Source organism: Clinocottus analis, unplaced genomic scaffold (genome assembly GCF_023055335.1).
Source record: "Clinocottus analis isolate CAN_PGR_092001 unplaced genomic scaffold, fCliAna1.0.p SCAF_12, whole genome shotgun sequence".
NCBI classification, from domain to species: Eukaryota; Metazoa; Chordata; class Actinopteri; order Perciformes; family Cottidae; genus Clinocottus; species Clinocottus analis.
The window spans coordinates 20,483,283-20,555,371 of record NW_027175843.1 but is presented as its reverse complement, the minus strand read 5'-3'; the positions used below and the strand labels follow the sequence as shown (position 1 = coordinate 20,555,371).

The following is a 72,089-nucleotide window of genomic DNA, read 5'->3' as shown; positions in this document are numbered from 1 at the left end:
ATATATATATATATATATATATATATATATATATATATATATATATATATATATGTATATTTACATATTAATATGTTCACGTGAATTTTATTCTTGTTATGTGCAACTTTTAAACATTTTTTCATAAATGTCCCATTATTATTATAGTGTCTATTTTTATTATTACGGGACATGTTGTGTTGAATGAATTATTTATTTTAATTGTTTTTGTTCGGCCAGAATAAAACATTTATATTTGAGCTATAATCTAGATATTTGATTTTTACATATTTATAAATGGAATTTATTCAACAGATATAATGAAAATAAATGAAAATAAAAGTATTTATATAAAGTATTTTACATATTTCTTTATTTTAATGTATTAAATAAACAATTATTATTTAAATTAGTACCATATTACCCAACAACAAAAAAAAAGGTTAAGTAACTTTAATTTATTAAAAGCTTATGTGAACATATTGTCAGATTTAAAAAATAAAACACACATCATCTGCTTTTTGTCAATTTTACCAAACCAAATAAAATACACTTAAAGTGTCATATTTGTATTAATGTATTTTTGTTCAAATTGAAGAAGGAAAAAATATATATATGCATATAAATATAATAGGAATGCACCTCTGTAAATATATTAGGGAAGGTTGCAATAATTCCCATTTCATATAATCAGTTAAAAAAGAGTCTTCTGGAGTTAATTCCCATTACAGTTAATAAACAGGTCATTTGTCAGGCGGACAGACGGACAGACGGCCAGCGCGCGACATTTCCAGTAATCCCCGGTCGTGTTTACAGATGTCTCTCTCTCTGCGCTCTAAGTCCTGATGTTTAAAAGTGTCCGGACGCCTTTCCAGAGCTTTCAACTGCCGCGGAGGCTTCAGCTGGTCGCACATGTCTGTCAGCACCGCTATTACCATCCCCTCCCTGTGCGTGTGTGTGTGTGTGTGTGTGTGTGTGTGTGTGTGTGTGTGTGTGTGTGTGTGTGTGTGTGTGTGTGTGTGTGTGTGTCGGCGGGTGGGGGGCCTGTGACCTTGAAACTAACGCTGAACATTATACTCAACACCTTCCCACATGCACATACACACATGCACAAAAGTTAGCTAACTCGTATTCTCAGCCGGAGGCTGTTGACCCTTTTCCTCTGCTTTACATTGCCAACACATGTTCCAATCCCTGCATTCGCCGCGTGTGTGTGTGTGTGTGTGCGTGTGTGTGTGTGTGTGTGTGTGTGTGTGTGTGTGTGTGTGTGTGTGTGCGTGTGTGTGCAGTTTTTGCTCTGATTGGTCTGAACTCTCAGGAGTTTAGCAGTTCAGAGTTCACTGAAGTAAAGTTCAACCTGTTATTGAAAGGTTTATGCATAAAGTTATTAACTTTACATATCGGTCAAGAAGAAAAGAGTGTCTTCATACCGATGGACTGCTCGTCTGAACCCATCGCTCTCTTAGGGTTTTGTCTGTCGCCATCTTTGTTTTTGTCTGTCGCCATCTTGTTTTTCTCTGTCACCATCTTTGTTTTTGTCTGTCGCCATCTTGTTTTTCTCTGTCGCCATCTTGTTTTTGTCTGTCGCCATCTTTGTTTTTGTCTGTCGCCATCTTGGTTTTTGTCTGTCGCCATCTTGGTTTTTGTCCGTCGCCATCTTGGTTTTTGTCTGTTGCCATCTTGGTTTTTGTCTGTCGCCATCTTGGTTTTTGTCTGTCGCCATCTTGGTTTTTGTCCGTCGCCATCTTTGTTTTTGCAGCTATAAGTACAACAGAACACAATAAAACATCTTCCAAACATGTTACCATTAACTTTCATGAAGTGAAAGAACATCTTGCAGACCAGACATTATTTCATTATTTCTACATCATTTCCGTTGACGGCAGCGAGCAGAAGGTGACTCCCCCCCCCCCCCCCACCTCCTCCTCCAGTCCTCCTTCACACACATTCACACAGGCCTGGTGTTTTGGAGACGTTTCCTCTCCCGGCGTGTTTCCCCTCGAGGGAAAAGTGCTTGAGCTGAAGTGGCGCGGTGCTAAAGTGCAGCGGCTCAGCGGCCATGACAATGTGCTAATGCTACAATGGCTCTCTAACGAGCGGGAGCCAGCGCTAATTTATCTGTTTGACAAAAGGACTCTGTGATCCTTGGCTGCGAGGGGTTTTTCGCTTCTCTAGCAGGTGTGAGTGTGTGTGTGTGTGTGTGTGTGTGTGAGTCTGTGTGTGTGTGAGAGTGTGTGTGTGAGAGAGAGAGGGACGAAACCCTCTTCCTGCAACATGTGCGTCCAGCCTCCGTGCATCTGTCGGCGTGTGTGAATGAACTCGTATGGAAGCGTGTTAGTTCACCTGCGCCGGCGATAGCGGGGGTCGCGGGGTCGACGCCGGCGGCGGCGGCGGCCCGCTGGGGGTCGCCGGCCGCGGGGTCACAGAGCAGACAGGTTGAGCGACAGATCGCTCACATCTCCCAGCATGCTCGGTGTGTTTTCGGCACAGGAAGCGCTCGCACGTCGCCGACCGCTCGCGGCGAGAAAGACAACGCCCCGATGAAGACGAGCTGTCAGTCGACCGCCACGCCGCTGCAGCTCAGAGACGGGAAGACGCGTTAAAAACACTTTGACTCTGATAACAATGAAGATTAATAAAAGTCAGGCGCTGAAATATAACCACACTTTCATTTTATAGTAAAAGTCTTGCATTAAAAAAAATGTCAGCATCTGAATACACTTTAAGTAAATTCATTACACACATTAAATACATTTAAAAGTTGTTGTTAAACAAAAAAGACCATTTTTTATTCAAATAAAATATGTAAATATGATAAATTACATATATGTATGTGTAAAGGTGAAGCTCAATAAAATAAATGAAAATATTGCTGCTGCATTTCTCCCAAAAATCAATAAAGTTGTGTCTTGATCTATATTAATATATCATTATTTGTTTGTTTATTACATTTTGTTTGAACCAAGGTTTAATTTTGTTTACACATAATGTATTTGTTTATTATATTTTGTATTAATAATCTGAATCTGTAAACAGTTACAAAAAAATTATACAATAAATACAATGAAGTCGAAGTATAAAGATGCATATAATGGAAATACTTTGTATTGTATTTAAGTACGGTACGTGTACACTAGTAAATGTACACTGTGTACTGTTTAAAAAAAATAATCCTTGTGTTTGTGGCTTAATATTATTTTTGTATTTTTTTTAAAAAAGTGCTGCAGTCAATAATACAAATATATATATATATATATATATATATATATATATATATATATATATATATATATATATATATACATATATATATATGTATATATATATATATATATATATATATTATACATTTTTAAAAATGTTTAAGTGCTGCAGTCAATAATACAAATGCATCTTGGATTATTATTATTTCTTTTTAAGCTTTTTACTGGAGCAGCGCTTGCAGCACAGCAGGAGGACATAACGCGCCTCCTGCTGTGAAGTCATATAAATCTCCGTGGGGGTGAAGTAGCCTCGGCCTCAGAGGTCGTTTTGGGGATTAGGAAGACGCTCATTTCCTGTCCAAGGAAACGGCGCTAAAAATGTCCGCGGCCTCGACGCTGCAGAAAAGGACCCGGGGATGAAAGCATCCACCGAATGCCACGAGAGAGACGAGGAGAGACGAGGAGCCGGACGAGGCACTCGGGTGGCGATGAAGGATCGGAGGAGTGGAAGAAGTGACGGGTCGAGAGGAAGAAGAAGAAGGAGAGGCGGGGAGAAGGGCAGGAGGTCGCCGACACCGCTGACAGCTTCAGGTCCACGGCTGCGGCCTCGGGGGGTTAAATTTAAATCTGCGTGGTGGTGGGTGTGCTGTGCCCTGCGCTGCTGCCTGCAGGCCACGTCTATAACCATCCCGCTCCCCGTCGGAGCTTTTGAAGGCCGCGCAGACCTGCGTGCGTTCACCGGGTGCGTAAGTGGGTCAAGGTTGGCGCTCCAACGAGTCTTCAGGCGGCGCTCATCGTCCTCCATCTTGAATCTCAATACTTTGCTGCAGTTGCAGAGCCACATTCTGGTGGATCTGTTTATAAACTCCTGAAGCACACGGACAGAGGAAACCTTCACATGCGTCACATGATCACCTCCTCTGTAGTCTCAGTGTAGTCCTGGTCCTCTGTAGTCTCAGTGTAGTCCTGGTCCCCTATAGTCTCAGTGTAGTCCTGGTCCTCATCACATCACACATCACATGATCAGCCCTTTTAGCCCTCTTTGGCCCTTTTTGGCCCTCTTTGTCTCTCTTTGTCTCTCTATGGCCCTATCTGTCTCTTTTTGTCCCCCTTTGTCCCTCTTTGGCCTTCTTTGGCCTTATTTGACCCTCTTTGGCCCTCTTTGGCTCTATTTGTCTCTTTTTGGCCCTCTTCGGCCCTCTTTGGCCCCCTCTACCGTCCACATTTCCCTCGGCGACACACCGGCATCAGTTTCCGTGCTCTCGACCCTGCGTCCCGTTGGCGTTGCCGCCCTCTCCTCCTCCTCCTCCTCCTCCTCTTCCTCCTCCTCCTCTTCCTCCTCCTCCTCCTCCTCCTCCTCCTCTTCCTCCTCCTCCTCCTCCTCCTCCTCCTCCTCCTCCCTCCGTCCCCGTCCCGCGGACACAGAGTGACCACTAAGTGGGTGTTTGAGTGTCTCGAGGACTCGTGAGACTGATGGCCGAGTCGTGCACACACCTGCCCGCCGCGTCCATTCACCATGACAAAAAAACACCGGGAGAGATTTCACCATTTGCTCAGTTGGCTCTCCACCATTTGCTCCGCGGCTCTGAGCATGTGTTCCGGCGCTCACGCCATCTGTTGCTCGCACGTTATTTCCATCGCGGCCACTTCGTAAGCCTCGAGCGTGCTGAGACGGTGAAGATTTGACTCGGAGGACGGGACAAGCTGACGAAGTGGGACACTTTGTACCTCCGGGGGGGGGAAGGGGATCGCGGGCTCGTCTTCGTCGGGTTCATCTTCCTCCTGTTGCTTCAGTTAGTGCCTTTAAATATCCCATACGCCTACATGTGAATCTAAATACTGTTGCAATGCAGCTTACACTTGCTGGTTGGTAATGCGCCAATAATTATGAATATAGATCACTGGACGGGATTAGATTTGACGACCGTAGTTGCATTTTCGCAGTTTGACAGATGGATCTGGATTTTTCCATTCCTCATGGTCTTCATCAGCGGCTAGAATCGTCCTAAACTCCAACCACCAATACTGGACAAGGAATAATAAACTTCAAATAGAACAAGAGTGTATTTTGTCGACCGTACTTACATTGAAGTACTTGTTGGGAGCCATCTGTTCAGGACGAGTGTGAACAATTTCAGCAGGAAATTAACCTTTTTTCTCACAGCAGACGTCTTGGCTTGTAGGAAACTCAATGAATGACATGAAAGGTGGCTCACGTCCATGCAGAGTCCCATTAAACCAACACCAGAAGCTCCCCAAAGTGGAATACAGACATCGTTAATGTGATTAAAAACACAGGTGACACGTCGAAATGTCTTGAAAAAAGGTCCATAACTCTCTTAAATGCGTATGAGTATTGTTTCAAAGACGCAGCGTGAATCTGTTGGCAGGAAGTGAACATAATATGTTGTGTTTCGCTCACTTTAGTCGTTTATATCTACATGCTGAAGGGCCACCATGTTTCTACGGTGGCCCAGTAGGACCAAACCAAACACGATCTCTGGAGAGGGCCTTTCATTGGTTTTTGCGTCGGCCATCTTGGTTCGCGGGGGAAGTTTCAGTTAGTTGCAATCTTCAAGCTCGTCCCTAGATGGCGCAAGATCCAACGCACTGGCCCTTTAAGACAAACACAGGCCAGGAAAAGGAAGTAAAGAGGGTTTCATTTGTTTAAAACCCCAGAGTTGTAGACCTTTCTAGCTTTTTCTCGTCTTCAAAAGGAGCCGTGTTCGTGTGAAGAGGGTTTTATCTGCATTTCTTCACCCCGCAGTGAACAGAAGTGCAACATTAAAGGATGTATTGGGTCACAAAAGTTCCCACCGTGATGATGAAACATATCTTTTTCTGCTGCTCGTTGGTTCGTAGCTCTCGTGTCTCATTCTGCAGCTGGTTGTCTGTTTGATATGAAAAGCCCGACGGACGAAATCCGACAACGCAAATCGATTTCTACGTATCTTAAAACGAATTGTCTCATTTTCACGCTGCTATCGGATGGCCGATGGCTGTGATCTGCCAGCGCCGCGTAACGGCTGGTGCGGATTTGAAATTAGGCCACAGCTGTCCCGGGGAGAACCTTATCGCGCCTCCATATTCCTGTTTCTGGCAGAACGGGGATAACCTTTCCGTCCCTGGAGGGGTCCAGGACAGAGAGGCTGGGTCCATCCGACACCACATCACCCGGGTGGAATTCTGGGAATGGCGCTGGCCCTCCGGCGTGACCCCCCCGCTCCCGGCCCCCCCACCGCGGAGGTGTCATCTCCAAATTGTGTTTATTTGTTGGCACCCTGTCGTGAAAACCTTCCCATCAACTGCATGTTAATCTTGACAGTAAATTATCTCGTGTCGTAATCATCGTCGTCTTCGAGGGATCCTTCCCTTCTGGCATTTTCCCTCCTCGGATGTTTGCTCCTGTCGTCTTTTCCGACGCACTCGGACCTCCCGAGTCACAAACACACACAGGCCAAACAGGGCAGTGGTTGGGTGACATGCGGCCGGGAGGAAGCCATCTTCTGTTTCACGCCGAGGGAGAAATTTATGAGCTCAGCGCTCTCGCTGCTCTCCTGCTGAGATGAGGAGAGTTTTAGAGACAGAGGAGGAGGAGATAGAGACGTGGAGGACAGGAATCTGTCAAAAGAGGAGCCGAGGAAGCTGGAAAACTTAACAGCTCGGTCGGCCAAGTTAATAAAAACATCCCAGCGGTGATATATACTTCCTGGTTTCCCAGCTGATTGACGTTTGTCTGTGGATTAATGAGTCACTGTACAGGCTTATGTTTATTTATACTTCATATACACAACACTTCATATACACTACACTTCACATACACTATACTTCATATACTCTACACACACCATATACACTACACATACACACTTTTTGCACTTCTCTATTGTTTAAATTTCATTTCCTAAATGAATACACGCTGCCATCCTAGTTATTTGTATTTTTTTGTGTGTCTGTAAGGTGTTAGCTGCTACTCCGACAACACATTTCCCCTTGAGGATGAATGAAGTATATTTATCTATGTGTAGCTGCTCGCTCAGCTCCTTTAATTCAGTTGCTCTGATCAGAAAGCGTCAATCATCTGTGGAAATATGTTCATCTAGTGAGATTAACATATCCACACTCAGTTTTTTTTTAAAGAAAATGATGTCATTTTCTTATTCGAACACTACGTTTTTAAACAAAGCCACATGAAGGACTTACTTCTGGTATTGCGCAACAGGAAAGAGTTAGAAACTTATCATTAAAAGAGACACAAATATAAATAAAAACACTTCTGTATTCAACTCGTATTTTCATTTTCCACTCATGTGAAAAGACTTTATGTCTTTTATTGCATTCATGACTCAGTTATTGTACGATTCTGTAAATTCGGCATCGTTACATTGTTACGTTTCGTTGTTACTTTGATTTTGTGGTTACATTGTTACATTTTGTTACGTTACATTATCACATTACATTGTTACATTTAGTTTGTTTCGTTCATTGTTAACTTTTTTCACGTTACGTTGCCAAAAGTTGCGAACGTTGTGAAATCGCTGGTTTATTTTCTAACCTTAACGAAGCAGTTTTGTCACCTGAAGCCATCGAGTCGTTTCCCAACGTTAATCTCCTCTCTTATCTGATGTGAAATGTATTTATCATTTGATTCAGAAACGTTGTCCTTCAAGGTTCAACCCTGAAGACCGGCGTTGCGTTACCGCTCACACACCAGCTGACACAAACACTGATGCCGCATTAACGGAAATAATCCGAGCTTTGTGTTTTTATTTCAACATTTGTGAGTCTTGAAGCGGCAGGACGCCTTCAGGGGACGACGGACTCACCGCCATCCATCACCCAGTTTGTTTACTTGGTGATGAGATCAATATTTGGTCGGCGAGCCGGTGGAAAGTTGGACGTCCCGGCCGAGCGTCGCGCCACATCGACAGCTCATGGAAACAGAGTCGCTGGAGCGAACGGCTGAAGCTCAGTCAGCGACGGATGGATGAAGGTAGAAGAAGAAAAAAGAGCTTCGCAAGCAACACATGAGCACGTTAACAACCCGCGGCTCGAAACCCACTCCCGCCAATTAAAATCCCAAATGTCAGCCAAGAGGGAGGAGGAGGGGGGGGGTCACTCCGGTCTCTTCTTCTACATAACAGAAGAAGAGAAAACCCAAAAGGCTATCAAGCTGCCGGAAACGCAACACTTTGGAGACGAGGCGGGCGGCGGTTCAGAGGGCGGGAAATAACAAAGGCGACGACGGCGGGCCGTAAATTGCGGCGCAGACGCATCAAGCTGTCCGCACACTCCTCAGGTCGAGTGTCAGCTGGTTCGGGAATGAAAACACTTAACCCCACCGAGGCTCAAAAGGTCATAACTCATAACTCTGCTCGGCGACACGAGTTACTGCCTCTCGTTAGGGGCTGGACATCCCCGTCTCCCTCGTCTCCCATGTGGGTATCGCCGGCAGATGCATCCGCTGCCCCGCGTCCCCGAACAGGACACCCTGACCCAACCCACCAAAAATGTGCCACGAGTGTGCGCCGAGAGGAAGTGAAAGCAGTCACACGCGCTTTATTTTTACAAACCCGGACACACGACGCTCTCAGGCCATGCGGGTGGTTAATCTCGCCCCGGGGCCTACGTTTTATATTCCGTTCAAGAAGCGGAATAAGGCGAGCTCTTCCCCTCCTCCTCCTCCTCCTCTTCTTCCTCGTCCTCCTCCTCCCGCCGGTCGATGGCAGCGTGCCCGGCGGATAGCGGTCCTTAACCCTCTCAACGCGGCCACGCTGCCAGCATCCAGCACGCAGCCTCATCTCCCGTCTCGCTGTGATTTATCTGAGGGCTAAACATAACCCTCGCCGTGGCCCCGCTGCTTCTGCAGCACAGAGGGCCTGAATCAACACGGCCGTGTGGACCAGTGCAGCGTTCATTCAGCCATTGTTATTCAGGGGGGGATAAATGAGCGGTGCAATCGAACCGTGGGAGTCGAAGGAGCGGAGAGGTTTATCGCGCGTTAGCCGGATAAAAATGCTACTTGAGAGAAGTTGAAGCCTCCTGCTGGACGGGGACAGGAAGTGGGACGAGACGTGGACCCTGAGAGATGGAGGACGTGGAAGCAGAAGAAGTCCCAAAGCCTCCCTTAATGATCATCTTGTCCCCGCAGCAGCCGAACAGCCTTCTGCTCTCGGCGGATAAGACAAGCGAGGAAGAGGAGGAGAGGGCTTCTCAAAGAGATATCATCTGTTTTTCTATCCCTCCCCCGACATCCGATCGGAACCGCGGCGGGGCGGCCTCCAGAGACGAGGCCTGGACCCGCCGGAGAGGAAGAAGAAGAAGAAGAAGAGGAAGAAGAAGAAGAATAAGAAGAAGAAGAAGAAGAAGAAGAAGAAGAAGAAGAAGAAGAAGAAGAAGAAGAAGAAGAAGAAGAAGGAGGAGAAGAAGAAGAAGAAGGAATTCATGAAGGCGCTAAGCAGAGATCTGTCATTGTGGAGGAGGAAGAGGAGGAGGAGGAGGAGGAGGAAGAGGGAGGTAGTTAAGGTGAAGAGAGGCGGTGAATAAGACAGGACACATCAGAGGAAGAGGAGGTGGGGAGACATGGGAGGGAAAATGATGGAGGTTTACCAAACACACACACACACACACACACACACATATATATATATATATATATATATATATATATATATATATATATATATATATATATATATATATAATTATTATTATGTCAGGATTATGTATAGATTATTATGTATATCTTGAAATAAATGTTCCTTCTGTCAGAATATGCTCCATTCTTTGTTATTGTCAGAAGACGTTGTATAAAATAACTGCCAAGTCTTCACTGGATATTGTTTTGTTCATAAAGATTTGAACCGTCAGCTTTAAAAGATCAGATTTGAACAAATGAAATCAATAAACTCCGTCAGCTCGGACGAGAGAGGCCGACCTGCTGGTTTTGGCAGCAAAGTGAAGCTGAACTTTTGGCCGGAGGCTGAAAAACCTGAAGCTCAGAAAGGAGAGAGAGAGAGAGAGAGAGAGAGAGAGAGAGAGAGAGAGAGCGAGAGAGAGAGAGAGAGAGAGAGAGAGAGAGAGCGAGAGAGCGAGAGAGCGAGAGAGAGAGAGAGAGAGAGAGAGAGAGAGAGAGAGAGAGAGAGAGAGAGAGAGCGAGGGAGCAGGTAGCGTGGAAAGGAAAACAGAGAGACAAGGTTGCGGCGCAGAGGGAGGTCTGCCTCTGTGATACTTTCATTGAGTTAATCACATGAGTGAGACGTCAGCGGCGGCCCGAGGCGTCTGTCAGGGCTGATCACTGATCAGCTTCTTCTCCTCTCTTTCTTTTTCTGTCGTTTACGGCCCGAGAAACGAGTGAGAGCCGTGAAAGAATAGACAACTTCAATTGAGTTATTGGGCCGAGCAGCCAGAGAGAGGTGGAGAGAGGAGAGAGGCCTTTAACCTAATTAACCACTAATATGAAGCAGTCACTTTTCCTGTGAGGGAGGGGGGCTTTCATGTGTGTGTGTGTGTGTGTGTGTGTGTGTGTGTGTGTGTGTGTGTGTGTGTGTGTGTGTGTGTGTGTGTGTGTGTGTTTGGCTGGAGGGGAAGTCTTTGACAGAGAAGTGTGTGAGCTTGGACCCCACCTGGAGTCTCCAATACCGGCCAAGTCAGAGGTGTTATTAGATGAGGATGGAAAGATTAGTGTGTGTGTGTGTGTGTGTGTGTGTGTGTGCGTAAGCGTGTGTGTGTAGATGTGCGTGTGTGTATTTGGGGGACAGTGTGTTTTGATAGCATTAGTCTGATAGGATTAGTCAGAGGCCACAGGGTTGTCTGTGTGAGTGTGTGTGTGTGTGTGTGTGTGTGTGTGTGTGTGTGTGTGTGTGTGTGTGTGTGTGTGTGTGTGTGGTTGGCCCTCAAGTCAGGAAAATGTTGTTTTAGGAGGAACATATTTTTCATATTTGAGGTTTGTTGTAAACACCTTCGCTCTCGTAAACAAAGACAAACTCCACTTCGTGTCTTTATTGAAGTGGTGGTGTGTTTGAAGCGTCGCTGTTGCGCTGCGTGAAGAGAGACGACCTGAAAGAGATGCTGGGGGTGAACTACATCTCCGTCAGCGTTGGAGCTTTGTTCCAAACCCTTTTCAGAGACGCCTGAAAGCAGACGAGTGGAGAATGAAAGCCACCGGCGGCCATTTTGTTTTTTCACAAACAGTTGTTTTGTCACAAAGTAGATTAATATCGCGCTGCAAAAGTAACAAGATAATATTTTTTGGGGAGCGAGGTGAATCTTCTGAGGCGTCAACCAATCACGTTGTTACCTTTCACAATAAAAGCCCGAGCCATGTAAACTGCTGATTCACAAATTTCACATAAATAAACCACTTTAGTGTAACTCAGACTACACAACAGTTTATCTCCAGATTATCTATAAACTGGTAGTTGATCCTCCGTCTGCAATAATCTGCTCAAACCTTTTTAATGAAAAAGTTCTGCAACTGTCGCAAAATGTTAAATAATTCTGTAGCAGCGAAAAAGCTTTATTGTATTTTTTTTGTGTAACAAGATTGCGATTAAAGACTTCAAATCAAAGCAAACTTTATTCAACCTTGACGAAGGCAGCGCCGTCCAGACACAATCTATCCATTTTTCGTCTTTTCAAAATAAAAGCACCAGGCAAGTTTTTTGTAATTTCCGGGGTCGTTTATTCTTCTCGCGCTCGGTTTAATGTTTTCGCCCATTAGCTGCAAAACCGTGAAGACTCTCTGTCTGAAGATGCTCTTCCTTCACTGGTTCAAGGTGTTTTCATCAACGGGATTATTCAGATTATCTGTGGTTCTCCGTCGTTGACGCAGACCGATACAGGAAGTGGACTTTGTCTCTTTGTCACTCATTGGTTTGTGGACGGATGCTTGGAAGCCTTAACTATCAACCGACTCTGGACTTCTCCGTCCAACCTTTCCAATAGGACACGCCCACTGATGACATCACAGCTCAGGGACAACCTGCTGGTTTTCTGAGCTTTTGAACCAATTTCAGCTCACTGAACACAACCTGTTTGGGTTTTGTCTTCTTGTGCGCAGACAGAGGACGATGGCCGCCGTCTCTCCTCCAACTTGTAATCTAGATCTTCTCGTCGTCCTGACATGAAAGGAGCCGCGTTTCTCTCAAAGCTCTCCAGATTAGCCAGATGCCAGAAGGCTGTTGGGACTGATGTTGGTCCGGCTGATTGGTGGCTGTGCTTGTGTGTGTGTGTGTACATATGTGTGTGTGTGTGTGTGTGTTACTGGCAGGAGGGCCAGTTATTGACAGAGGGATTACAACGAGCTCGGGGGTTCAAGCCCCTGCGCTGACAGACAACTCGCCCCAGAGAGTCAACACACACACACTCTGGAGACACACACTCCGCCCGCGCCCTCACCTGACCTTGTGTGTGTTTGTGTGTTGCTTGGTGGAAGATTTCTTGAAATAAAAGGTATTTTTTAGGCCTTTTATGATCAAAATAAATAAAATATGTGATTATATATTTTTGAGTCCCTCTATAGTCGCTTTATATCTCACTGAAATGTTACCTGTTTGGTGTTTGTGTCTTCTATTAAGTGTCATGAGTTATTTTGATGAGTCATTAGACAAATACACTGGGTCATATGAACAGTTTTTGCAGTTTTAACATGCACAAAAGTTTGTTTTCAGGCTTTCAAGGCAGATTTCTGCAGGAAATAGTCGCTTCAAATGTTAACTTTACCCAAGAGGAGGTTAAATGCATTACTGTCACTATAATATATTCTTTTAGAAAAACCACAGAAAGTGAACTTCTGCACTCAAAGACATATACAAAATAATCTGTTCACCACAGCGATATATCCCTTATAGCAGTTAAGGAGAAATATGGAGCAATACTTCACGAAGAAACAAAATACTGCAATGTTTATCCGTGAAATGGAATGATTGACAGCTCACTATTCTTTCTGGGTGGTCTGGTGTGTGTGTGTGTGTGTGTGTGTGTGTGTGTGTGTGTGGGTTGACAGGCTCTATGTTATCCTCTCAGCTATTTTTCATCCCTCGTTTTTCCCCCAGAAACTCTTTTAAAGGGAACGGCCGCAATACGGCGATCATGTGTCGTTCCTCCACCCCGACACGTTACACACTCCGTTTGAGAGACACGTCTCTCTCTCTCTCTCTCTCTCTCTCTCTCTCTCTCTCTCTCTCTCTCTCCTTCTCTCTCTCTTTCTCTCTCGCCATCTTTAAAACAAGGCCGTCCTCTCCTCTGGATGTCGCTTCAATCGTTTAGTCGCTTCAAATCACTGAAATGCGACGTGATGATTCTTCGTCTTTTGGTGGAATTAAATCTGAAAATACTACTGTATTGGGGTCCCCGTAGCGTTGGCTCTCCTGTAGGACCAGGTCCCCGTAGCGTTGAATGTCATCTAGGACCGGGTCCCCGTAGCGTTGGTTCTCCTGTAGGACCGGGTCCCCGTAGCGTTGGTTCTCCTGTAGGACCGGGTCTCCGTAGCGTTGGCTCTCCTGTAGGACCAGGTCCCCGTAGCGTTGAATGTCATCTAGGACCGGGTCCCCGTAGCGTTGGTTCTCCTGTAGGACCAGGTCCCCGTAGCGTTGAATGTCATCTAGGACCGGGTCCCCGTAGCGTTGGTTCTCCTGTAGGACCGGGTCCCCGTAGCGTTGGTTCTCCTGTAGGACCAGGTCCCCGTAGCGTTGAATGTCATCTAGGACCGGGGCCCCGTAGCGTTGGTTCTCCTGTAGGACCAGGTCCCCGTAGCGTTGAATGTCATCTAGGACCGGGGCCCCGTAGCGTTGGTTCACCTGTAGGACCAGGTCCCCGTAGCGTTGGTTCACCTGTAGGACCAGGTCCCCGTAGCGTTGAATGTCATCTAGGACCGGGTCCCCGTAGCGTTGGTTCTCCTGTAGGACCGGGTCCCCGTGGCGTTGGTTCTCCTGTAGGACCAGGTCCCCATAGCGTTGAATGTCATCTAGGACCGGGTCCCCGTAGCGTTGGTTCTCCTGTAGGACCGGGTCCCCGTGGCGTTGGTTCTCCTGTAGGACCAGGTCCCCATAGCGTTGAATGTCATCCAGGACCGGGTCCCCGTAGCGTTGGATGTCATCTAGGACCGGGTCCCCATAGCGTTGAATGTCATCTAGGACCGGGTCCCCGTAGCGTTGGTTCTCCTGTAGGACCGGGTCCCCGTAGCGTTGGGTGTACTCTAGGACCGGGTCCCCATAGCGTTGGCTCTCCTCTAGGACCGGGTCCCCGTAGCGTTGGCTCTCCTCTAGGACCGGGTCCCCGTAGCGTTGGATGTCATCTAGGACCGGGTCCCCGTAGCGTTGGCTCTCCTTTAGGACCGGGTCCCCATAGCGTTGGGTGTACTCTAGGACCGGGTCCCCGTAGCGTTGGCTCTCCTCTAGGACCGGGTCCCCGTAGCGTTGGCTCTCCTCTAGGACCGGGTCCCCTTAGTGTTGCATCTCTTTTAGGAGGACCAGGTCCCTGTAGTGTTGGGTCTCCTTTAGGAGGACCGGGTCCAGGGTTAGGGACCGGGTCTCGTCCCTAATAAGCGAGTCCCCGCCAGAGGCCCGAGGCCTCGTTGACCCCGTGACCTCTGGGTGTGGGACCTCCTCCAGACTTCACAGACATTCCTCACGTTGCTTCTCATTTGGTCTGATTATTGCTGGCTTCCTCTCTGACACCTTGATCCAGCGCTAGACCAAACAGGTCTACGCGGGGATGGACCCTGATCCTGTCTGTGTGGAGGCCCTGGAGGATGTCGGGGGTCCACACAGTGGATGCCCCCCACCCCCCCCCCCCCCCCCCCCCCCCCCCCCCCTGAAAGCAGTAATTGGCTGTGTGTTTGGGTTTCTGTTGAACTTCCAACAACACTTCCGTCTGCAGAGACACAAACATCGGGCTTGGTGGACAGGTGGGTTTGGGTCTGTTTCTACGTTTGAAGGCAACAAAACGAGGCGATCATTTATTTTATCCCACATGAATTGTCCTTAAATGTTCTCTTTTTATAACCTACTCACATATACATACATACACAACTTTAAATGTTTTTTTTGTTCCACAAAACCTTTTAAAACCACGTTAAATGTAAAAAAAATGTGTTCACTTTGAGGCAAACAGTGATGTTTTTTTTTTTACCTAAACCTAACAAACTTGTTGCGTTTTGGGGTCAGTTTTGTTTCAATTTATAGTCACTTTGAGCCAAACTGTGACATTTTGTTACTAAAACAAACAAAGTAGCTTTGTAGCGATTTTTGTTTTTGTTTTATTTTATTACAATTTGACAACTTTCAACAGAAACTGTAACTTTAAACTCTGAATGAAATACACAAGAAAACATTATTCCTTGTAGACGTAATGAAGAATAAAGTTTAGTCGTATGGGAACAGAACTTTGTAGGTTGGTTAACTTTTAACTATTTGTAATTACGAACTTTCTTTTTACCCAATGAAACATTATGAAAACCACGATGAATAAAAAAAGAGCCTCACAGTGGCAAAAAGTACTTTAAAGTACTACTTCAATCTAATCCGCTGTATTTATTTGATAACTTGAGTTACTTTGCAGAATTAGATACAAAACAAATGAATAAATTAGAATATAATATTATAGATGTATAAACAAGCCATCATAAATATTCATTTTGCGTTTATTGCTCAAACATCACACATAAACCAGCTGTGAGCTGAACTCAAATGTGTTCTTATTAACACACAAATGTAAAAATTTAAGTAACGAAGATTTCCATCAGTTTGTCTTCATGAAGACGACGCCGTCGGCCATCTTGGTTTTCAGGTTTATTCTCAAATAGAGAAATTCACAAACAACTGATCCTCATATATGATTGATTTGTTGATTAAATGGACACATCTGTAAAACTGAGATTTTCCACAAAGAATCACAAATAAAATATATATTTTTGGGCAGAAGTGATCGACCGGCGGACTAATAACTGAGAGGAAGAAGCCGTGAGCCAGACGAGCTTCCATCTTGCCTCAAACATTGAAAACCACGCCGCTAAAAAAAACTTTGCATATGTCTTTAAATAAAAAAAAGATTTATGGAGGATTGACCGCAATTTATCTTGGATGAAACCTCTGGCTCTTATTTACGACGTGTGCCTCCAGATTTGTGGGATTACGTAGAAAGCGAGTAAGCGTCGTGCTGTTAGCGTTTATGTTTTCTCGTTTTTTTTGTTTTTTTTTGTGGGAAAATATGAGTTTGAATGAGAGGCGGTGACGGTCTGCGCCGTTCCCTCTGCAGAGGCCCGACTGTTCCACCGCGAACAGACCCGGCTCTCTGTGCCGCTCGGGGTTTCTCACACAGGAAATTGCGCGTCCGTCAGGAGGTTGTGGGTCGCCGTCCTGCTCGTAAATCTGGGCGAACGCGCCGCAGCGTCGTGCTCCAGAAAAGAAAAAAAAGGATTAATGTGTTGTTACGCAAAGAAGGGATTTGTGCCACATCGGATTTTTTTTCTCCATAAATAAATCCTGAACAAATTTCCAGCAACTTCTGCATTTTCTTTTTTTAATGAGCTTCTAATTAGACTCATTGGATTTCGGTCCTAGCGTTTACCGGCCTTAACGTGCCATTGTTCCCCCAAAAAACACCCAGAACAATAATAACGCATTAATTAAGCCGTCAGCTAACATCCAGTTGGCTTTATCGCCGGGGGCCACGCCACCCTGTAAAACAGCACAGGGCCGTTAAATTGTGTTTTTGGAGCAGAAATCATGGGGGCCGGAAAAAAAAAGAAGTAAAAAAAAAAAAAGCCGGCTCCATTTTTTTTTTTTTGTATTTATTTTTCTGTGTTTAATTGGACAAATGAATAGCATTCCAGCCAGGGAGCGTATACTGGCATTATTGTTCCCGGAGAATAAACACAGAAGGGTCCTGCGTGGACGATAAAACTCCAGAATAAACATCGCTCTCAAAGCCCGGTATTGAATGTCTGTTTATGACTTGTAATATGAAGTGCAGAGCTCTAAAATCACTAATTACATCAGCTGTGTGGATTTCTGGGGAGAGCTCTTAAAAGCAGGTATTGGTGTGTGTGTGTGTGTGTGTGTGTGTGTGTGTGTGTGTGTGTGTGTGTGTGTGTGTGTGTGTGTGTGTGTGTGTGTGTGTGCAGGGTTAATTATGTCTAATGTGTTTGTGTCGTTTTTGGCTCTTGGCGAATATATTTAGGTCCATTTTACGCTTTTCTAAAAATTGTAACTCCATTTGCTCGGTCTTAACTTCATTCCTGTGTGTGCTGCAGTATTACGAGCCTGTGTGTGTGTGTGTGTGTGTGTGTGTGTGTGTGTGTGTGTGTGTGTGTGTGTAGCAGCCCTCAGAGAGCTGACCTCGGAGCAGCGCGGGAGGAAAAAAATAGTTTCCTCTCCCCTGATCTCTGCAGACTCTGGTTATTAAAACATGTTTCTCTCTTCCTGAGATGAGAGGAGCTGACGACTCGTTCAGCCATTAAGGAACCGACACTGAGGAACCGACACTGAGGAACCGACACTGAGGAACCGACACTGAGGAACAGACACTGAGGAACCGGTTTAATTAATGGAAGAGTTTGTTTTCTTATTGATTAACTTAATAGACGCTGCACTTCTGGGATTTAATTGGATTTTTCACTAAAAGTTACTAAAAACAACTTTTTACTGGTCCTGGTCCTCTGTAGTCTCAGTGTAGTCCTGGTCCTCTGTAGTCTCAGTGTAGTCCTGGTCCTCTGTAGTCTCAGTGTAGTCCTGGTCCTCTGTAGTCTCAGTGTAGTCCTGGTCCTCTGTAGTCTCAGTGTAGTCCTGGTCCTCTGTAGTCTCAGTGTAGTCCTGGTCCTCTGTAGTCTCAGTGTAGTCCTGGTCCTCTATAGTCTCAGTGTAGTCCTGGTCCTCTGTAGTCTCAGTGTAGTCCTGGTCCTCTGTAGTCTCAGTGTAGTCCTGGTCCTCTGTAGTCTCAGTGTAGTCCTGGTCCTCTGTAGTCTCAGTGTAGTCCTGGTCCTCTGTAGTCTCAGTGTAGTCCTGGTCCTCTGTAGTCTCAGTGTAGTGCTGGTCCTCTATAGTCTCAGTGTAGTCCTGGTCCTCTGTAGTCTCAGTGTAGTCCTGGTCCTCTGTAGTCTCAGTGTAGTCCTGGTCCTCTGTAGTCTCAGTGTAGTCCTGGTCTTCTGTAGTCTCAGTGTAGTCCTGGTCCTGTGTAGTCTCAGTGTCGTGTGTCAGTGAGACACTACCACTTCGGTCCACAGGGGGCGTTACAATCAACTCAACTTGAGAGCTCCTTGTAGTAACTTTAAGAAGACTTTGTGAAATCTAAGATTTTACTTTATCACCAAAATAAAAATAAACAGAATAATAAAAATACAACTTGTGTTTGTTTCTCTGGAAGTTGGGACGTCTGCCTTTTATCTTTATAAAAAAATGTTAAAAAGCCAAAAAGCTAATTAGCTGCAAAAGAAGTTTTGTTTTGAACGCAAACAAACATCAAGGCCTGAAGTGTGAAATGAGGACAGCTGACAGTTGAAGGGGAAAGAAGAAAACCCAGAGAAAGGAAACATTCATGGCCGTGTGTGTGCAGCTCTGCTCTTGGCCGGCTCGTGTTGGCGGCCGTCACCTCATCACTCAGCGGCCTGCCGGGCCTCCCAGTGGCCGCCGCCCTGCACGCCGCCGCCGCCGCCGCCGCTAGCGGCCACATCACTGCCGGCGTCTCGTCAGAGCAAAACCCGCCACCTCGTATCTCAGCGCGGGTTCGAGGCTCGTTCATGAGCGCTGGACGCAGATTTACCACCGAGGACCAGCGGCGGCCGAAGCCGTCTGACCGCTGACGTCATCGTGCTGCCGGGGAAGCTGTTGGTGAAGGCTAGCTTTAAGGGTTGGAGCTGCTGGTGAATGCTAGCTTTAAAGCTGTTGGTGAATGCTAGCTTTAAGGGTTGGAGCTGTTGGTGAATGCTAGCTTTAAAGCTGTTGGTGAATGCTAGCTTTAAGGGTTGGAGCTGTTGGTGAATGCTAGCTTTAAAGCTGTTGGTGAATGCTAGCTTTAAGGGTTGGAGCTGTTGGTGAATGCTAACTTTAAGGGTTTGAAGCGTGTTAGTGAAAGTTAGCTTCAAGGGTCGGAAGCCGCCACTTGAGAAGATGAAACATTAAAATTACAGCGAGCTGGAGGCCTCGTTCACATAAAGTACCAGGAATTATTTAAAAGTAGTATAAATAACTGTTATTGGAGCTTTCAGTTCAAATTTCCATCTGGGACTATTGCGGATTAACACACATTATCACACATCCTCTTCCTCCTCTTAAACATATTAATATTCCTAACTCTTATGATCTAACAGTAAACTAACATACCACCATGTTGTGCTGCAGCATGGTGAGTTTTTACTACAATATGATTTATTCTTTCAGTAAATTCACTGTTTTCTTGGACGTGTTTTGGTAAAAAACAAAGACACCGTTTATTTCTCCAGGCTGGAGTATCCCTCCACTCGACCGAGAGGAAGTAGTGCCGCTGGAACAGGACGCCTGCCACCGCCGCCGGCTACCTGCACTCATTTATAGCTCGTATATCACGCAGTGTAGTGTCACTTGTTTGGTATTTATCACACACATGAAGGAGAGAGCACGACAGACACACACACACACACAAAATGAAGAACAAAGTATTTGTTAATTTAGGTAAAAATCAACCAAACAGGTTGCTATTTGTGGATATTGTTGCAGAGGTCATGACCTTTGACCCCCAGCAGCTCTAAACTCTGCAGCAGGTGGCAGGACGTCCCATCATGGAGCAGGACGTGAAGCACTGGGACCAGTTAAAGAAACCAGTGAAAGAAAAGGCAAGACTGCCATCTAGTGGCTGAGAGGCCGGACCTCGTTGTTTTATACTCAGAACTCTTTAAAGACAAATCACGTTTATAAAAATACATTTATGACCTCAACCCCCTTTAAAGAAGAGTTTAAACTAATTTTAATGTGAATTTAAGTCTCATACATTTTAACAAATAGGAAATTAATGTCAAAAACTAAACTAAACTTGAGTTATTCTGTCACCTACATTATTTGTTTATTTTTGATGATTTAATAATTTTTTGATATTATTATTTTATGATTTTGTATAATTTATTTAGGATTTTGTATTATAATTTATATTATAGGACTGCACTCTTAGTCCAATAACTAAATTATGTTTAATTATTTTTGGTAATTTCATTATTTTTTTATATTATTGTTTTATTTGTATCAGTACCTTATATATGATTTATTTAATATTGTTTATACTAAAGGACTCTCACTGCACTCTCTTAGTCCAACGGCCAAATTATTGAATAATGTTAAGGCTAAGATTATTTGAAATTTCAAAGAAAAAAAAGACAAAGGAAATTAAAATTACCCTTTTTTTCCAGACAATTCTTTTTTTTTCTACGGACTTTAAAAATACACCTCTTTACTTTTGTGTGATTCTTTGTGGAGAAACTTTTACAGAACTACAAGATACTTGTAAATGATGCAGAACATGTTGCAGTTATATATATATATATATATATATATATATATATATATATATATATATATATATATATATATATATATATATATATTTATTAATCTTGACTTTCAAGGTCAGGAAGCAGAAAGCTACACAACCAACCGGACCAGATCCCTCCGCCTCCTGATCCCAGCTTCTCCCAGCATGCACTGGGCCTCGTTTACCTGCTAAAAGACGTCCGATGACACAACAACCACCCCGAACAAACAGTAGAGTCAGGACAGAAGAGCGAAGCGAGAACACAGCCGGACAGAAATGTCATATTTCATATTAAATCCGAGGAGAAAGCGCAGACTTTGTCTCCTCTGAGTTCAGTGAAAAGTCAAAGTGGTTTTAAAGGTTTGTGTTGGAAGCTTCGTCCCGTTGGAGGAATCCTGAGCTGCTGTCGGGCGCTAACACACTGCGGTCTGGGACTTTTCCTGAAGAATTTTTAATTTAGGTAGGTGTGACATTTACGGCCCAGAGACCCCTGAAAAAAGAGGGAAAAGGCCCCATAAAGATCCGCTGGCCTCTCTCCTTTAACGGGCCCGTAAATACAGAGTTAATTTGTTTTCTGAGATTAAAACGTGAACAGTGAGCGAGAGGTGTTTCTGCAGTTTTTTTTTTTTTCTTTCATTATTCCACAGCGCCCCACGGTCAGGAAATAAACACACCCGTGTGTGATGTGGGTGTGAGCGCTTTCCAGAGTAGAAGAAGAAAGGGGGCGGGGCTTCTCGCGCTCCATCATCCCGCCTCCGCCGTGAAAATAAGTCGACCGCGTCTGCCGGCCGCGAGGCCGTAAATCCAGCCGGAGTCACGAGGCCAGTAAAGCCAGAGGGGAGGGGGGAAGGGGGCGGGGCTCCGGCCAGGTGGTCTGGGCCTCAGGTAGCCCACCAGGTCCCTGAAGGCCTCAATCCCGTCATGTGTGTGTGTGTGTGTGTGTGTGTGTGTGTGTGTGTGTGTGTGTGTGTGTGTGTGTGTGTGTGTGTGTGTGTGTGTGTGTGGTGCTCGCTGAGACCTACGCCGCAGTTTAAAGGCTGTTAAACGCGTATAGATATATAAATATATATATTTTATAGAAGCCCCGAAGACGCCGCCTAGACGCTTATACAGACTTTATGTTTTATTCTTTTCTCTCTGCAGCCGACGAGTTATTTGTTTTAAAAGCTGGAGCCGCTGTCAGGAGAAGTCAGGCGCTTTATTTGGGAAACGAAGCGAGACCCCGGATGACAAAGTGTTGCATCCGATCGGATTTAATAACGTTGGAAAAACAGCCATAAACCCTGAAACACAGCTGCAGCGCAACGCACAGACACACACACACACACACACACACACACACACAGACAGACGCACACACACACACACACACACACACAGACACACACAGACACACACAGATATGTGCTTTATGAATGAAGTCTCCTCTTCCTCTCTGTTGGTCCGTGGCGTCGTCACCTTTGTGTTAATTCCCCTTTTTATTTACTTTTCTATTTATTTTATTATATTTAATTAAAAATAAACGAAATGCGAAGACAAAAAACATTTTAATTAATTAAAAAGGGAAAAGTTTAATTAAATTACCACAAAGTTAAATGAGGAAATATCTTTTAATTGGTGACATTATTTCTTTAAATATTATTTGTGGTTCATTTTATGGCAAATAAATGAATTTATGAGTATTTATTGTTTATTTGGGAAATAAAAGTGTTTCTAAATAATGCGTTGCATCTGATTAGGATTTTATAAACATACAAAAATAAACTTTAATACCATTTGGTTTTGCCTTTTTATTTATTTAAAAATGAAATGAATGCAAAAATAATAAATGCAAAAATAAATACATTTAAAAAAAATTAATATGAATAATCACAAAGTTAAATAAAGAGAAATCAGTTATTTTCCTGCATTTATTTATTTTTATGGCATAATCATTTATTTATTGAGTCATTTATTTATTTTGGATTTCATCCTCCATATAAACAAACATGTTTATCTGTTGTTGTTTTTTGTCAACAAAAAGTCAAAATAAAGTTTAAACTTTCTTTCGGGACCATTTTTTATTCGGTGGAAGAAAAAAAAAAAAAAGACTGAAAAATAAAAAGAGAAAACATAAAAACCCGGAGGCGCTGCGTCCTGACAGCTCAAGCGACGGTCAGCACGGCGCGCTCCCTCTTCCTCCTCCTCCTCTTCCTCGCCGCCAGCTGGCCCGTGGCGTCGGCGAAGAACATCACGTCCTCTTTGCTCTCGATCTCCCGCTGAAGGAACTGCAGCGCGGCGGCGTTGAAGCCCATCACGTGCTGCAGGAGGAGAGGACCAGGGATTATACTAAAAAAATATATATATATATATATATATATATATATATATATATATATATATATATATATATATATATACACACACACACACACATTCTAACCAATGGATTTCCATGACTTTAAACAAATTTTGTCACTTCAAACTAATTTTTTAGGACTTTAAAACAAATTTATATCACTTTAAACTATTTTTTTATGACTTTAAACCAATTTTCTACGACTTTAAACTATATTTTCATGACTTCAAACAACATTCCTTTCACCTTAAATCAGATTTTCAAGGCTTTAAATCTCATTTCTATCACTTTTCACCAAATTTTCACGACTTTAAACTAAATTTCCATGACTTTCAACCATATTTTAATGACTTTAAACCAATTTTTAATGACTTTAAACAATATTTTCATCACTTTTAACCAATTTTCAATGACTTTTAACCACATTTCAATTATTTTTAACCTAATTTTCATGACTTTTGACCATATTTTCATGACTTTAAACCAAATGTCCATGATCAAACATTGTGTGAAATGTGTGTGTGAACAGTAAAAAGTGATAAAATGTAGTATTTAAACTAACAATGAGGATTCAAAGCATACAGTAAACCTTAAATGACTCAAATGAATGAGAGACAATAGTTTGATTAAAAGAATAAACATTCATATAGATGCCTGTATGGATGCTGCTGATATTTTAAACCTCTTTCTTTTAAAAGCAGATTCATTGTTTCAGACTCAGCGTAAATGAACGTCATGAACACATGAAGGTGAACACATGAAGGTGAACACATGAAGGTGAACACATGAAGGTGAACACATGACCGTAACTCGTCCATCACTCACTCTGATCTCCTGCACTCGGGTCACCGTGTTGCTCCGCAGCTCGTCTACGACCGGCAGCAGCGTCTGGTGACCGCAGATCTGCCCGAAGTGAATCCTGGAGGAACGAGACGTTACCGGGAGGTCACGAGGTCGAGACTCGATTAATTATCACAACGTGTTGAAACCAACACCTGATATCAATATTCACAAGGTTGTCTGGGACACTAATAAGATTTCCTTGAATAAATAAATCAGGAATGTTGATAAAGTAAAGTGGATAAATTTAATTTAATTCCGTAAATGACATCACTTCCTGTAAAACCAGGAAACTCACAACATTCATGCCACATGACAATAACACAATATTACACTGATCAATATACTACAACTAATTATTAACCCCAAACTACCTTTCGGTCTAAATATATTAAATTTAAGGTCATTTTGTTTTTATTGTTAAAGAAAAAAAGAGTTTTTTCATTTTTACACCTTCAAATTTATAAAATAAATATATTTTTTCAAGAATGTATTTTGAAAGATTTGTTTTATTTAATGTAGTTTAAATTTACTAAAACTAGGTTTTAGTTATTGAACAATAATAAATTGTCATAAAATGTAATTTACATGTTTTTATTTTATTGAAATGAGACCACACACACACACACACACACACACACACACACACACACACACACACACTCCAAGGCAGCAATTTGTGTCAAATACTTTTGAACTTTAATTTAGTCATTTCTTTTTTTTTAATTTTCCAATTTAGAGTTTTTCTCAGCTTGTCTTGTTTCTCTCTCACACACACACACACACACACACACACACACACACACACACACACACACACACACACACACACACACACACACTCTCTCTCTCTCTCTCTCTCTCTCTCACTTGAGGAGGAACAGCAGGCAGCGGCAGACCAGCTCCACCTCCAGGCCGAGCTGCATGAAGCCGTTGAACAGCGTCAGCAGCTGCGGGACGTACGGGAACGGCAGCACCAGCAGGGAAACCTCCAGCTCGCTGCGGGACGGAACCAACAACCCGCCGTGAGGACGCAGCGAGCAGCGAGCTAAGCTCCATGTGTGAAGTCAGAGGGAAACGACTCACCTGGACCGGACCTTCTTTATGACGTCGAGGACGTAGCGCGCCGGCTGCAGAGAGAGAGAGAGAGAGAGAGAGAGAGAGAGAGAGAGAGAGAGAGAGAGAGAGAGAGAGAGAGAGAGAGAGAGAGAGGGGATGAGAACCTACGGCAACACACAACGTCTGTGTTTCACTGTTCACGGCCGTGTTCGCCTGCTTGGTTCTACTTACGGAAATGTTGCCAAACGCCACGAGGATGGGGTTCGGTTTGGGAAGAGGAAGCTGCAAAAACACCACAAAGAATTTCAAAACCCGGAATAAATATGAACCAAGTGGTTCATGCACACTGTGAACAATGGATCCCATGACTTTAAACCAAACTTCAGAGACTTTGAACCACATTTCCATGAGCGTTAATGTAGTGAAATCTGGGTGTGAACATGAAAAAGTGATAAAATGTCAGAATTCCATGACTCCCAGGTTTCCCATGCCCGTATGAACCCTGCTAACGAGCAACAACATGGAGAACAACACAATAATAACACAATAAGTGGCGGTAACCTTGTTCACCGCCGTCATGGAGGCGTATTTGTGCTCCTCCATCTTCCGCTCCTCCTCCTTGTGAAGCTCCAGAGCCTCCATGATGCGCTCCGCCTGCAGAACAACACACCACAACACGCAGATCAACAAACAAACACACAAAGTGCGTTAACGTCAATAAGAGCGCCGTCGTGCTCGCACTCACAGCTTTCACCGTCTCCACGGTCTTCTTGGCGGCCGGCGCCGCTTCTCCTTGAGTCTCTCCGGGAACCTGAGGAGGAGAACCAGCCGCTGAGTCTCAGACGGGGAACCAACGTTCTCTCATGTTGAAAACGGGCAGAACATTTGTTTTTTTTAACATTTTAAATTCCCTTCAATTCAGCTGGTTAACCATCTGGATTCATTCCATGTTGTTTAAGTGGTTCTAAAAAACTAATGTCTGAAAAGTGATGAGTTTCTTTAGGGCTGAGAATCCACTAGTTAAATGTATGGAGGACGAACACTGACGAAGAGAAGAGCCATTAAATGTACAAAATAAATACAAATACATGAATTAATTTGTTGAAATGGGACAAATGTGCTTCATTTATTTATTAACCTTTGTATTTATTTTATTTTCTATTGTCCCTTTTATTATTATTTTTTAAATTATGTAAAAATAAAATAAATTATTTACACATCTGAAAGAATAAATGGGACAAAAATAAATGGGAAACATAAATAAGGGAATTGCTACAAAGATTAAAAATCATCATCATTTAATATAAATTAATTGCCTGTATTAATTTTAAATATGATTTTTGGTACATTTTATGGCAAATTAACTCATTATTTATCGAATCCTTTATTTTATTTTTTAATCAGCTTCTATCCTCCATAAAAATGTAATTAAAAGTATTTTTATAACTCCATATGCATGGAAATCTAAACAAACAACAGAATTAAGTTTGAACTGATTCGCTTTATTAATGGAAGATAATAACAATAATAAGATAATAAGCTCAGATTAACGCGACTGAAATCTGCCGCCTCGCTCACTTAAAATCTGCCAATGTGCAGATGTGTATTGTTATGCTCACCACAGGAGCATCTCCGGTGGCCATGCTCTCCTCAAACTCTGCTTCTCGCTCCTGTAAACACACAAACATGGCGGATGAGACACACAAACAAGCTGCGAGTGAACTGCCGCGCTAAGACCCGCCCCCCTCACCATCTCCCGCTCCTCCTCCAGGATGATTGGCTCCCTGGTCCTCTCCCACAGACGCATGGACTTGTCGTGAGACGCCGACACGATGTGGTCTCCGTTGGGACTGATGGCGAGACACCAGACCTCCCGGTGGTGGCCCTGCAGGGCCCAGGACAAGCGTCAGGATGCTCAGCTCAAGCAGGAAGCGTTCATCACGAGTGAAGTCATACGATGTTATCATGATGCACGCTATCGCGATACGATATTATCATGATGCACGTTATCGCGATACGATATTATCATGATGCACGTTATCACGATACGATATTATCATGATGCACGCTATCGCGATACGATATTATCATGATGCATGTTATCGCGATACGATATTATCATGATGCACGTTATCACGATACGATATTATCATGGTGCACGCTATCACGATAAAATGTTATCACTATACGATATTATCGTGATACGATGTTATCACAGTACAATATTATCACAATACTGTATTATCACGTTATCACAACGTGATATTATTACGCTTCGATATTACTACGTTGCAATATTATCAGAATACAATATTATCACATTACGATATCACGTTACAATATTATCACGATGCAATATTATTACAGTACATTATTATCTCGATGTAATATTATCACGTTACGATATTATCACGATACAATATTATCACGATATATTACCGCGTTACAATATCGCGATAATACATCATCATGATACAATATTACGAAGATATGATATACAAATTTTAAACATTTTGCGATTACTTTTTTTTTATCAAATCATACATTTATCATATCAAATATAGACATTTGTAATTAACTCGCAGTAACTTTAAGTACGGCGTCACTTTTAACTGTCTAATAAAAGTGACGACGATGCAGAAACAGAACGAACACAAGAGATGCAGGAAGTAATTTGTCACTCAGTGCAACATCATCTAGTTTACGAATATCACGGGCGTGGTCACCTCCAACGTCTGGATGTGCTCAAACTTGTCGGCGTCCCACTGTTTGATCTTCTTGTCCTTCCCCGCCGTGAAGAACAGATGCGTCTTGGGGACGAACTGCAGGAACATGACGCTGTGGGGAGGAAGCACAGCGAGGGAAAATACATTTTAACACCAGGCTTTAATTGTTTATGCTAACGATTTGGTGACCCCGACGTGATAATACGTCAAGCGGTACAATATGAATACATTTTAAAGTACATTTAATGTAATATTGTGGATTTTTAAAACTTTTTTATGTGTTACTATGTGTCTCTTACCTGTCGTCGTGAGCGAACATGGAGCGGTGACAGTCGCCGAAGTCCAAACCCCAGATCTTCACGTTGCGGTCGGCGGAGCCGGTGGCGATCAGCGAGCTGTCCTGAAGACGAGGGAAACGCCACGCCAGAGGTCAGAGGTCACGAAGCGAGCGGAGGCCGACAGCCAAACCACAAAGAAAGAATCGACGACGGCCGCCCAGGAGGGAGGAGACGCCGCTCTAGTCATGCAGTTGTCATACTTTTTGATACTTCATATTTTAATTTATATATATATATTTAGATATATATATATATATATATATATATATATATATATATATATATATATTTAGATAGATATATATAGATATATATATAAAAATATATATATATCTATACACACACACACACACACACACACACACACACAGGCGGAAACTGCAAATTGATTTGACCGTTTATTTCAGTTTTGGGACCTGATCACCAGGTTGAAAAACCAAAGGTGTATGGAAGATAAACGAACGGCGCTCGTTTCATGCGACACGCCGTCATTCACTCATTCACCCTCTCATGAAGCGACGACATATACATACATACATATACATATGTATATAGATAGATAGATAGATAGATAGATAGATAGAGAGATAGATAGATAGAGATACACACACACACACACACACACACACACACACACACACACACACACACACACACACACACACACACACACACACACACACACACACAGGCAGAAACTGCAAATTGATTTGACCGTTTATTTCAGTTTTGAGGGACCTGATCACCAGGTTGAAAAACCAAAGGTGTATGGAAGATAAATGAACGGCGCTCGTTTCATGCGACACGCCGTCATTCACTCATTCACTCATTCACCCTCTCATGAAGCGACGACCAGCACGGAAGCCGCCCACAAGATTCACAGTCCCACTCTGATGGAGAGTCGGACGGGCAGGAGTCTCAGCTCCTGCTTCTCACTCTGGTGAGTCTAGGGATGGGAGTCTTGGGTGCTGGTGGTTGGGAGATCGGAAGGAGGCGCATTAGGAGAGGCTCTCATCTTACTCATCATTCTTTCAAGCTCCACACCTGGATCCTGCATTCTCCTCCCAAATATTCCCAAATTCTTGCGCTTTAAGCGCAAACAAATTCTCCCCAGGAGCTCCACCTCGGCTTGGTGTTTGTGTATGACACGAGTCAGCTCTTCATTCTCTAAACGCAGCAATCGAATCTGGACATTCAGGTGTTGATTCTGGACACTTATGTTTTGATTCTGGTCACTCAGGGTTTGTTTCCGGACACTCAAGTCTTCGATCTGGAGACTCATCTGTCGATTGCTTAACTTCAGCTCTTCATTATTTAACCTCAGCTGATGATTGCTCATCTTGATGTCCTGACTATCACAAATCACCTTTTCCATCTTCGCAGTCATATCCTGTTTCTCCTGTTGCAGCTTCTGATTCTCCAAAAGCAGCTGATCCTTCAAAACCATCTGCTGTTTGTCCTGAGACATCTTCTGAAGCTTCAAAGCCAGCTCATCATTCTTCAAAATCAGCTGCTGTCTCTCCAGACACATCTGCTGATTATCTGAAACCATCTGATCAATTCTTGAATAGGTATATTTGTAATCGTCTATTTGTTGTAATTGTAAATTAACTTTTGCCATCAGCCCATCTGACCATTTCCTTTCCTGCGCCAGGATATTGTTGCTTTGACTTAACTTTTCCTCGAGGTCAAGTATGCGCTCTTTCTGTCCCTGGAGCTGATTAATGAGGTTCTGTCTCTCGGAGAAAGACGAATCAAAGTGGTCTGAATTTTCCACTGAACTGTGATATTGAACTTCATCATGGACATGTGCCGTATGTTTGCTTTTCATTGAACCCATCTTGTTTGAAGAAATTAATTGTTGATTCAAAGATTTAAAAAAAAAAAAATCGATTAAAAAAACATAAGTCTGTTTTTTCTTCCTCTGAAAGGTCCGAAATCTACTTCCTGTGAAAGGTTCTAGTTCTACTTCTACTTCCTGTAAAAGGTCCTGGTTCTACTTCCTGTGAAAGGTTCTAGTTCTACTTCTACTTCCTGTAAAAGGTCCTAGTTCTACTTCTTGTGAAAGGTTCTAGTTCTACTTCTACTTCCTGGAAAAGGTCCTAGTTCTACTTCTTGTGAAAGGTTCTAGTTGTACTTCTACTTCTTGTGAAAGGTTCTAGTTCTACTTCTACTTCTTGTGAAAGGTTCTAGTTCTACTTCTACTTCTTGTGAAAGGTTCTAGTTCTACTTCTACTTCTTGTGAAAGGTTCTACTTCTACTTCTTGTGAAAGGTTCTACTTCTACTTCCTGTGAAAGGTCCTAGTTCTTCATGATAGTTCCTGAAAGCTGAAGTGCCTTTACAGAGAAGTTCATGATGTCACAAGTCTTCAAAGCCACACTTGGTCATGTGATGATAGGAGCCAAACCATGGTGACCATGGTTACTTCATTTGCATCATATTTGAGACATGGGCTTCAGAGACCTCTACCGTCATTAAGAGCAGTACTCTCATCAAATACCTGTTGTGTACAATTGTATACATGTACTCTGCCATCTGGTAGTTTCCATGCACTGCAGGCAGTACAAGACATTTAATTGTCATTTTCAAGATGGCACCCAAACGTATTTTCTCCCTGATTACGTCGGTGTTTGACGTATTACAAATACAGTATATATATATATATATATATATATATATATATATATATATATATATATATATATATATATATATATATATATATAAATATAAATATATTTATATAAATAAATATATATATATATATAAATATATTTATATATATATATATATATATATAAATATATTTATATATATATATATATATATATATATATAAATATATATATATATAAATATATATATATATAAATATATATATATATAAATATATATAAATAAATATATATAAATAAATATATATATATATATATATATATAAATATATATATAAATATATATATATATATATATATAAATATATATATATATATATATATATATATATATATATATATATATATATTATATTCATATATATATATATATATATATATATATATATATTCATATTATATTAATCTGATTTTTTTTATTCATATGAAAGTATATATATATATATATATATATATATATATATATATATATATATATATATATATATATATATATATATATACACACACACATAAATATAAATATATATAAATAAATTCATATGAATGTAAATAAGTAAAAACGAGAAGAAAAACAACAACAATCCAAATAGCGATGCAACAACCAGAGATTCAGGGATCAGATACTCACGTGTGAGATGTCCAGACAGAGAACCGGCAGCTTGTGTCCGTACAGAGACAAGAAGAACTGCAGCGAGACGGAGAGACATGTTGAGTTACAACAGAAGCTGTGACGCGACGAAAGAAGCAGCGACACACAGAACACACACAGTTGTGTACCTTCAGGGAGTCTGTGTAGAACACCTTGACGGTGGAGTCCAGCAGAGACACGGCCAGCAGCCGGTGGTCCGGAGAGAACTTCACACACAGAACGTCTTCCTCCAGCTGCAGCGTGCGCGTGTGCTTCAACGTCAGCCTCCTACACACACACACACACACACACACACACACACGTAAGTAAACGCACACACACACAAACATAACATTGAACTAATTTTGATATTTAGTAGAAATAACGTTCTCACTAGTGCTGATGGGAGTTAAAAATCAGACTAAATATAGTCAAAATCCTCTAATATTAATATATTTGGGCTACATTTGAATGTAATTTAAATAATGTCTACAAATAAATAAGCTGAAAAACATTTTATGAATAAAAAGTAGTCTGAGATGACTTGAGATCATTTGTAAAAGCTAAACTCATACATGAGGTCTGATGCATGAAATCTGATGCATGAGGTCTGACACATGAGATCTGACGCATGAGGTCTGACGCATGAGGTCTGATGCATGAGGTCTGATGCATGAGGTCTGATGCATGAGGTCTGATGCATGCGGTCTGATACACGAGGTCTGATACACGAGGTCTGATGCATGAGGTCTGATACATGAGGTCTGATACACGAGGTCTGATGCATGAGGTCTGATACATGAGGTCTGATAGATGAGGTCTGATACACGAGGTCTGATACACGAGGTCTGATGCATGAGGTCTGATGCATGAGATCTGATACATGAGGTCTGATGCATGAGATCTGATGCATGAGGTCTGATGCATGAGGTCTAATGCATGAGGTCTGATACATGAGGTCTGATACATGAGGTCTGATACATGAGGTCTAATGCATGAGGTCTGATGCATGAGATCTGATACATGAGGTCTGATGCATGAGGTCTGATGCATGAGGTCTGATACATGAGGTCTGATGCATGAGGTCTGATGCATGAGGTCTGATGCATGAGGTCTGATGCATGAGGTCTGATGCATGAGGTCTGATGCATGAGGTCTGATACATAAGGTCTGATACATGAGGTCTGATGCATGAGGTCTGATGCATGAGGTCTGATGCATGAGGTCTGATGCATGAGGTCTGATAGATGAGACGGTCCTAGAAGAGCCTGACATTTAAAAAGTGACGCCGTACTTCTGTCCGGTCGCTTCTCCTGTGATGAGCTCAAACTCCCAGAACTTCACCGTCTTGTCTGCACCTCCTGTGACGATCCCCCTCTGCAGGAGCACAACACACACTCAGCTCATGAGAAAACAGCGCAGCAAAGACGGACATCTTTACAGGTTCGTACGGGCGGTCGGGTTACCTGGTCGGGGGCGAGGCACATGGACCACAGGGACCCGTGATGGGCGTCCACCGTCTCCAGGAGGCTTCCAGAGGCCAGCTCGAAGATCTGCAGCTTCCCGGACTGACGGGACAAACAACACGATGTTCACCTCAACACGCTGGGAACACGTCGAGGTATTAATGTCACGATGTCGGCCATGTTGCCTCCAGATGCGTCGGCCACGACGGCACTTTGTTGAGCGTCCCAGTGTCGCGTTAATGACAGTAACTGTTATATTTGAGCAATAAGGTACGAGAGGCAGTACTGTATCATCAATAATGTACAGTTCAAGGGTGTTGGGCATGAACTGTACATTATTGTAGATACAGTACTGCCTCGAGGAATGTTAAATGTGTAAATATTATGTATTTAAGCAATAAGGTACGAGAGGCAGTACTGTATCGTCAATAATGTACAGTTCAAGGGTGTTAGCATACCCTTGAACATATTTTTTTTTATATAATACGGTTACCTGCAACATTATGTGATGCGTTCAAGGACCGTCTGAAAGATGAAACTCTGACAACAATGACTCTTCTTTTCACAGCTTCTGGCTGCAGAATAAACGCAGCTTTTGCCGGTCCGGAGCGTTTAAAAACGCGGCGTCACAATGAGGCGCGGCGCGGCGTCCGAGCTCACCTTGGTTCCCAGGATGATCTGCCGGTCTCCGGGCACGAAGAGCGAGCAGAGCGCGTACTCGCAGGCCATGGTGCGGATCACCTGCAGCGTGGTGCGGTTCCACACCTTCACCGTGTCGCCGGAGGCCGACAGCACGGCCAGGTTGTCGGAGCTGAAGGCCAGCGTGCGCACGTCGCTGCGGTGGCCGGCCAGCGTGAGGCGCGCCGTCTTGTTGGGCGCGGGGGTTCGGTCCGCCGGCCGCAGGCTGTAGGCCTCGATGGTGTTGTTCTGCAGCAGCAGCGCCACCTTCAGCTCGCCGCTCGCACACGACAGGATGTCCACCCATCTGAGAGGAGGGAGGGGGAGGAGGAGTTAGGGGTCTCGAGCCACCGGTGTGTTTGCAGGGTTCATACACATTGTGACCAGTGGATTTCCTTCCCCCTCCTCTCTTTTCTCTCCTCTTTTTCCTCTCCTCCCATTGTTTCCTTTCCTCTCTACTCTTCCTCTCCTCAAATTGTTTCCTCTCCTCTCTTCCTCACCTCACATTGTTTTCTTTCCTCTTTCTCCCTCCCTTCTTCCTCTCCTCTCTCCTCACTTCCTCTTGTCCTCTCTTCCTCTCCTCACATTGTTTCCTCTCCTCTCCTCTCTCCCCTCTTCCTCTCCTCCTCTCCTAACACTGTTTCCTCTCCTCTCCTCCTCTCCTTCTCTCCTTTGTTCCTCTCCTCACATTGTTTTGTTTCCTTTCCTCTCTTCCTCTCCTCAGATTGTTTCCTCTCCTCTCCATATGAATGTAACACATTTACATGACTTTTACAAAACTTTTTTTATTGTATTTTTCTTCCTCGTAGACTCCTCCAGCCTGTAAATAACGTTGTCATGAAACACCTGGACTCTTCCAGGTGTTTCATGACGTCTGAACCTGCGACAGTCGACTCCTCGCTCACCTGATCTTGTCTGAGGCTTTGATGCTGGTCAGCCGGAGGATCTCGTCCGTCAGCGTCCGCTCCACCGCTGCCTCGCCCGCCGCCGCCGGCTCGCTGCCCGCCGCCTCCTGAGCCCTGCAGAGACGAGGACGCCGCACCGTGAACACCAGCACGCCGCAGAGGGGAGAGGGAGGCGTCCCAGCATGCAACGCTCCCAAAACGAGCGCCAGAGAGAAATAAGCGAGCTTTACTTGGCCGCCTTCTTTTTGGCTTTCTTGGTCTTCTTGGTCATCCTCTTCTGCACCTCGTCCTCCGACAGCACGGTGAAGAGCTCCAGGACCGAGTCGTTGCCCTGAAGGAGGACGAGAAGCGTCAAAAAAACTCAAAAATAACAAACCAGAGAGCCCATTAAGGTTCTTCTTTGGGGTAAAACCCTTCCTCCCAGAGTCCTCAGGACCCCTGGAGGACCCCTGAAGGTTCCCTGAGGTTCTCCGGCAGCGTGAACACTCACGTGGCAGGCGAGGACTCGGGCCTTGGCGTCCGCCGCCAGCGAGACGACGCGGTCTCGAGCCTCACGCAGGATGGAGCCGGCTTTCTGACAGCTCAGGATCCTCTGAGGAGAGAAGATATGAAGATACTAATGTATGAATATTCATATATTAATATATGTGTGAGACGCTCGGACAACTCAGGTTGTCCTTGAAAGATGCAGATGTGTATTCTTTCAGCATATATATATAAATACACATTCATACATGTACTCTGTCATTTTATTCAGTGTTTTCTCAAAAAATACTTTAACTCTCGTACCTCCTCAGGACTTTCATCCACCTCTTCCTCTTCCTCAAGAGCTTCTTTATCGTCTTCATCATCAGTTTTCCCCTTCTTCACCGTCGGCTCTCCCTCAGCTTTCTCCTAATGAGACACACAATGTTGTTACTGCGTCTGATGCTAAATCTTTATTTTCTTCCTGACGACGGCGTCATCAGCGCTGCAGCCGTCCTCGTCCTCACCTCCTGCAGGTAGCTCATGTCCCAGGCTCGCAGCTCACTGTCTGCTGAGCCGGTCAGCAGCCGGCTCTCCTGGTTCAGCAGCACCATGCTCCACACCTACCACACACACACACATAACACACACAAAAAACATGTCACATCCAGGGAGGTCTGATCGGAAAAAATATTACAAGCCAGACTCCATTGACAAAAACAGGATTTCTGACCCCTCAGCACACAGGAGCTGCTGGTGAGCTGCTGCCTGCATCGGTTAGTTAGTTAGTGTTATTGTGTGACTTCGGTGTATCTGAACTAACCCGATAAAACACTAAAGTCACAAAATAACACAAACTAACTAACAAATGGAGGCAGAGGTCGACCAACAGCTGGTGTCTTCTGGGAGGTAAAATCACTGTTTTTCTCAATGGAGTCTGGTGGCTTTGAAGAGAGCAGCGTTTGTTCCCCTCAGACATGGAGGTAAAGATATTCTAAATATAGCGTTCACTTAAACTGTGGAGAAGAACCTCACACCCCTCAACATGGCGGCCCCTCACCTCGCTGCGATGGCCCACCATGGTCTTGAAGCAGTGCTGCGTGTCGAGGTCCCACCACTTCACGAAGCTGTCCTTGGAGCTGAGACACAGAAACACAACATAGAAACATTATATTGCATTCAGGACATGAGGTTTTATAATAATTATTATTTCTATAATAAGCGTCAAGCTTATTTCGGTCTTCTGTGTCCTCAATATTTGATTTAAGTCACGATAAGGAACTTTAGTTGTGTCGTTTCTGGCGCCCCCTGTGGAATAAAGAGGTAGTGTCTCTGAGCACCAGGGTCCCTTCAGAAAACCTCTTATTCTACTGCAGCAGGTCTGACGGGCTGGTCCTCTCAGTCCTGGTTCTGGTTCTTTCCCTCCAGCGGGTCCAGAAGAGAACGTGTTATTATTAAAGTAGCCAGAGACGAGTCACCTGGTGACCAGGAGGTTCCTGTCCTTCAGGAACAACGCCTGCGTGATGACGTCTTTGTGTCCGCGCAGCCGGTAGAGCCCCGACTCGTTGATGATGTCCCACACGATCACGTCCGTGTCCTGAAGACGGACCGGAGAGAAGGAACACGTTTCATCAAATGAGGACACAAAAAATATATATTCAACAGATGAACACACATACAGGGTTTATACACATTGGGACCAATGGATTTTCAAGACTTTTAACGACTTTTCCATGACTTTAAACCAAATGTCCATGACTTTTAACCATATTTTCATGACTTTTAACCATATTTTCATGACTTTTAACCAAATTTCCATGACTTTTAACCATCTTTTCCTGACTTTTAACCATCTTTCCATGACTTTAAACCATATTTTCATGACTTTTAACCACATTTCCATGAGTAAACATGTACTGAATACGACATATTTCCATGACTTTTACTAATCTTTTGGGATTATTTTTTTCAATGACTTTTCCAGGCCTTGAAATAACACTTTTAAAACTCTTCCAGGTTTTCCATGACCAAGTAAATAACGTTTTAGTTCACCCTGGAGCCGGTGACGAGCCGAGCGCCGAGCGCGTCGTAGCGCATGACGCTGATGGCGGACTTGTGTCCGTTGAAGGACACGCTGCTCTCGCCGCTCAGCAGGCTGAAGATCCGCACGGCGCCGTCCTCGTAGCCGACGGCGAGGTGCACGGCGTCCGGCGAGGGGCAGAGGAAGGTGACCTCGTGCTTCTGGCCCGGCAGGATCAAGACCTGGGGAACAAAACAAGGAGACAAAAACAACTCGAGTTGGAGACCTGAACCAGACTCGTCCTGCGAAAAGGAAAAATAAGTAAATAAAATCTCACCTTCTCTCCTTTCCGGACGTCCCAGACGAACACGTGTTCGCAGGCGGCCGCGGCGACGTAGCGCCCGCGTTCGCCGCCGCGCAGCGTCACGTACGCCACGTTGGCCTTCTGGCCGCCGATCACGCCGAACACGGCGCTGGCGGCGTAGCGCAGGTACTGCTTCGTCAGGCCCATGACGGGAAGCTGGGTCCTGGTTCACAGGACGGGGACGCTTTGAGTCATTACAGGAGTCACAGACATGTTTCTATCTCGGGAGGCCGGCACGAAACCTCTACAGCTGCAACTAATCGATGACATCATCTAAGACATTAGGATAACGTGACCATGAAGTAATAAAACCAGCCGGCAGCGACTAATATTTACATTTTACTCCAGTATTTAAGACTGATATAATTGACATTACAATATATAAGACACAATAACAGAATGTTAAATATGTTACTGACACCAATGTGAATATTAATGTGTTAAAGTAGGAACACATTTACGCCTTAATACAATAGAATGTACTTATTTGACAGCTTTAGATAATATTGTTTCTTAATAATCGAATAAATGGTGATGTATTAATGTAGATCAAGCTACTGCAGGACTTTCACTTCGTCCAGTGTATTTCTACACTGCAGTATTACTACTTCTGCTGAAGTGAAACACCTGAATACCTCTTACACCTGTGATCATAATGCATACTGATAATTAATAAGATTTATTTTTGCATTAAAGTTCATTTTAAAAATGTGTCAACGATGGTCCACCAAGATATTTGACTATTTCGAGCTGTGACCAGAGCATGTAATGGCATGTCCTTTGTCACGCCGTTTTTCTGCGACTAATATTTGTTATTCTGCTAATAAATAATCGATAATCAACCTAAATGTTCACTTTTAGCCGGTTTCCAGCTCCGTACAGCATGCTAGTCTATTTAGTAAGAGGAGAGTTTGTTTTGCTACAACTTCTAGCCCGCGTGGGCGGGGTTACGAGAGCCCAGCACTCGCATTAAGTGAAAACGCGTCAAACCCCGCTCGCCCGCCCAACGTCGTAAACCGAATCGAGCGACACATCGCTGCTTCTTAAACCCACGTGGTGAAGTTCCTGCGTAGACGGAGCTCTCAAAGTCCGACACGACGTAGATTCATGTCCGTGTGTGTGTTGTATATGTTTAACGCAAAGTTAACTTGTCTTTCTTCAGCGCAACGTGTAGTAATATTCGGTTATTTTCTCTTCTTACCTCAGATACGCGGTCGCGAGCTTCGCTTGTGTTTCCTAATGATTCAGACCAAAGCAGTCGATCGCGCGCACGTCGACACCAACCGTGAGCGGTGGAGGAAGTATTAATTTACTTAAGTAAAAGTACTAATACCACACTGTAAAAATACTCTATTACCAGGAGATGTATTATCAGGAACATGAAGTATTAAAATGTCCCCTGCGTTATATTATCATTATATAAATATACGTTGTTGTTTTTTCGCATGAAACATGACTATAATGATTATTTTAAAAGTAATTAATCGTTTGAACTGTATTTTTTTAAACGGATTGGTAGTTTTTATATACTTGTATTTATTTATTCAACAAGTAAAGAGATTACAAATATATTATTATGGTATTTCTTAAATGTTATTTTTGCTCGATTGTTTTCTTTCTGTTGCTTTTGTCTGCTGAGACCCAGGACAACCAAAGCGGAAGTGTTTTCATCTTATTAGTCAGCTGATTAAGAGAAAATATGCGTCAAGTTGAATAGCGTAAGCAGGACATAAACCGGAAAATGTCATATATGTGGTCCGACAAAATAAAATAAGGTTTTCATATACAAGGAATTTGCTTTTGGTGTATTGGTGCGTAACAATGAAAACAAACCAGAGAAACAGGAATCAAAATGTTATAAATAGCCACAATTAAAACACAATTGTTATTACAAACATTCAACATGCATACATACGTTTTTGAATGTTTTTCTTTTCTTGTGTCTAATTATTAAAACATTTGTGAAGAGTTTTTTAATACCTCTTTAATTTGGAGGTAATTTTTTAGTCATTCATACTTAATTAAGAGGCCTACTTAATGTATTTTCTCTGTTGTATTTTTTTAATTTAATACATTTTATTTGTATTTGTTTCATCAGGCCTTGTTTTAAAATATATCTTTCAATCATTTTATTTTAAGTTTATACAAGTTACACATTACTTCAAATTAGACAACAAAAACAAATGAATAATACACTATCTATCTATCTATCTATCTATCTATCTATCCAAATAAAAAACTACCTTTATTCTGAAATCACAAACCGGATGTGACGTCCGTTCCTCCGGCTAGCTTGATGCTGCAGCTAGAAGCCCCTGTAGCTCACTGGCTAAACGTGTAAACTCGACTAATTGGCTCTTTTAAACTACATTTGAGCGTTTTTGCGACACTCTGCTCGTCACCATGAGCTCCCGGGGGGCCGACACTGTCTCCTGAGGCCTCACGGCGTCGTGTCAGGATCTATCCTTCATTTTAAGTTTCTATTCTGTCTGCAGGAAACCCAGCAGTCGAGGTGGGTGAGTGTTTACTGCTGATGTTGCGATAAAGAAAGGGTCAAAAAGCAGCTTAAACCGGCCGTGGAGCCGCTGCTGTGGTCTATGAAGACTGAGGGTTCATGAATATGCTTTAGCGTCTCATTCTGCTGTGTTTGGCTTTATTTATCATGACAGTGCGGAATAAGTCATATGTATTATGTCGTGGTCGTCTAAGAGAGGAGTTTAGAAAGCACCCTGGTTTCATATGTTAAAGATAGATTATGCTTCAGCTCACGTTTATATTCACAAATATATGCCGATTATTCCCTTTAAAATAATCTCAGGCTCAGGGATTTAATGTATAGTGAAGAAAAGAAGCTCATTTGAGAAGCTGTTATTGAATAATAATGGATTATTTGTCCATTTACATTGATAGAGAGCATCGCAAATTATCTATTGTTTCACATTTACGTACATATAATATACAGTATATTTATTATTATTGAAGCCAGAAAGTTCTGTAAACACTTAAACTATATTTCTTTTGGTATTTATATATCTTGTTGTGTTAATTTATCTGGATTACCCAAGAGAGAGCTGGAAAGACTTCATTGTTTTTGTTGGATAAATTACTATTAAATCATATTTTACAAGTTAAAAAACTTTCTGAAGACTGGCAGATTCATTCAAATCAATGTGCAATAATTGTAATAATAAAAAAAAGGAACTGAAACCTATTTAAAAAATAGTCATTGTATTTGTTATTATAAAATATGATTAGTAATATTTATATGTTTTTATTTATATAACAAATATGTAACAATGTAATATGATTATTGAAGGTAATCCAGGTGGTCCAGGAGGAGGAGAGAACCTCCATCACTTCATCCTGCCCTCCGTCCTGCTTGGAGGTCTCGCCTCAGACCTGCAGACCCGGAGGCGGGATGGACCCTCTGGGCGCTCGCTCCCAGTTCGTGGACATCCAGACTCTCCCCACGTGGCAGCAGCAGCTGGACGAGGACACAAAGCCGGACCAGAACCAGGAACAGAACCAGGAACAGAACCAAGACCAGAGCCAGGACCAGAGCCAGAGTCTGCAGGACTTCCCCTCGCCGTTCCCCTTCAGACCGGACATCAACCGCAAGATCATCCTCTTGTGAGTCACTTTGTGTTTCCTCATGTCGCTGCTTCAAGTCCACTATAGAGGACCAAGTTCTCTTAAAGGGACACACGCATAAACCACCAAACCCTAAAGCTACTGGGAGGAGCTTGCACCTGGTCTCAGTGTAGTCCTGGTCCTCTATAGTCTCAGTGTAGTCCTGGTCCTCTATAGTCTCAGTGTAGTCCTGGTCCTCTATAGTCTCAGTGTAGTCCTGGTCCTCTATAGTCTCAGTGTAGTCCTGGTCCTCTTAAGTCCTCCATCAGTAACCAGACCACCAGAGAGAAGACGTTCTGGTTCTGTAAATAAGCTCATATTGTGATTTATATCTGATTTAATTTGTCCGTCCTGACTGATGTTTCAGTCTTTGATGAAACCACAATTCCTCTTTTCATTCAGAATAATTAGATTTGCTGTTTATATTACTGAAAGCCCCTCCCCCCCCTCATGAATCCTCTTTGTGGGTCACATGACGCAGCTGTGTTCTGGTTCTGGTTCCAGACGTGTTGCTTTGTGTCGAGAGGAAACGCAACGAGAACAAAGATGGCGGACGAGCGGCTCGTTGACGTTTTGTCTTCACAGATCTCAACCGAGCTCAGACAGAACAAAACGTAGCAAATGAATATAAATGTGCTATGAAGCTATTTACTAAATGAGCAGTATCTATTGGGTGGAACCTCTGAAAGCGTTGAAGCGTAACGTGACTCAACAGCTTTTCATGGAAGAACATTTAAAGCTACTTTGTTGCCTCGAGTGCATTTCTTTCTTTTTTTTTGTTGCAACATTTCAAAAGTTTGCTTCATGTTCTCTTGACATCGAATAGAAGCTGCACTTCCAGCTTCTGGTGTAGTGTTCGTTACACCGTATGCATAACTGGAGGTGGAGGAGGAACGTGCTGTCACGCAGCCGCGTGAGGAGAATTCATAACCTTCATATTTAGAGCGATGAAGATGCTGATGAAGTTCTGGCAGCACTGAGAGTCTTTATTAACTGAAAAGTGATGACGAGGAGGAGACGAAGCCTCTTGCCGCTGGGTCCTAGCTGCTGAACTTGTGACTAAATGCTAACCACACACACACACACACACACACACACACACACACACACACACACACACACACACACACACACACACACACACACACACACACACACACACACACACACTGCCTCATTGTTCTTTTACAAAGGAACCCCAGAGGGCTGCAGGGTGAAGTGCAAATAAGCTTTATTTATTTTACTTTGGTGTGTGTGTGTGTGTGTGTGTGTGTGTGTGTGTGTGTGTGTGTGTGTGTGTGTGTGTGCGTGTGTGTGTGTGTGCATGCGCATGCTCTGACACGAGACACGACTTAAATGATCCAGTTTTGGCTGGAATTTGGTAATTTACTGCAATAAATGCTGAAGTAGTTTCTGAAACATTAATACAAATATAAAACCTTTTTTTTTCTAAAATCAAATAATTTCATTAATTAAAAGTGAGGCTTTGCATCAACAAAACAATTATAAAGATTTTTTTATATATATATATATATATATATATATATATATATATATATATATATATATATATATAATCAGATTGATGAAGATTTAAGAAAGAGAAAACAGGGAATAATCACAAGAAACACAATCATTAAAACAGGATGGACACATTAAAGAATAACCAGGAATTAAAAAGAATCATGAAACATAGACAGTGAATCTTTAAGCAGCGTCTGGACAAGGTTGAGGCGGCTTTGCCCTCCGCTCTGTCTGAAAGGAGCGCCGTGCCTGAAGGTCAGTGACCTGATCACATGACCAGAGGCCCGAGGTTAACTTCCATGTCTCTTCTTCTTCTTCTTCTCCTCTCTGCAGCTGCGGTGACGTGGCGCTGCTGAACTGCACGGCCGTCGTGAACACCAGCAACGAGTCGCTGAACGACAAGAACCCCGTGTCCGACAGCGTGCACCTGCAGGCGGGGCCCGAGCTGCGGGACGAGCTGCTCAAGCTCAAAGGTGCGGCGTTAGCTTCTGCCTGCAAGTTTGCGTTTATTCACATTTGATGCATTTGTTCACTGCAAATGTTTCCGTTTGTTTTTCTTTGCGTTCATCTTATTTCTGCCACTTTGCTCGTGTGCAGGATGCCGGACCGGCGAGGCCAAGCTGACCAAAGGCTTCAGCCTGGCGGCGCGCTTCATCGTGCACACGGTCGGCCCCAAGTACAAACCCAAGTACCGCACGGCGGCCGAGAGCTCGCTGTTCAGCTGCTACCGGAACACCATGCAGCTGGCCGCGTAAGATGTCCAAGTGTTTGAGGCTATTCTGCCTCCATGACCTCATGTCCAGACGTTTGAGGCTATTCTGCCTCCATGACCTCAAGTCCAGACGTTTGAGGCTATTGTTTGAGGCCATGACGTGATCAAATCTATCAAAAAGTTTACAATTTAATATATTTTTTCTATAACATGAGCACTTTTATAAGTTGGTAGGCGAAGTCGTCTCTGGAGGTTCGGTCGCTGGTGTGAACGTTAACGGTGCTGAAGTTGTTGTTGTTGTTGTTTCTCCTCAGAGAGCAGTCGATGGCGTCCGTTGGCCTCTGTGTGGTGACCACGGCCAAGAGGGGCTACCCGCTGGAGGACGCTACACACATCGCCTTCAGTGAGACACACAACACACACACAGCTTTTTGCTTTTTATTCGTACAGAGCCATATATTATACTTTTTTTTGGTTCCAAGACACTTGTGTTTGAGTATGTGGAACTAAAAAAGAGAGGTCAATAAATTATACATGCAGAGGCACACACACACACACAAATACACACGTCTATACGCTATATTTAGAATATTTTCTACTGACAGGCCGACCTTTCTGACAAGTTACTGGCGCCGTTATCTGCGTTCTCTTTAACGACACCAGACTCCATTGGATAAAACAGTAATTTTACCTCACTTGTAACGCAGCAGCTGTTGGTCGACTGCTGCCTTGGTCAGTTAGTTAGTTAGTGTCATTGTGTGACTTCTGGTGTTTTAAAGGGTTAGTTTGGATACCAAAATCACACGATAACACAACCTAACTAACTGGTTGAGGCAGCGACGGCGCAGCATGTCTTCTGTTCTGCAGCTTTTAAATTACTGTTTTTCTCAATGGAGTCTGGTGAGGTTGAAGGCGGCATATGTGACGGTTTCAGTTCCTACCGAATACGTCCTAAACTATCAATTTAAGTAGTTTATCAAATGCATACACATAAATAATTACATTATGTGTGTTTGTGTGATTACAGGAACAGTACGCAGGTTCCTGGAGAATCACGGAAACAGTCTGGAGGCCGTGGTGTTCGCCGTGTCGGACACAGAGGAGGTGTGTGTTGATCTCCGTCTCCCTCATGCTGTCCAGTGTGACGATATATTTGTGCATTAATATGAATGTGTGTGTTCTCTCAGCCGGTGTACAGGAAGCTGCTGCCTCTGTACTACCCTCGCTCTGAGGAAGAGGAGAAGGTCTCTCTTCCTCTCATCCCGGCCGACATCGGCAACACCGAGGGGGAACCCGTCGTCCCAGAGAGGCAGATCCGCATCGCCGAGAAACCAGGAACCCTGGAAGGTACGCAGACCTTTTCTTTTATACCCATATTTATATATACACACACATACGTACATACATACACACACAGTGTGAGTCGGGTCTAGCTTTACCACAGCTCTGGTGTCTGACACAAACCCGTTAAAGCCGGTTAAAGGTCCAGCTGTCGTCCGTCTGTCTGTCTGTAGATGACTCTGAGGAGGAGAGTCTGAAGTCGGATCTGGGTCAGGTGGGGAACCACGCCTTCGCCAGGATGGAGGGCGACGTGGACAAACAGCGCAAACAGATCCTGCAGGGCCAGATGTCGGAGGCGGCCATCTTGAAACAACACCAGAGGAAGTGAGAGTCCAAAAAAAACAAATCCTAAAGTCTATTCTGTGTCTCCTGTATTCCTGTATACTACAGATGCATGTCCAATCTATGTCATGTGTGTGTGTGTGTGTGTGTGTGTGCGTGTGCGTGTGCATGTGTGTGTGTGGTCATCTCCTGCAGTTACGGTCGATGGCTGTGTCGGGCGAGAGCAGAGGACCTGTCGGACGTCGCTGCACTGAAAGCTTTGTATCAAACCGGTGCGTGTTACGAAAAGGAAAATGTGTGCGTGTGTGCGTTTGTGTAAGTGTGTGTGCGATACTTCAATCTGTTAAATGACTTTCCTCCGCATCATTGAAGACAACATGGTGAGAAACAACCAGTAAGTGTCTTTGTTTCGTTGCTTCGCTCCGTCTCAGCTGTGTCAAGCTGCAGTTCAGTTCGCGGCCAGCAGGGGGCGATGTTGTGCAACAGTTTAGCTCCCTGTGGGTTTGGTTGGAGGTCAGATTGCTCGTGACCTCAGATGGAAAATGAAGGAAAGACACGACAAATAAAAACATGTCTGTGTTTGCATGAATATTCAAAGTTAAGTTTATCTTTTATTGAACTTATTACATTGAACTTAAATAACTCAATTTAATCAGAAGTGAAGTTTAACGTTTGAAACACAGAAAGCATCTCAAGTGAAACCAGTAAAGTGAAACCAGTGGAGTGAAACCAGTAGAGTGAAACCAGTGCAGTGAGAACAGGAGGAGTAATGGTTTTACTGAAACTTTGTTTCATGTTTGTTGCAATATGGCAAAAAGTGATAACGGAGATATTTGCAAATTTATTTAAGCTGCAACTAAAGTTGTTGTTTTTTTTAACATTCACACACGTACACACTTCTATATCAGAGACTTTACTCTTTTTTCACAAATGTTTTCATTTTTATTCCCATAACATTTTTTATTTCTTCATGAATTTTAATATATTTTATAAAACGTCTGAATACTGGAGGAGAGAAAGTCTGTCACAAGTTCTCAGAGACGTCTTTAAATGTCTCGTATCGTCCCCCAACGGCCCGAAACCCAAATATGTTAAATTCACAACAACAACAACAACAACAACCTCAAAGCAAAAAAACAGACAATGCTCACTGTTGAGAAGCTGCAACAAACAAAATAATTATTAAGATTCAGAACATTGTTCATATAAACAGGTACGACAACGCCACCTACAGGAAGTCCAACTAATGTGTGTGTGCGTGTGCGTGTGTGTGTGCGTGTGTGTGTGTGTGTGTGTGTGTGTGTGTGTGTGTGTGTCTTTAGGTGTGGACATGTGTGGCCGCACCGTGATGGTGTTGGTCGGTCGGAACATCCCAGTGACCCTCATCGACATCGAAAAGGTAACGCAACAGGATTTCAAAATAAAAGACTTTTTATTGACGGTGTGCGTGTGTGTGTGTGTGTGTGTGTGTGTGTGTGTGTGTGTGTGTGTGTGTGTGTGTGTGTCATGGTCACATATTTTCTTTTTTTTTAATATTTTGGGTGAAGTTTTGGTAGATTGTGAATTTTAAAAAAAGTTACAAAAAAGAGAAAATTTTACACTTTTTTTACAATTTTTTTTTTTTTAATTATTTTTATAATATATAAAATAATTCTGTATTTTTTAAAGTTTTACATTATTTTGGGTGAAGTTTTCGTAGATCGCGAAAAATTCACAACACTTTTCTTTTAGTGTCCAGGATTGTGGAGAATCCTGGACTGTGTGTTGAAACTGGTTTCCTGTGTTTGTGGCGCAGGCGCTGCTGTACTTCATCCACGTCATGGACCACATCACCGTGAAGGAGTACGTGATGGTTTACTTCCACACGCTGACCGGAGAGCACAACCACCTGGACGCCGACTTCCTCAAGAACCTCTACGACATCGTGGACGCCAAGTGAGTCGTTACGACGAGCCGCCGCTCTGAGAGCAGCGTCCTCTTTTTCCCATCAACCCCTTTTCTTACTGAGATACAGGCAACATGTGAGGAACACGTTTTAGTGGTGGGAGAAGACTGAAGAGAGTTAAACCTACTGACCACCAGGGGGCGACTCCTCTGGTTGTATAGAAGTCAATGCTTCATGTGTTAAAGCTGCATTCTCTCTCCTGAACACCAGGGGGCGACTCCTCTGGTTGTATAGAAGTCAATGCTTCATGTGTTAAAGCCGCATTCTCTCTCCTGACCACCAGGGGGCGACTCCTCTGGTTGTATAGAAGTCTATGCTTCATGTGTTAAAGCTGCGTTCTCTCTCCTGAACACCAGGGGGCGACTCCTCTGGTTGTATAGAAGTCTATGCTTCATGTGTTAAAGCCGCATTCTCTCTCCTGACCACCAGGGGGCGACTCTTCTGGTTGTATAGAAGTCTATGCTTCACGTCTTAAAGCTGCATTCTCTCTCCTGACCACCAGGGGGCGACTCCTCTGGTTGTATAGGAGTCTATAAAAGTGACTCTACTTCTCTCTTGATGTATTCCCTCAGTAAACATTGTAAACATGACTTTATGTCTCTAGTTTCTAGTCTTCTTCTATACAGCATGATGTTCATTTAGTACATTATGGTCTGTTGGAGTCAAACAGATCTCCTCCGTCTCTTCTTCTTTGCACTTCTCGTACTCGTAGAACACGAGTTACACCTTTAGTTATTACTTCTTTGTATTGCTGGTTAACACTGGATGGGGCAGAAAGTCAGATAATCTAAACCTTCCGCCACGTGAGAACTCATATTTTCTCATTGTCCCGTAATTGGACGTGTCATTTTGGATCGAAGCGACACAACATGCTGTCAATGGACCGTTAAATGTGATTACTTTGATGTCGAGTATCATGCAGCATTAGCTTGAGTTCCCATTGTTGCTCCTCTCAGGAGCCACACACAGCGATTGATTGAGAGAGACTGTGTTGCTCTGTTTCTCTCGTCTCCCTCCTGTAGTGCAGCTTTAATGTTCTGCACTGTGTGTTCTGGGTTCTCAGTCATTTGGTTGATTTCATGCCGCGTCGCCGCACTTTAATGTCCAGAGTTGCGTATCGAACATAAACCGTTGAGGAAAAGGTCCCGACAGCTCACTGCCGTCTTCTTTTCTCAAGAGCCCGTTTTTAAAATGGTCTTTTCCAGGCCTGGAAAAGTCCTTGAAAACATAAAATTCATTCATAAAATACATTCATTTGAGTCATTTAAGGTTCACTGTATGCTTTGAATCCTCATTGTTAGTTTAAATACTACATTTTATCACTTTTTACTGTTTACACACACATTTCACACAATGTTTGCTCATGAACATTTGGTTTAAAGTCTTAGACTTTTGGTAAACTCTGGGCAAAGTCATTGAATTTTGTTGAAAAGTCTTGGAAATGTGGTTCAAGTCATGGAAATTTGGTGAAAAGTTTTGGAAATTTGGTTTAAAGTCTTGGAAATATGGTTTAAAGTCTTGGAAATATGGTTTAAAGTCTTGGAAATGTGGTTTAAAGTCATGGAAATGTGGTTTAAAGTCATGGAAATGTGGTTTTAAAGTCATGGAAATGTGGTTTATAGTCTTGGAAATTTGGTTAAAAGTCTTGGAAATTTGCTTTAAAGTCTTAGACATTTAGTAAAGTCTGGGCAAAGTCATTGAAATTTGGTTAAAAGTCTTGGAAATTTGGTTTTGAGTCTTGGAAATTCTGTTTAATTTGGTGTGTATGTGTGTGTTTCTTTTGGGGGAGAATCTGGCGGCCATATTGGGAATAGGAAACCCGGACTTGGCCCGCGTGTTTACAGGATGATGTATCGGCTGCGACTCGACCTTCATCAGATGCTTAAAAGGAGTTTTATTTAAAAGCAGATTCTCTGGACACGATGTTTAAGTTTATTCTTTATTAAGTTGAAGAAAGAGGCTCATCGCAACGAAGAAGTGACGACAACGACACAGAGACAGTTATTTATTACGGGGCAAGTTGTTGCAGTTCAAAGGAGAAAGAGAGCAACTTACAACTAAATCGAGAACCAAGAATATTAATAAATAAATAAAAACATCTCCACGCAGGGCCAAGTGGAGGAAACGGTCACAACGCAGTGAATCATACCAACAAAGAAGTTGATTATTCGATAAAGAGTCAAAATTAAACATTTATTTCCGCTATGATAAGTTCAAAATGAAGGATCAAACGGATAAAAAATAACATTTTTTAAATAATATACTTTTTTCCATTTTGACTACCTGCTCATGACCTCTTGTTTCCTTTCCTCTCCTCCCTCTTTTTCTTATCCATCCTCTCTTCCTCCCACCCTCTTCTTCTCTTCTCAGTCACATGACTGTTGGTCCTGTTTTTTCTCTGAGGATCAAAGCATTTGATGTTTTTTTACCGACCTCCTGCAAACAGTTTATTCTGCGATTTTAATGAAATGTCATGGCGGGTGCATTAGTCACAGATGATGTGTTCAAAGTCTGTAAAGGAAAAAAAAAGAGTTGTAAATCCAGTAATAATGTCTGTTCTTACAGCTTTGGACTTTAAATTCTCTTCAAACCCGCCGGTGCTCTTTGGGGTTTGAGGGTTTAAACTGAATGTGAATCACAAGCAGACGGTCGTATCTCACTCTGGACTCGATGCTCGATGGAGCCGAGAGTCGTTCATTTAGACAAAAACTTTAACAAAAGATTCCTCTTCGTCTGAAAGCCGACATCCGGATGACGATCTGTCTGCCAGCTTTGAATCAAACGCCCGACAGATGCCGGGACCTAAAGCAGAGATCTCTCTCAAGGAGCTTCAAAAGATTGTTTCCCTTGTTTTATGTAAAGACCCTGAATAGACTTCTATACAGCCAGAGGAGTCACCCCTGGTGGTCAGGCGTGAGAATGCAGCTTCAACACATGAAGGAAATACTTCTATACAACCAGAGGAGTCGCCCCCTGGTGGTCAGGAGAGAGAATGCAGCTTTAACACATGAAGGAAATACTTCTATACAACCAGAGGAGTCGCCCCCTGGTGGTCAGGAGAGAGAATGCAGCTTTAACACATGAAGCATAGACTTCTATACAACCAGAGGAGTCGCCCCCTGGTGGTCAGGAGAGAGAATGCAGCTTTAACACATGAAGCATAGACTTCTATACAACCAGAGGAGTCGCCCCCTGGTGGTCAGGAGAGAGAATGCAGCTTTAACACATGAAGCATAGACTTCTATACAACCAGAGGAGTCGCCCCCTGGTGGTCAGGAGAGAGAATGCAGCTTCAACACATGAAGCATAGACTTCTATACAACCAGAGGAGTCGCCCCCTGGTGGTCAGGAGAGAGAATGCAGCTTTAACACATGAAGCATAGACTTCTATACAACCAGAGGAGTCGCCCCCTGGTGGTCAGGAGAGAGAATGCAGCTTCAACACATGAAGCATAGACTTCTATACAACCAGAGGAGTCGCCCCCTGGTGGTCAGGAGAGAGAATGCAGCTTGAACACGTCAGGTCGTCCACACAGAGTCAGCGTTGCGTCTCTCTGCTCGCATCCCGCTGGAGGTTCTCCATCGATGAGCGCTTTCGTTTCCTTGAAGGGATCCACGTCCTCCAGATTAAAACCAGTTGTTTAGAGTTACACGAGGCATCCAGAGTGGAAACCACAGCTTTTCTAATAATAGTGTTCTTCAGCGCAGCGTGCATCGGGCTGAATTGCAAAAAAAATCATGGAAAATGGTTTTACAGGCAAGAAAGAGAAGCTGTCATGTGATCAGATTGGTTTAAACATTCTTCCTGTTCAATGAGGCGTCGTAATGTTATATTTATATCTTTTAATAAATCATGTGAAGCATGATTATTGTGCAGCACCATCCAACATCAACAAAACCAAAAATACAAAAGTAGGATAAACTGTCATAGTTTTGGAAAAAAGTATTACATTTATACTTTTCTGGAGATAAACTCCAGGTCTTCATGGATTAAAACCTTTCTGGTATTTTTAATAGTAAGCCCAATCAAATGTGTTTCATGTGTGAAGGAAGCTGCTTTACTTGTGTTTCATGTCATTTTTATTTAAAATAAACTAAAATACCAAATGCTGTTGGAAGGAAAGAAAGTATATTATTTCTGCTTCTCTAAACGATGTGATCACAATCTTATCGAGTTTAATTTAAAAAGAAAAGGTGTAATCATGTCCTAAAACAACTGGAAACTGAGTTTTCTTTTGTGCATTTATGAGGAAACTAGTCATTAACTTAGTATTTTTGTTGTGTATTTATAAGGAAACTGGGAATTAATTTAGTATTTTGTTGTGTATTTATAAGGAAACTAGGAATTAATTTAGTATTTTGTTGTGTATTTATGATGAAACTCGGAAATCATGTAGTATTTTTCTAACGTACTGAAAGAGAAGCTCAGTAACCACAACCCAACACACTTCCTGTGTCGGTGGGAAACTCCATGCAGTCATTACGCACCTTTCAACCGCCGGCGCTTATTCATCACCTGCTGAATCGGTTCATTCAGTTGGTTTTGCCGCACCTTTCTTAACCTTTTTTTATCTGGAAATCACAGTTCATGAAGCCATCGAGACTTTAAAAAACAAAGGAGCAAATCCTTGACAACTTCGGTCGCACAGTGGGGATTTACACAGAATACAAAGATGTGAATGAAAACACCTTCGCTCAACTTCCTCCTTTCAATCGGAGGAGGGAAACCCCGTTTACCCGTGACTCATCTCAGAGAGTCGCAGCTCGTTTAGTGCTAATCGCCTTTTAAATGTCACTCCGACTGTACAGCCTCTGAGCAGCTTTTGAGTCGGGGTAACACATGAAGCATAGACTTCTATACAACCACAGGAGTCACCCCCTGGTGGTCAGGAGAGAGAATGCAGCTCACATGTTTAAAATATAAATAATGGAACTTTAAACTTGTTATTTAGTAACACATGAAGCATTGACTTCTATACAACCAGAGGAGTCCCCTCTGGTGGTCAGGAGAGAGAATGCAGCTTTAACACATGAAGCATAGACTTCTATACAACCAGAGGAGTCGCCCCCTGGTGGTCAGGAGAGAGAATGCAGCTTTAACACATGAAGCATAGACTTCTATACAACCAGAGGAGTCGCCCCCTGGTGGTCAGGAGAGAGAATGCAGCTTTAACACATGAAGCATATACTTCTATACAACCAGAGGAGTCGCCCCCTGGTGGTCAGGAGAGAGAATGCAGCTTTAACACATGAAGCATATACTTCTATACAACCAGAGGAGTCTCCCCCTGGTGGTCAGGAGAGAGAATGCAGCTTCAACACATGAAGCATAGACTTCTATACAACCAGAGGAGTCTCCCCCTGGTGGTCAGGAGAGAGAATGCAGCTTTAACACATGAAGCATAGACTTCTATACAACCAGAGGCGTTCCAAATCTTTGAACAAATCACACTTTAGACTGCAGAGAGCTTAAGTTGGAACAGACTAACTCAACATGTAAAACCTAGTTTTATTGTTGTAATTCAATAATAAAAACGTTTACACGTTTCTGGACTGTTCTTTCTCGTCATGCGAGAACTTTGAATCAGTTCATTCTGGGGCATTTTCTTTATTTCTTTAAATCTGTTACAAGAAAAAAAAACTGCCCGAGAGCTACACTGGGAATCGAACCCTTTCCTCGGGTACACGTTGTTCTCTGCGAGCAGCACGAGGGTCTGTTTCAGATCACGTTCACGGCTCACATTGCACACAAACACAATGTTAATCTGTAAACCTTATTAAAGGGCCGGCAGTTTATTCTCCCCCCAACTTGGAAGTCCTTTTCCTCCGAGCAGTGACCGCTCTTTTGGCGGCGACCGAGACGAAGCCACCGCTAAACCCCCTCCCCCCTCCCACCGGGCCTTTTGCACGTCCGGCACGTTCGACCCGTCGAGCTATTGATTCGCTGCAGATGCATCCGGGCGACCGAAACCAGAAGACTGAAGCCAGCACATGAACACACACCGCACAAGTTTCCAAAACTTTGTCTGGCTCAGTGAGGATCTGTTGACTACTTTCTCCAGGAGACGGATGAGGTTGATCTTCATTGTTGTCTCCTGGGGGGAGGGAGGGGTCCTGTGCTGGACCAGAACCCTCCATGCTGGACCAGAACCCTCCATGCTGGACCAGAACCCTCCATGCTGGACCGGAGCACGAGCCCCACGTCATGGTTTAGCACTCCGGAGTTAGTTTGTCAGCTCAGAGATCCAGTTTCTCCCACTCAAAGTCGACTGTTTTGTGTTATACCAACAGATGCAGCCAGACCACCACTGTGTGTGTGTGTGTCTGTGTGTGTGTGTGGGCCATGACAATGCAAACCGTTGCGTGTTATTGTCAAGAGTACTGACATGACGCGAGCTGCCAAGTCTCCAGGAACAACCGTGCCGAGTTGATTATCGATGACCTCGTGCCGATTTTTGAAAATAGCCGAACATTTGGATCGCGAGTCGCAGTTTAGGTTACTTCAGGTTTGTCGTCGTCCCAGTTCAGGTCCGGTGAATCCCAACTGGCGAACCTTTCCTTCCCATCTCCAGAACAAGAGGGTGGGCTGAGCGTGCGCTCCCAATTATTATGTTTTTACCGGTTTTGATTGGCTTCTACAGCTTTTGGAGACCTCCGGATTTGAACCTCTGCCGTCGATGTGGTTTTCCTGCTCCGGTGGGCAGAGGGCCGGCCGCTTGCACTGTGGCGGTTTGCACCCGAGGGTGAAGTGTCTGGGAAAGGGGGTCCAGCTCTGAGTTCATGGTGCTCTGCCAGGGGTCTTGACTGGCTTGCATTGGGGCGCCATCTGTAGGTCTTTGGGCCACTAAAAAGTCCGTGAACGGAGAGCTTTTCCCGGAGGCGACGCTCTTCATGTGCCGGCCTTTTCCTCACCTCTGGCAACGTGAGCTCATGCCATGAGATCATGGAGACGGGTGACTCCAATTTAGTTTCCTTTTTGAACACATCTGTCTCAATATAGAACGTTACAGAAACATCGGTGGAGAACATTTAATACGGCACATGTTGATGTCATTTTGTGGGTGATGCTGGCCATAAGGATCCATGGATATCCGATTATTACTTATTGCTTATTACTTACAATACAGAGAACCAGATTGTTGGTATATTCTGACATCATGGCAGCAGTGGATGAGAAGTCCGGCAAGCTTTAAACCTCAAATAATTAGAAATAGCCCTGAATGTCTTTTCTAATTTTGATCCCGCGAAGATAAATATAACTTTTAGAGATCCTTGTTTGCTGATCATTGATGAATGATATTGGCAGATGCATCCTTTCATTGTTGATTTTTTGATCAGGTTTTGGCTAAAATATTTGTTTCTCATCAATTTATTGTTGTTTTTGGGTCTTTCCATTGCATTTGTTGACTATACTGACACATCCTGGGCCTGCTGGAGCTCTCGCCTCGCGGTGGAAGTCACATTTTAATTTATTTATCCGGGCACAAACATCACAACCGGCTGGTCTTCATTGTGCAGCAGACGAGCGGGCGATGTGCAGAGCGAACGTCAAACTTCACAGTGTTCTCCTCGCCTGTCAGGAAGCTGTAAAACAAAGATCCACGCTGCAAAAGCGATGAGTTGTCAATGGAAGAGCACCATGGCGTCGTTTTAAAGCAGTGAAAAACAAGTCTTTACTCATTAAATTTGTACAGATGTCCTGTTTAGAACTGAAACAGTGACTGTTTCAGAGCGCTGTGAGGACTTCCTAGTGTTTATAGGTTTGTGGAAAATGTTGCTGGTGGATCTGACTGTGCAGAGGTTTTTTTTGGGGGGGAGGGATGTCTCACCTTTTATAGGTGGAAAGAAACCCCCACAGTGACCTCACACATCAGAGGATTAATCATTGTCTGTCCATCTTTGTCCTTGTTCTTCTTCTGAGTCCTTCCTCGCTGTGACGTGTTCTCTCCCTCTGAAGCTTTCTGTTTCTCGTGTTGCAGGTTCAAGAAGAATCTGAAGGCCTTTTACTTTGTGCATCCGACGTTTCGCTCCAAGGTAAGCGAGGACGTCTCGTCTGTTTCGGTTGGTCTTTGCAGCCTCAGAACTTACACTCTTGTTCCCACTTTCGGTCCGTACGCTATTAAATTCTTTATTCCAGTAACGTAAGCAATAAACGAATTTGGGGAACATTCAGGGTTCAGCCTCAAATCCCATTTGAGGACATTTTTATTGACGTTGTACCAAAACATCCAGAAGCACTTCCACTCACCTGGTGGTCATGAGAGAGAATGCAGCTTTAACACATGAAACATACTTCTATACAACCAGAGGAGTCGCCCTCTGGTGGTCAGGAGAGAGAATGCAGCTCTAACACATGAAGCATAGACTTCTATACAACCAGAGTAGTCACCCCCTGGTGGTCAGGAGAGAGAATGCAGCTTTAACACATGAAGCATAGACTTCTATACAACCAGAGGAGTCGCCCTCTGGTGGTCAGGAGAGGGAATGCAGCTCTAACACATGAAGCATAGACTTCTATACAACCAGAGGAGTCGCCCCCTGGTGGTCAGGAGAGAGAATGCAGCTTTAACACATGAAGCATAGACTTCTATACAACCAGAGGAGTCGCCCCCTGGTGGTCAGGAGAGAGAATGCAGCTTTAACACATGAAGCATAGACTTCTATACAACCAGAGGAGTCGCCCCCTGGTGGTCAGGAGAGAGAATGCAGAGAGAATTGTAGTGAATGTGTTCCTCGTTACTTCAACGTAGTGAACAGTGAATGCTTCGTGCAGAAAAGCACCGCCGCCCTAAACAAGTTGAACGTTGCTCCAGATGCAAAACTCTAAAACGTGTAAATATTATTTTTGTGATTTTCAAAGAATGATTCTTTGAGAGAAGGCTGCGCCCTCCAGTTTATATCCATTACTTACTGTTTACTGGAATCGCAGCACTCGGGATCATTAAAGGTTCATCAGGATTAATCTACTTCTGTTGTTTACTTTATTAAGTTGTGTTCAGTTTTTAACCAGGATGCCAATTAGAAATGATGACGTGTCCCTTTCCTTCTTCTTCTTCTTCTTCTTCTTCTTCTTCTTCTTCTTCTTCTTCTTCTTCTTCTTCTTCTCTCCTAACCTTCTTCTTCTTCTTCTTCTTCTTCTTCTTCTTCTTCTCTCCTAACCTTCTTCTTCTTCTTCTTCTCTCCTAACCTTCTTCTTCTTCTTCTTCTTCTTCTTCTTCTTCTTCTTCTTCTTCTTCTTCTCTCCTAACCTTTTTCTTCTTTCCTCCTAATCTTCTCCTCCTCCTCTTCCTTCTTCTTCTTCTCCTCCTTCTTCTCCTCCTCTTCCTCATTCCAGGTCTCGACGTGGTTCTTCACCACCTTCAGCGTGTCGGGGATGAAGGACAAGGTGCGTTACCTGGACAACCTGCAGCAGCTCTTCACCTGCATGCGGCCCGAGCAGATCGACATCCCTCCGTTCGTCCTGGACTACGACGCTCGGGTAAAAATCATCTACAACCGTCTCACTATAGGACTGTGAAGTAAAGACTTCTATACAACCAGAGGAGAAGTTTTCAGACACAGAAGCAGAGGGGTGTGTATTTATATTTAGTGTTTCCAATCAGTCTTCATACTTTGCTCTGGCTCTTTGTGCTTTAATGGAAACTAAACCTCTCTCAGATTTATAATCTAAACACAGAAACGTGTTTTTTATTCTGAGTTCTTTTCAATGAGGACTAAACGACCGTTCATTTATCTCCACTTCTTCCCGCCGATGTAAACCAGAGAAGGAAGGAAACGGACAACAATCAGCTAACGACTTGTTTATTTTGCCTTTGTGTGCAATTTTCCAGGAACGTAATCTATAAATCATTCGGCCTCCACGTTCAATTTGAGTGAGATTGTCCAGAAATTTGGGCTCTGGCGTGAAGACGGTTGAATGAACTCACGAGTATCGATAGCTTTGGTTTAACGAGGCTTCGTATCCTCGTCGAAAACGTTGCAGTGCGACTCTTCTGAATTCGGCGCCGTCAGCTCGCCGCGGCGGCCGTGAAGTTTCACTAAATCCTCAGTGAGATTTGACTTTGTGAGGAGAACTTCTTAACAAACACATCTCAGTGCCCCTCCGGGCTCGTGGGAGTCTAAAAAAGCAAAAAGGATCACGCTACACACATAACTATGGACTTCTATACAACCAGAGGAGTCGCCCCCTGGTGGTCAGGAGAGAGAATGCAGCTTTACCACATGAAGCATAGACTTCTATACAACCAGAGGAGTCCCCCCCTGGTGGTCAGGAGAGAGAATGCAGCGTCAACACATGAAGCATAGACTTCTATACAACCAGTCCCAGCATGCATCTGTAAGACAATCTGTGACTAAAAATCCTTTTTAAAACACCCCTAAGCTTTGTTTTATTGTGACTTATATATCTAAATATTTCATAGTTTAAATATAAATAGTATAAAAGTGATTTTCTTTTTGAAAATACGAATTTTTTTCACCAAAGAATTCTGAAAAAATATATATAAAATAACACAAGTATTTGAACTACTTGACGTGGTGGACGTTGAGAGCGCCCCCGTGTGGAGGAAACAGGACTCTGCTTGTTTGGTCTTCCTGATGATCGGCCGGCGTCTGAGTCGTGTTGAACGCGTCTCGTCCTCTGGGTTCTTTCTGCGTGAGGATTCAGGAAGTATCGGGTCCAGTTGACGGGAAACTCGTTGCGTGTTTCATTTTTTGGGGCTCGCTCTTGTCGGGTTTCACGCATTTTCAAACATCGGGAGCCGTTTACAGTCGAGCGTTGGCGGCGGCTCAAAAGCCCCGTCCAGGAGCGTCGGCGTGTCGTTGCGTTGGCGCGTTATTCGCTTTGGGGAAACGCCCGTCACCACAGAGACGTGACGCCGCTTTGAAATAAATTCATTTGAGTCGGTTGGACGGCACACGGGCACGAATGGAAACCATGTTTTAGACCTTTAGAACAGTTGTTTTTGGGGGGGATTATTTTTTTTGGTACATTTTCTTTTACATATTTGGGGCAGTTCTATTTAATATTAATCCAAGTTTTTTCCTGTGATCATTACATAAGTAAATGAACTTGTATATTTACCAGTGGCGGGCCTTCAGGGTGCAGCTCGGCTTTCTCTGCTGACCTCAACAGAATCACAAAGTGATAGCTATTTTATAATATAATTTAATGTTTAATCAAAAGTTATATCTATGTTATAATGTAATTGATTTTCACCACCGGGTTTTTAGGATCTACTTTTGGTTTACTTTCTTACAATGTCCTGTTTATGATTCAGATTATTAGATCTTGATAACACGAGCTCAACCGAGCTTTTCAGGTTCTCCATTTTACTGTTTTTGTTCCCTCGCGTTGTGTTTTTTGGCTCCTGGCAGCTGCAAAAACTCTACCTGCTCACCACCGAACAGCAGACGGACAAAGCTGTCGACTAGCTGCTGAACAAACCGCAGCGTCCAGCAGCTAGGAGCCGTTTCATTCTGAGTCGGTGGAGACCAAAAACGGAGCTAAAAGACAATTGCGATCATTGGCTTCCTCAGAATTTTTGTTTTTTTTTGTTTCAGGTTTTCGACTTACCAAGTTTACTCCTGTGAACATTACATTGTTACTCCTTTAGCGCTGTAAAACAGAGCTAAAGGTTATACCAGCAGGTTTAGGATCTACTTTGTCTGTTGCTTTACGTGTCATACACTATTCATTCAACTGGAATATGTGGAAGTAAAATATCAAAATTGTTGTATTAGATTGAAGTTGTGATAATGTTTGTATACCGTTACTTTAAGGCATGTTGTTAGCAGTGTGTTTATTGATAATTTCATTAACTAACCCATCAGCAACGCACCAGTCAGTAAAAAAATATTCAAATAAAAAAATACAATTCAGCCATTTTTACCAAACTTTTTTGCACTTTTTAAAAATGTACTTGTTGCTTGATATAATACTATTATGATGTTATCCATATTGAGTACTACATGCTCATTGCAGTAATATAGTAAAATAAACCTGGTCTGGTTTGCTCGTATCATCAGATCCTGACAACCAGCATGAAGAAAAGTTATTTGTTGTTTGTTTTGTCTCATAAAGGCTTCAAATTTGGATTTCTAAGATATTTGGAATGTAAGGTGAACGATGGATATATATATATATATATATATATATATATATATATATATATATATATATATATAGATAGATAGATAGATAGATAGATAGATAGATAGATAGATATAGATTCTACCGAAAGGTTTTCCTCTTTCATAATATCCATTCTGGTTGACTTCTTAGTCGATGTCACATCCATCATAGTCAATGATCAACCTGCTGGAGACTCATCATGTCACTGCTGTGACATTTCAGTGAGGCATCGAGGGGCACGGTGCTCCTGCACTGCACACAGAGAGACGTCCACATGTTGAGTAACAGCAGAAGATACTGAGCTCAGCTAAAGTCAAATGGATTCTTAGCAAGTCAGCGTTATTTATACTGTTGTGTCTGATGTCTCTGGATCTGGTTTATGTACTTCAATGCATCATTTTTATAAGATTATCATGTGTTTCACCTCTAAAAACAAACAGGTTTCAGCTGGGTGACGATGTATTTTCCAGCTGATCCAAAAGGTTTTTAAAGAGTTTATTTATCTGAAGAAGTTTCTCAACGTTAAGGAAATACTTCAGTCCATCTCAAACATTCAACACATAATGTTTACATCTGAGGTGTAGTACAGTAAAAAGTGCAATATGTACATCTGAAATATAGTATAGTAAAAAGTACTATATGTACCTCTAAGGCGTAGTGGAGTAAAAAGTACAATAGATAGTAGAAAATAGCTTAAAAAAAGCACAAATACCTCAAAATTGTGTTTTCATATAATATTTTAAATGAGGCGTCTTTGCCAACACGACGCGTTCAAAGACCGTCGGAAAGATGAAACCTTAACGTTATTGACGATTTCTTTTGTAAAGGCGACGGTTTAAAAGACTTCCGTCACCAAACTGCGTGCGAACGCTTTTGTACGGCGTTGTTGTTTGCCAAGTGCCAAAAAGTCCATAGTTTATAAGTAGTATTAGTATGTATTTTGTACACATTTATGTATCACCTCAACGTTCCTTTCTCCTCCGTCTCCAGATGAACGGGCCGTACCATCGCTCCCAGCCCTCCAGCCTGTGACGGGAGGCGTGACGAGGTGCCGTCGGCCCGTCGAGTGGAAGCCGTGTATGGGACGTCTTGTGACCCGTGGGGCCCTGAACGCATCACCGCCTCCTTCAAGGGCTCCGAACCATCTTCCTTCTGTGTCCGTCCCCAGCCGGAGGGACGAAATATACAAAGAGTTGCGCTCTCTCCGTCGCCACAGACTATTTGTGGATCTGCTCGTGGTTCTTCGTGGATTATGCCTTTTCACTCAGATTTCCTACTCGGCAGTTTCCTCAAACATCCTCTGAATATGAAGTTTTCATGTCGATTCTGGCAGTTTTCGGCGCGTGGGCGTATCAAACGTCTTCGCCAATTTGTCTGACTTTGAAATGAATAAATACATAAATAAATAAATGCTGGAGTAAGTTAACGTCCGTCTGTCTGGCGCTCGACGCCGGACGGGAGGGAAGTTTCACTCGATCCAAATCTAGAAATTCCCACGTTCGCACGTCTCCGTGGTCACAATCGGTAAAAAAAAACGTTAGCTCAACTTTTATGTCTCAAAGTTTATCCATTTAGGAACTTAAATTAATACTTTTTTTATGTTTATCTACTTATTTGCTTTCTTTCCCTGATTTCGATGAGAAAATGTATCCCGCTCTCGTGAAGCCACGTCCAGAAGAATGTTAGCTTAGCTTAGCTTCGCTTAGCATTAAGACTGGATGCCTTTTCTTACACGAAGAAGAGAAAGCGTGTTAGCTCGTGAGCTGTAAATGCGTCTTCTCTTTCGAACAGAGCCGGTAGCTTCGTGTTCACAGATGTAACAGCGGTACCTCTCTTCCCGTCGGATTTTTGGCTGGAGAGCAAAGCAACAGATTTCAACAAAACGTTGAACTTATCGTCTTTAAAGCCACACAAACTGTTTTTGGCGGGAAAATGTTTCAAGGATCGTCGATGTGCTGCTGCTCTGTTTGCATTTTCTGTCGTCTGAGTTTTGTAATTTCTTTTCTGTCACTAATGTTGTAAAAAAGTTATCACTAAAAACACTTCACGGATCAGCCGAGCAACAGGAAATGTATCTGCAGTCTGTTTTATATTGTTACGAGTTATGAGTTTGAATGCCTTTTTGGTTTTGGTTGCACAAAGATACCTTTAATTTAGGACGTGGGAACTTTATACATTAAGCAATGAAGTTATTAATTCAAATAAATCAATACATTAATCTAAATATATGAAAATCAATCAAAGATGTCTGGTCTGTGTAAAGAGACTGAGCTGTTGTTAAATCATCCTACAACTGGAAGCTACTTCCTGTCTGCAACTTTACAACCTTTATGTCCATTAATGTTTTAAGGGTACAGTTCACTCCGATAATCTGAAAATACAAAAAGTCAAGGAGTGAACTGTCCCTTTAAGGCTTAAAGGGACAGTTCACCATTTGCTTGTGGCTCATCTGTTTGGCGGGTTATCCTTGTTTTTGGTATGGTTTACTTTACAGTTTGCAAAAATCAAATGTACTGAACTAAACTTTTAAAACATTCCTGAGATTGCGTTACATTTTTTAAGCAGTAACTATGCAGCCGACCCCGTCTGTCTGTACCCTGAGACCTAACACAATATATATAGATATATAGACATAGATATATATATAGATATATAGACATAGATATATATATATATATATATATATATATATATATATATATATATATATATATATATATATAGACATATATATACACACATCTGCACATCTTTAGATCCTTAAGATGTTTCACTCACAATGGAAGCTGTCATACTCAAACGTTAATCAACCAATTGTCTTTCAATGTTTGTTTTTTTCTAGAAACGAACAGCAGGGTGAGTCGAGTCCAAGTCGAGTTGCATTTGACGCGAGTGGATTTTCTTACTTTGTGCTTTTACAAAAAAAAATAAAGATTTAGAAATGTATATGACAATGAATTGTTAAAACTGCAGCTGTGGATTAGTAAATAAAATTTTGAAAAAAACATGAGTTAGATGACACAATCCGAACTGTGATTATGTCAAAATGCATTAAAATGATGAGCCAAACTTTGACTTTCTGGAAATGTATATTATCTTTCTTTTTTATATGATTTCAAGATTTATAGTACGGTTACTGTTTTTTTAATATATATACATATATATACACACTGATTAAAATGATTTTTCTCTGTAAATGTGTTTTTCAGTTTTGTAATTGATTGTTGAAAAAAATGTGGTTTTGTTGGGAAAACGTCTTGAATGTAGGAATACAAAGATAAATAACTATGATTTACCACAATTTTAATGTTATAAAAGACATTTTTTTAGATATATTATACTATGGGTCTGAGGTGATTTTCTCGATTTTACATAATTTCTTAAATACGACTATTTAAATTAGGGACAGTTGTCAGGTTCGTTACAATCAAGGTGCAGTTATTTATTTTTGTGTTATATCTTTACTGATATACACAAATTGATGCTCTGTTTTTGAAGGTCGCCTCAAGTTCACGTGAACATTTGGATCGAACCGATATCTGCAACAGCAGGAAATTCTTAGTGGCAATAAAAAACCCAGACAAACGAAAAGAGATGTTGTGATTTTTTTTCTTTCTGACAGAAATCTGTTGTCTAGATCGTGTCCAGAGAGCGCGCTGTGATTCAGTCCAGCCACAGAGAGGGAAACCAAATCCATCACTCGCAGCGGATGAGGAGGAAAACAAAAACGTTTCCGAGTGGAAGACATCCGTCTGTCCAGAGAGAATCTGTCTTCAGGAGACATTCAAAATGTCAGCAAAGCATCGAGTTCAGATGCTTCACTTTCCAAGACGAGAGACCGCTCAGCTTCTTCGAGGTGATAGCTATTTATGTATTTATGACACAAAACTATCACTTTCGTTTTTTGACACACTGAATGCCTTTTTAATGACATTTTTATGTTCATGACATATTATGCTATGACTTTATATTACATACTATGCTATGACTTTATATTACATACTATCCTATGACTTTATATTATATAATATGCTATGACTTTATATTACATACTATCCTATGACTTTATATTACATACTATGCTATGACTTTATATTATATAATATGCTATGACTTTATATTACAATATTACATACTATGCTATGACTTTATATTACATACTATGCTATGACTTTATATTATATAATATGCTATGACTTTATATTACATACTATCCTATGACTTTATATTATATAATATGCTATGACTTTATATTACAATATTACATACTATGCTATGACTTTATATTACATACTATGCTATGACTTTATATTATATAATATGCTATGACTTTATATTACATACTATCCTATGACTTTATATTACATAATATGCTATGACTTTAAATTACATACTATGCTATGACTTTATATTATATAATATGCTATGACTATATTACAATATTATGTAATATGCTATGACTTTATATTACATACTATGCTATGACTTTATATTATATAATATGCTATGACTTTATATTACAATATTACATACTATGCTATGACTTTATATTACATACTATGCTATGACTTTATATTATATAATATGCTATGACTTTATATTACATACTATGCTATGACTTTATATTACATACTATGCTATGACTTTATATTATATAATATGCTATGACTTTATATTACAATATTATGTAATATGCTATGACTTTATATTACATACTATGCTATGACTTTATATTACATACTATGCTATGACTTTATATTATATAATATGCTATGACTTTATATTACAATATTACATACTATGCTATGACTTTATATTACATAATATGCTATAACTTTATATTACATACTATACAAAGACTTTAGATGATATTTATGACGTACTATGCTATGACTTTTATGACCTATTATACTGTGTTAGAGAGATTTGTATATACACACACACACACATATATATATATATATACATATATATATATGTTTTAATATAAATTATATATAGAGAGAGAAAGAGATATATATACAGCATTTACACAATAACTTTTTAATAATTATTTTTAGCATACTATACTTTTTAATGACATTTGTATGACATTTTTTACTGTCTGTCATCTTTTCTGAAGGGACAGTGAAGCTCCAGAACTGGAGAAAAAACACACTGGTGTTCAACTAAATTGAATAATTGATCAAATAAAAAATAAAGCATGGGAGGAATGTGTGCAGTCGGCTTTGATGGGAGCGGATGAAATGAAATGTGCTGAATGTGTGTTGTTGTGTAAACACGAAACCAAAAGACAAAGCAGGACACACACACATGTGAGGTAGGAAATGTGCCAGCCAGAGGAATGCTGCCGCTCAGGCTTGACGTCCTGCTGGTTTCTCTCCAACCACCAACACCAAACTAGGACTTCTACCACTATACCACAATGTTTTAAATGATATTTAAAAGACATGTTTTAAGGACATTTGCATGACTTACTGTACTGTGAATTGTTTGATTGCGTGACTTTTTTAAAAAGATGTTTTGTAAAAGTTATAGTTCAATATGACTTTTGTATGATTTATATGTGACATACTATACCGTGACTTTTTACGGCAGTCTAAAAAAATACTTTTTATGATGTTTTAATGACAAACATACATATTTTATGGCGTTTTATATACTATACTTTCATTTTTTGCATGCTTTACTGTCTTTTGTTTGACATTTTGTTGACATTTTATGACTCATGACACCTTTAACAATTGCAATATTACAATGAGGAACACATTAATGCGTCAAAAATGTACACAATAATCTACACACTATCATCTATATTCTTAAGAGTTGTTGGATGTTTGATTACAGAACCTCTGTACTTATACTTCAGGAACATGTTTAATACATACTTTTACTTCAACAGAATATTTCTACAATGTGGTATTACTACTCATACATCAGTGAAAGATCTGCGTACTTCTTCGCCCGCTGTGGTTGAGAGCTTTTTCACACATTTGTTCAATTGTAAAGCACAAATTTTAAATCCAGAGCCCTCTGGGTGTGTTTCCCCTTTAAGGACACAGGAAAGGAGACACACAAGTGGCTGAATGAGAAGGATAAGCACCAGGTGTTACACTTACAAAACACTCGTGCTTTTTTGTTGTTTTTTTGACCACACCTTCATGGCAGAAAGCAGCGCGTTCCCGGATGTAAGGAAGCGGCTCTGTGCTGATTAAAATAAATCTCCAACCTGCAGATTTTCCGTCCTCGACACCTGCCGTCTCTTCACCTGCGTGGCCCTCTTCCATCTCTGTAATCTCTCCATTCGTCCCACCCGGATTAAAGAAGCAGAAGCAGAGATGAGCAGGACGCTGCCATCCGTCCTGTGAAAATAAATGAAGGCTTGTGGAGAGCGGCGGAGAAAATCCATCTTTTACGGACCTCTGTGACCGGCAGCTGGCAATAAAACACACACACACAGCTACACAACTGCTATTTCTATACAAAGCTGGTGGAAATGACATGGTTGTCCACTCATGTTCTGTACTTCTGGTATATTTGTACATGTAAAATGTGAGCGGTCAACATTAGTGCACATAGCGTAGCGATGACCCATCAATTAATTTATAGTCCTGAGAAGGTGGCTTCCATGGAAAACATTTAATTATTTAGTTATTTAATGATTTAATTATGTAATTATTTAATTATTCAGCCTATTTATAGAACAATTCTAGGTGTACATAAACAAGTTGAAGCTTTGAAATGAAAATAGCCAAATGTGTCATTCCAAAGTGTCACAACAACCTGAAAGACTTGCAGTACACAGGTCAAAGGTCACATGCTGACCTGGACTCGATCACTTTGATATGTTAAGCTGGAGCCAGCAGCTGGTAGCTTGACTGAAGGAAACATCTACCTCGGCTCCGTCCAGTGGGCACAATATCTGCCTCCCAGCAGCTCTGAAGCTCACTACATAACACACATTTACCCGTTTGATCATGAAAACAAAAACACAAAGGCCACGATTTGCCTTTTCATTATTGAGTACATGCAGGATTATTTATTGGCCATGCACATGTTATTTCTGCTGGTTCACTTGCAACTGCTGAGAACCAACAAATAGACCCTTTTACAAGCCGACGTCACGGCGTTAGGGCCCGCCGCTTATTCTCTGTAACCAGTAGCATCAAAGCATGGTGTGATTAGCACGCTAGCACATTTACTCCTGCTAATGCTCACGTTTCCACGCAACACCAGTCTCTGCTAGCAATGTGCTTTCCTACACTATGACAACTGTGGAGGAATTATCAACTAATTGTACTGAGTAAGCCTCTGGCTAGTTAGTTAGCTACCATGCTAATTCCACCAGGCTGTCATGCTCAACTGGTTTGACTGGTTACTACTGGGAGCAGCTCATGGTTCATTTTAAACTATTCAAGTAATACTCACAAACCAAGTCTATTCTTCATGTGTTAAAACCTGCATTCTCTCTCCTGACCACCAGGGGGCGACTCCTCTGGTTGTATAGAAGTCTATTCTTCATGTGTTAAACCTGCATTCTCTCTCCTGACCACCAGGGGCGACTCCTCTGGTTGTATAGAAGTCTATGCTTCATGTCTTAAAGCTGCATTCTCTCTCCTGACCACCAGGGGGCGACTCCTCTGGTTGTATAGAAGTCTATATAAGTGACTCTACTTCTCTCTTGATGTATTCCCTCAGTAAACATTGTAAACATGAGTTTATGTCTCAATCTCTAGTTTCCAGTCTTCTTCTATACAGCATGATGTTCATTTAGTGCTTTATGGTCTGTTAGAGTCAAACAGACCATAAAGCAGGGGACGCTTTAGGGGCGGGGCTACAAGGTGATTGACAGCTGAGACGTACACGTTGTTATAAGTCACTCCTCAAAATCAAGAGTCCGGCTCACGAACCTTTTTAAAACAATAAATCGCCATTTTACCATTTTTAAAACTTTTTTTAAGTGCTGTTCTGAACAAACAAGACGTTACATTTTGAATGTGTGACTTGTGGAGATGTTAGAAAGTTGTGTTTGTTGTCCTTTCAACAGATCAAAGCCAGCTGTTGTCCCTTCTTCGTCCGGTCTTCATGCTAATTTGAGCAGCTGTAAGCTTCATCTTCAGCTCCACATTTCACCAAAACGTTGAACTGGCGTTCAGAAAGCATGACCTGCTCTGCTGAGGTCAGAACAAACCGCTCCACACCTTCTCGGCGTGGCCACATCTGCAGAGCGCCCGTGACTCATCTCAGCGTCTTGGCTGTAACTGACTGTGATGAGCAGCTGTTTTACATGAGGATGTTTCCCATAATGCTCTCAGACTTTCAGACGTGGGCACCTGTAGGGAGTGTGACAGAAAGAGAAAAAAAAAAGAGGCTGTGAATCACAATGAATCATCTGCGGGTTTCGTTCACAACAGAAGGTTCACACATTTGCACAAACAAACTAATGACAAATTTGCTAAACATCAAATGAAATGAAAGACTTTAACAGTGCAATGCAGATTTTTTTAAATAAACGTTTAAGCACAACAGTCAGCACCGCATGTGTGTGGATGAAATGAGAGTTTGACTGTAATGAGCTCATGGCTTTGAGATCTCAACATGTCCTTTGAAGCTCAGATTCAAACAGCACTGAACGACCCCTGAAGCAATCAAACAGACTCAGACGTCCAGATGATGAAAACAAAAAAAAATTAAAAACTTGTCCGCAGCCGTAATTAATAGCAGCGCAGATCAACCGGAGGGGAATGTTGCAGAGCACGGGGAAGTTGTGCGACCGGTTTGTTCGAGTTGTGTGTGTTCGGTCAAGGTCACGGTCATACCCATGAAAAGTGTGCGGACGCACTAATGAGACCTGAACCCTCGAACACTAGCGATAAAAATAGTCACACTATCACTAACGCCGGGTGAACTTCACACGATGTACTGTACCTGATAACATCGAAATATATTCAAATACAACAATACAAGGCACATTGAAGTACTCTTCTTTTGTTGTACCCGATAGAACTTCTTATAAAAGCCAAAACAGGTATCATGAGGAGGAGGGGGGGGTACTGAAAAAAAGGCTCAAACTCCGGTGAAAACTTGTAAATATCACATGTTTAAAATATAAATAATGGAACTTTAAACTTGTTATTTAGTAACACATGAAGCACAGACTTCGATACAACCACAGGAGTTGCCCCCTGGTGGTCAGGAGAGAGAACGAAGAATGAATTAACAAAAATATATGAATAGCCCCAAAATCCACTGCGATCCACCTCAGCATTAAATTACGTACAGTGTGTGTGTGTGTGTGTGTGTGTGTGTGTGTGTGTGTGTGTGTGTGTGTGTGTGTGTGAGTGTGTGTGTGTGTGTGTGTGTGTGTGTGTGTGTGTGTGCGCCTTGGTCCTCATCAGCAGCCCAGATGTGTGGCAGTGTCTCAAAGGGAGCGTCTGAGTGCAGTGAAGACACGTGGCCACCAGGGGGCTGAAGAGCCGGATGGGCGTCTGAATGAAGAAGGTGGGCTGCGTCCTCCTCGTCACGATGTTCTCTCAGGATACTCCGACCTTCAGTATCTGCATGAAGCACGCAGGCGGCGGCAGAATCAACAGAGAACAGATAAGGACTGAAACTACACGCTGCGTCTGTGGCGCGCTGATACCAGCTGTTAGAAGAAATGTGCAGTTCAGTTACATTTGGAATATATATATGTGTGTGTGTGTGTGTGTGTGTGTGTGTGTGCGTGTGTGTGTGTGTGTGTGTGTGTGTGTGTCTGTGTCATTTGCAAGTGCCTGCATCATTTCAAGTGTTGATTGTAAAAAAAAGAAAAAAAAGGTTATTTCTGTTAAAAATATATATATATATATATATATATATATATATATATATATATATATATATATATATATATATATATATATACATAAAGTGACAAAACATGTACATTTTCACTCTGAGATAAAAAAGCAAAGGTTATCCTGGCGGAAAGAAAGAGTTAAGCTAACACATGATCCAGTTGCATTGTGGGAAATGGAGGATCCAGTTTGGGTAAAGCTTGTATTGTCATTTATCAAGCTCTTTTTTTATTATTTGATTTTACTTCTAAGTCTTTCTGAATGCGGTATTTCTAAATCTTTTTGCACTTTCTGTGAATGTCGTGGGGTCAAAGTCGAACCTGCAGAGTTAGAAGAAGAGAAGTTTTATTTCTACCGGCCGTCGTGTCCCAGCAGCTGTTTGGGCCTTTTGGCAGCTGCTGGTGGAGCGAGTGCAACATGCAAAACGTCTTAAACTCTGCATATTTATTTTCCTCCGGCCAAGAGTTTCAAAACCTAAATACGCACAAATTATTGCTTTGTGTATTTTGACTAAGTGAAAGTTCACAAAGTGTGAGAAAGAGAAGCGAGCCTCCAGCTGCAGCGCTCGCTCTGATAAGACGCCGCGGCTTCACCCGGAAATATTGAACAACATGAAGTCCAGGACGGTGAAGTGCGGAGAACGTTTAGGAGAACGTTCACCCGGGTTCAGTTTTATTCTCATCGCCAAAGAACACGAGAGAGGGAGGTGAAGAGCAGCTCACCAACAGACCGTGGTCTTCCTCCTGGTGTCACTCAAAGCATCCGATGGAGAAACTCAGCCGTCTGTAATGAAAATACATAATCAGCTGTTTTTTTAATCCGCGCAGACGTGACTTTTATGTGTGTTGTCTTTCTGGTTTTCTGATTTCACAGTTTTGTAGTTTGTTTGTTTTTTTACAAGAAAATGAAACTTGCTTGAAGAGCGAAATTATCTTTTAAATTTGTTTTTATTCTGAGAAAAAAAAGTCCCATTTCACGTCATTATGGGCTTCTGCAAATAAGAAAAGTGTCTTAAAACTGCATTCTCTCTCCTGACCACCAGGGGGCGACTCCTCTGGTTGTATAGAAGTCTATGCTTCATGTCTTAAAGCTGCATTCTCTCTCCTGACCACCAGGGGGCGACTCCTCTGGTTGTATAGAAGTTTATGCTTCATGTGTTAAAGCTGCATTCTCTCTCCTGACCACCAGGGGGCGACTCCTCTGGTTGTATAGAAGTCTATGCTTCATGTGTTAACGCTGCGTTCTCCGGTCCTGGTCATGGAGTTTGGTCCTGGTCTTCTCTGACCTCGGTTCTCCGCTCTGCATTCCCGGTGTGAGAGAGATGAAGATTCTCCTGGAAGACGATCAGACAGCCGGAGACACGAGTTCTCCGTCTGATGGAACATAATGAGAACCGCATGTGAAGTACAGTGGAGGCGCAGAACCGAGCGCTCGTCAAACACGTGTTCTCTTCCTGCGCTGGCCGTCGCCCCGCTGGAAGGAAGCCGGACGCAGAACAGAACATGAAACAGAACATATGAGACAGAACATATGAGACAGAACATGAGAGACAGAACATGAGAGACAGAACATATGAGACAGAACATGAGAGACAGAACATGAGAGACAGAACATGAGAGACAGAACATATGAGACAGAACATGAGAGACAGAACATGAGAGACAGAACATGAGAGACAGAACATGAGACAGAACATGAGAGACAGAACATGAGACAGAACATGAGACAGAACATGAGAGACAGAACATATGAGACAGAACATGAGAGACAGAATTTTTGTAGTTTTGTGTCCTTTTGTGGTTGTTTTGTTTGTCTTTGTGGTTGTTTTGTGTCATTTTGTGGTTGTTTTGTGTCATTTTATGGTTGTTTTTGTCTCTTAGTGGTTGTTTTGTGTCTCTTAGTGGTTGTTTTGTGTCACGTTGTGGTTGTTTTGTGTCTCTTCGTAGTTGTTTTGTGTATTCGTCGTGGTGACAATGGGCCTCTGGGCACAGAAACTAACAAAAGTCTTCTTTTTCAACATCGATGATGCATGTGTTTCTTTTTACTTTGTGTCTCTTGCTGGTGTTTAAACGCCGACACTTTGTAGCATCAGTGTGTGTTTGTGTTTGTCTGCTGCGGTTTATTGCAAGTCCTTCTGGGAAACCAGCCACTGGTGCGCGGAAGAGAGGAACATGTGAACATGCTGAATCCTCTCTCTCTCTCTCTCTCTCTCTCTCTCTCTCTCTCTCTCTCTCTCTCTGTTTCAGCCACAGATCGTCACCATCACCTGTTTCTCTGCACAGTGTGTATGACGGTGTGTGTATTGTGTGTATGACAGTGTGTGTATTGTGTGTATTGTGTGTATGACGGTGTGTGTATTGTGTGTATGACAGTGTGTGTATTGTGTGTATTGTGTGTATGACGGTGTGTGTATTGTGTGTATTGTGTGTATGACGGTGTGTGTATTGTGTGTATGACAGTGTGTGTATTGTGTGTATTGTGTGTGTGACAGTGTGTGTATTGTGTGTGTGACAGTGTGTGTATTGTGTGTATTGTGTGTGTGACGGTGTGTGTATTGTGTGTGTGACAGTGTGTATGATCACGGTGTGCACCAGAGTTGTGTTCATGTTTGCGCAGCTTGCTTCCTGACTCGCGTGTGCGTGTGTGTGTGTGTGTGTGTGTGTGTGCGTGTGTGTGTGTGTGTGTGGACAGTTTATAACAAGCTGCTTCACTTCTCACACTTTTTCCTTTTTTCCTACCTTCACTCGTTTCCTTCCCTCAGAGGAACCGAGCAGGAAGCTCGGTGGTTGGAGCGCTGCTGCAGGCTGTGATGGATGCTGGTGGAGACGCTCTGCACACCTCCATGAGGAGGAGTGTGTTCATGCAGCGAAACACACGCTGTGTGTTCAGTGTGTGTTCAACTTCAGCTGAAGGGATTTTAAAATCTTGATCCGATGAAGAGAAATATTAAATTATGACAATAATCAATCACATCTTTTGATCTGTATCTGCTCAGACGTCAACCTTTGATACGACACATTCATGCTACACACGGCGTCATATCCGTCTGTCTGCACACGTTGTGTAACTTCTAGTTTTGTGTCTCTTTTAAGTTGTATTTTGTGTCTTTGTAGTCGTTTTTTCTCTGAAGAGTCTCAAAGTATTTTTGGTTTGTAGTTTCATTTGTCGCTTTATAATCTGTCTTTTTGTTGTAGTTTTGTGTCATTGTGAGTCTCTGTGGTTGTTTAATGTCTGTGTGTGTCTTTGAAGCTGCTTGAAGTCTCTCTGTAGTTGTTTTACCTCTTTGTGTCTCTTTGCAGCCATTACATGCTTGTTTGAGGTCGTTCTCTCTCAGGTTGCTACTTGTCTCTCTCAGTGACCTTTTGGAGGTCAACCCTGTGGGTTTGGGTCCGGTGGGCCCGTTCGGTCCGGCACCGCTCGGCTCTGCTGGCGACTCATCCTGATGATCTGTCCTGTCCCACACGGGCAGCGAGGGCGTGAACCAGCAAAGTAAATACAGCTG

General features: G+C 42.5%; 2 protein-coding genes across 3 annotated transcripts; one reads left to right on the top strand and one right to left on the bottom strand.

The window, feature by feature from the left end:
- Window positions 1-22,608: 22,608 nt before the first annotated feature.
- On the bottom strand, window positions 22,609-38,417 carry wdr3 (WD repeat domain 3). Its single transcript, XM_068572536.1, has 26 exons — window positions 38,386-38,417; window positions 37,158-37,347; window positions 36,853-37,062; window positions 36,279-36,397; window positions 35,861-35,939; window positions 35,328-35,423; window positions 35,125-35,229; window positions 34,826-34,927; window positions 34,566-34,666; window positions 34,336-34,449; window positions 33,413-33,737; window positions 32,753-32,854; window positions 32,581-32,663; window positions 31,436-31,574; window positions 31,287-31,343; window positions 27,941-28,041; window positions 27,642-27,753; window positions 26,666-26,800; window positions 26,535-26,585; window positions 25,661-25,726; window positions 25,477-25,569; window positions 25,147-25,197; window positions 24,943-24,986; window positions 24,727-24,855; window positions 23,842-23,935; window positions 22,609-22,978 (listed from the first exon to the last, which is right to left on the bottom strand). The coding sequence occupies exons 2-26, from the start codon at window positions 37,329-37,331 to the stop codon at window positions 22,823-22,825; spliced, it is 2,838 nt and encodes a 945-aa protein (XP_068428637.1). The 5' UTR covers window positions 37,332-37,347; window positions 38,386-38,417; the 3' UTR covers window positions 22,609-22,822.
- A 1,083-nt stretch (window positions 38,418-39,500) lies between these two features.
- gdap2 (ganglioside induced differentiation associated protein 2) lies at window positions 39,501-61,294 on the top strand. Of its 2 annotated transcripts, none has more exons than XM_068573267.1 (14): window positions 39,501-39,696; window positions 40,501-40,814; window positions 42,672-42,811; window positions 42,936-43,089; window positions 43,365-43,453; window positions 44,078-44,154; window positions 44,238-44,397; window positions 44,565-44,715; window positions 44,869-44,945; window positions 45,996-46,072; window positions 46,469-46,608; window positions 54,598-54,652; window positions 55,953-56,096; window positions 59,742-61,294. In XM_068573267.1, the coding sequence occupies exons 2-14, from the start codon at window positions 40,603-40,605 to the stop codon at window positions 59,781-59,783; spliced, it is 1,518 nt and encodes a 505-aa protein (XP_068429368.1). In that variant the 5' UTR covers window positions 39,501-39,696; window positions 40,501-40,602; the 3' UTR covers window positions 59,784-61,294. The 2 variants fall into 2 exon arrangements, with proteins under 2 accessions (XP_068429368.1, XP_068429369.1); XM_068573268.1 differs by having other exon boundaries at window positions 39,501-39,700.
- Window positions 61,295-72,089: the final 10,795 nt, after the last annotated feature.

Excerpts from the sequence above, each read along its gene's own strand:
- gdap2 (XM_068573267.1), top strand. The coding sequence starts at position 40,603 with ATGGACCCTCTGGGCGCTCGCTCCCAGTTCGTGGACATCCAGACTCTC. Across the intron at positions 44,398-44,564 it reads GAAACCAGGAACCCTGGAAG|ATGACTCTGAGGAGGAGAGT; the intron begins GTACGCAGACCT and ends GTCTGTCTGTAG. Across the intron at positions 44,946-45,995 it reads GAAAGCTTTGTATCAAACCG|GTGTGGACATGTGTGGCCGC; the intron begins GTGCGTGTTACG and ends GTGTGTCTTTAG.
- wdr3 (XM_068572536.1), bottom strand. The coding sequence starts at position 37,331 with ATGGGCCTGACGAAGCAGTACCTGCGCTACGCCGCCAGCGCCGTGTTC. Across the intron at positions 35,424-35,860 it reads TGGTGGGCCATCGCAGCGAG|GTGTGGAGCATGGTGCTGCT; the intron begins GTGAGGGGCCGC and ends TGTGTGTGGTAG. Across the intron at positions 27,754-27,940 it reads ATGTTCGCTCACGACGACAG|CGTCATGTTCCTGCAGTTCG; the intron begins GTAAGAGACACA and ends TCCTCCCCACAG.